The sequence below is a fragment of the Sinohyriopsis cumingii genome, chromosome 14, assembly GCF_028554795.1.
Source record: "Sinohyriopsis cumingii isolate HCF-2022 chromosome 14, ASM2855479v2, whole genome shotgun sequence".
Lineage (NCBI taxonomy): Eukaryota > Metazoa > Mollusca > Bivalvia > Unionida > Unionidae > Sinohyriopsis > Sinohyriopsis cumingii.
The window spans coordinates 62,925,623-62,997,711 of NC_142974.1; the positions used below are offsets into that span (position 1 = coordinate 62,925,623).

The 72,089-nt window shown below is 34.7% G+C and overlaps 1 long non-coding RNA gene across 5 annotated transcripts; it reads right to left on the minus strand.

Annotated features, from left to right (window-relative positions):
* Window positions 1–12,561: 12,561 nt before the first annotated feature.
* LOC149783987 (uncharacterized) lies at window positions 12,562–45,148 on the minus strand. Of its 5 annotated transcripts, none has more exons than XR_016413711.1 (5): window positions 44,659–45,148; window positions 24,875–24,985; window positions 22,929–22,997; window positions 16,548–16,691; window positions 12,562–15,148 (listed from the first exon to the last, which is right to left on the minus strand). It is a non-coding gene; the product is annotated as an uncharacterized LOC149783987 (long non-coding RNA). The 5 variants fall into 5 exon arrangements; XR_016413713.1 differs by lacking the exon at window positions 44,659–45,148 and adding an exon at window positions 32,168–32,302 and having other exon boundaries at window positions 24,900–24,985; XR_016413709.1 differs by lacking the exon at window positions 44,659–45,148 and adding an exon at window positions 32,168–32,302.
* Between the last annotated feature and the right edge of the window lie 26,941 nt (window positions 45,149–72,089).

Below are 72,089 nucleotides of genomic sequence, written 5' to 3' on the forward strand. Positions count from 1 at the left end.
TCCGTAACTGACACCATCGATGAGTTATTTTCTATGTTACACACCGCGTGGAGAAAATCTGTACCACCGCCAGTATTCTTAAACGTGATAACGCTCCAGATGGCACCGGACAGCATATTTCACCGGTAGTTGTAAATATAACCAACCTTGTCGCAGTTAATCTTAATTGCGACATCGTTTAAAACAGCTACAGCGCGGACGCGTCAGTATCAGATCAAGCCAGGCAGGATTGTTTTCTTTATTCGTTTTCATCCGAAAGATATACCGGCAGGGTTTTTCATCGTAAAAGAACCAATTAATCCGGTTTACCTTCGATGTCATAATAATTTATTATAAAGAGTTAATTTTCGTCTAACGGATCAATCCGGAAACCTGCTTCATATGCGTGGAGAAACTTTAAGCGTAAATTTACTTATTAAATCATAGTTGTATACCTGAAAAAATAACACAAAAAATAGATAAAAACCTGATAAAATGTCATATTTTTTTGATAGTTTTATTAAAAGTGATATTATTTTATTGGTTTTCTTCATCAAGTATTTTTTTAGTTGTCGCCCACGAGTACTGATCATTTTTTTATCTTCGTATTCGTCAGACAATTCCGATCGGATTTTTTCAACAGATCTACATAACGCGGTAAACTCTTTTATCGCTGATTCATCATTGTCAGCCAGCGACTGGTAAATCGCTGATTAAATTTTCTTTATAAATTTATACTCAGACGATTAAACATATCTACCTTCTTGTTTGTTTTGTGCTAGTAAATCAAAATCCTCAATCATCTTGTCTGCGTCCAACTCGGCTGATAATTTTATTTCTTTAATTTTCAATACCTCAATGGATTTAATTACGTCGTTGTTATTTTCTTCATTCATTATTTGGTATATATAATATACTGAATTTATATTTCTAAAAGTAAGAAAAAAGGTATAATTACCGGAATAAATAATTTGATTTTAAAATTATTTAGATTTTAAAATCAAGGTAATTTTAATCTCGTACTGAAATATAACTAAATGAGATGCAATCTCCAAAACGATATGAAAATGTTGAATTAATTATTTTTTCTGCAACTCTTAATACTGAGGCCGGATATATACCAAAATATTTACCAGCGGAACACATTGACAGAAAATTTTTCTCTTCGTTGGTACTCAAATTTATCGATTTAACTGATTTTTTTTAGTACTTTTAATCCTTCCAGTATTTCCTCGTGCGGAGTTTTCACTTGGCGTAATCGCCTGAAGATCATTTATGGAGTTATTAATTTTATTTCCGCCAACGTGGTCAATTACAAAACCATCCCTGATTGGTCCGTGAAAACATTCAAATATAAATCTGCTATTAAAATAATTTTTCTTCTTGTTATTTACAGTAAATCTAAGATAACCAGAATTTGTAACATTACCAATTGATTTTTTGTTTTGCAGTGTCTGACTGTGCCGTCGCATGATGCTTCATAGTTATTAATGATTGGATGCTTCTTGAATATATTATTCATATAGTAATTATCATTTGTCTAAATCAAAGTTTGTCTGAAAACCTATTTAGATAATCTTCTTCGCGTTTAATAGCGATATCACTATCATTATTTTTTTATCGTAGTATCTTTTGAGTTCTCGATAGCGTTTTCCACCACATTGTGTACATATTCGTGTTTTTTCCGCGAATTCCGATGCTACACTGATACATCTAGTTGGTCCTGGGCAGGTTTTACGAATACACGCTAAATGTTCTCCGCAAAATTCACCTTGACATGATTTTTCACAACAAGTAAATGAACCAACCATTAGCCATTTGCACTGATTCATTATTGTTTAGATATTTGTCTAAAATATAACAAATGAGTTTATTCGACCTTGATGATGCTGAGTACCTGAAATAAATCTTGCCAAGAAAGAATTTTACGATGACGGAGCGGCTCATGTGTGGTCGACGTGGAAAATTTGCACCGTTGATAATACAATGAACGATATACGAGCTAAAAAAATAATTAATTCGTTAGGTGATAAAAAAAATTATTTTCAGGATAAAATTTATAGTTCATAATGAAAATGATGTGTGGATTACTCGTGATAAAAGAGATCCTGTAATTGGTGGAAAAAATATGTCGTAGTAAGTGGAAAATCTAAACCGGGCATGCTAACCAGAATTGATAAGCCGTATTATGTACGGGCGTATCCGATTACCACTGTTATTTATGGAATTTATCAACTTCGTGATAAACCTGATGTTGAAAAACTCGCGCTGATGAAAATTTCAACAAAGATAAACTGCGTAGCTGAACGAGTAATAGAACATTTTACAAACACGAAACTTGGAAACGGCCTAACTGATTTACGACGAGAAAAAATAACCACGTGGGTGGAGTCAGTTGCTGCTGGTGCATTAGTTAATGATGTTGCTACGCTATCAACGAGGTTAAAATTCCCCAATTCCCAAAAACTGTATCGGGGGAGAGTTTATATTCATCTGCGCATAACTCCAAAGGAGCACCTATTGTAATTGTTGATCACAATTTACAAGCGTGGACCAGCGCGGTAACGATATTTCCTCGAGATAGTGTAGTTAAATTTTATCCGGTAGAAAATTCTACTACACAAAATTCTACTACAAAAACGTTTGATTTTATTCATAAAATAAGTAAATCCGATCCTGTATCTGTTTGGTTATTTACCAGCGATGAAAAGTGTGCGACCTAACGGAGACGTGGACAGAAATGAATTATTACATAACGCGATGAAGGAATTAGCAGAAAAATATTCGATGAATCGTGAACAGCTATTGGTTAATTGTTTTACTGTTCCATCCGTTGTTGCTCACGCGACAAGAGAAAAAAACTCGTGGAAACCAACATGAAGAGAATTTCTCAAAGATGTTCAGGCGAGTTGTTTCGAGTACGGTCACGGCGGATTATGGAAAACTAAATAAAATTTCTTTGACATGATATCATTTGACATGATCGTGTGTTATCCTGGAAGTTTTTTAAGGGATGGGCGAATGTGCTAAATATTTTACGCAGTTTGGTCATCCTACAGACGAAATGACTCGTGTGGCAATTAATGGTTCGCTGCCAGATTTTCCTTTAACGGGTTTCACTCGTGTTGTTTCGTTTAAACTCGCTGTTAATTTACATAAAATCTGTTATGTTTGGTTTGGCAAGCACTTTTTAGAACAACGATGGGCTCCAATAGTTTTATTACGATATATGCTAGATTCTGCAATGTTAACGTCGTTGACGGTCAGCGAAGCAATTATTTCATATAAAAAACAAACTGCCATTTGGTTACCAACGGAACACGATGACGCAAAAGACTTTGGTAGAAAAATAATTGGTAAATTTACCCAGGGCGGAGGGTATGATCATCAACGACATCATTGTAGATTAATTATGGACGAAGCCGAATTAGATTTTATAATCGCTGATACCGCAAAGAAATGAGTATTTTGTAACCGAGAAAGTATTTATTTATCTGACGAAACAAAATTAGGCACCGTAGTTAGTTACATTGATGGAGATTCTCCTCAGTATACTCATTTGAGATCATCGATGTTAGCGTATACGAGTATAAATTTATTGTCGATGATAAATAAATTTCCCATCGGCGCAGTTAGAGTAGCAACTGATTCGTTTTACGTTGATAGAAAACAATTATCGGCGCTAACGAATTTAACTGGCGATGGTTCATGGGGTACTTGGAGAATAAAAGATGAATACATCCTTAATTATTGTATACCAGCCGATGTTGCCGTGGAAGATAAATATTACTTTGATACCGTATTAGAAATTTCAACAGAACCTTCTGTGTACGATCCGGTATCACGATATAAAATCGTTTACGTGAACGGCCAAGTTGGGTCCGGAAAAACAACAAGAATAATATAATTATTTAAAAACTCTGACGTTGTCGTGTTAACTCCAACACATCGGTTATCGCGAGAAATGAAACAACGCGGAGTTAATTCTTGTCCGTATCATAGTTAATTCAAATACAGCGGTGGTACGTGGAATTCTTCAAGAATGGGCGATACATACATCAATAAAGTCATGATATGGGATGAGATTTGCACTATTTCATTTGATATATTAAAGATGTTTCTTGATTGGTTATCAACGAAAAATACCGACGTGATAATGTACGGTGATCACGGTCAACCAAATCCTATTGATGGAGAATCTAATCATGAGCTGCTGAAGAATTTTGTTGATTATTATGAGGAAGTTAACACCGATTACAGATCTCTTGATGAAAAATTAGTTGAATTTAAAAAATTAATTCGACTACAATCTAATAAAACTCAGTGTATCATAATGAGAGAAATAATCCCAGAAACATTAATGAAAGATTTTTTATTAACGTGGACGCCACATGATTTAATAGTTGCTAGTAGAAAACTAGTTCGTGATTCACTTCAACAGGAATTATTTAAGTTACATCAAGAAAAAATTCCATTATTACCTGTACCGTTATGTTATCGACCAGCAGATACTAGACGACAAAATATTGACGTTGATATACCAGGAAAAGAAAAACAAAATTTGGTGCTACATGATATTGTTACCGTTGACATTAATTTCGTTGAAAAAGCAATTAATACAGGAAAAATCTCTGTGGACGCTAGGATATGCTATGAATATTCATTCGTCGCAGGGATTAACTATAACTGATACTCGGGTTTGGATAGTTGATGATCGCATTGAATGGTCTAATTTAGTTTATTTAGCTGTCTCTAGAGTGAGAAAAATATCACAACTGAAACGTATTGTTTTAGATGGATTAGTAGCCGCCGACGACGATTACATGATACAGAAAAAATTATTCAGCTGCAAACAATTTGATAAAAAGATAATTATGAATTTGACTTGGATGTCGATGATATAATATTGCTTCGACAACAGCAAAATAATCACTGCGCTGGTTGTAATTGTATTATGACCTGGAAATATAAAAAAAAATGATTCAAGACAATTCACCGTCGACAGAAAAAATAACTATCTAGGTCATACGCGAGAAAACGTTACTTTGGCGTGTTTAGAATGTAACCGACGTGGAATTGATTACCTTAGTGATTGAGGAGGTAATTGAATATCTGCGGGAATTACTTGTAGTTGCTCATGAATAAATCCACGTTGAGGAGCAAGTGAATCAAGTACGTAAATTGTTGGTCTATCTGATGATCTTGTCACGGTAGATATTTTATGTGATATTGTACTCCAAATAGGATCAATTGCTCTTTTTCTGCCGCCCTCAGCCTCACCTGGTTTATATAAATATCACACAACAATATTACCTAACACTGGTCGTGTTGACAAATCACGTCGCTTCATTGGTATATTTTTTTTTTTTGTTATCGCGATTGCTGGTTTCATTGATATTGCTCGTGTTGGGTCATTATTTATTGCTGCTACAACACTTGGTAATCTTGTTACCCATTCCTGGGATGGTTTATCTTGAATAAATCCTCTCGCGTACTGATAACCAAATAGTCGTTCAGCGAGTGTTTTATTAAATCGTTCAACAATTGCTTGATCGTTATGAATATTAACTTTTCCACGTCGTATATTAACATTGTTTTGTTTCATTAACGATAAAACCGCACCAAGAAATTTCATGCCAGGATGAACTTGAAGTAAATTCGGCCGTTTTAGTGGTCCTCGTTGATAATTTTTTTCTAAACACATCAGCAACTTCAGTAGCTGTTTTAGTTATTAGCGGCTCAGCTTCTTTGTATCTGCTTGCGATGTCAACTATCGTTAACACGTATTAGTTAGTGTTACCGTCAACGGTATCATGCGGTAAAAACATAATATCGGCCTGATGAACTTCATTAGGAACACTAACATCGAAATGTGCGTATTCAATTCGTTTAGGTGGTGGTAAATAAATCTGCCAAACAGCTTGTTTAGATAGTAACGCTGCAGCCGTAGCAGGTTTTACTCGAGCAGAACTGGCGAGTTTTTTAATCGCTGTTTTACCTTTCCAAAATCCAACTGGAGAATGATAAATTGCCTCCATAATATTAATTACCGGCACCTAAAACTAATTTACCTTTCATTGCAGTATTAATTATCCAGCTAGCTAATCTCTTCTTGATAGATTTATTTTTTATAGAATTTAGCGAATGGATTAATTTTACATCAGCAAGATGTCGCTGTTGAAGATCACCACTTTGATAAGCAATATTGTGAGCTAGACAGGCCCGATCAATTAAATTTATTGGATCTTCACCAGATCGCGGCTGATTATTATTATCGAGTCTAATATCTAGTCGTGTTCCTGGTCCACAGTAATTATATCCGTGAAGATGTTTTTCTCCTTGATATTTAGACCAAAAAAATCCTGTCACCTCCGTATTTTTTTTTTCAACTGATTTTACTTTGGTTGGCTTTTGACCAGATGAAGTAAATCTAAATTTCTTTGTACCGTAATTAGGTTTTTGTTGGCGTACGTGTTTTACATTTCACACAATATAAATCCATAATATGACTATACCATGAATGTAATTGATTTTTCAGCCACAAAAAAACATGAACCTGTTAAACATCATGCTGCGTTACCAAATTCTATAAGAATGATAATAATAGGTAGAACTGGTAGTGGAAAAACTCAGTTGTTGTTAAATTTGATAATGAGATGGTTGAAATGGGACAAGTTGTATTTGATTGCGCATCAGTTGATGATCAACAGTGTTATCAGGTACTTAAAGATTTTAATGAAAACGAATCATTACTGAGCGACGATGATAATATTATTGATTTTGTTACCGATATTGAAGAAGCTCCATCAATTGATGATTTAGATGGTGGAGTAAATAATTTAGTTGTTTACGACGATATAATGTTGGATAAACAAGCTAATCCTGCAAGAATATTTTCGCGAAGGCGACATAAAACACAGATGTTATTCATGGATCTCAACGATATACACAAATACCAAAAGTAATTGGAGATAACTGGAATGTTTTAGCTGTTTTAACGGCGTAGATACACACACACGTTAAGAAATTTTCATGGTACTTGGTGCAGCGGCGACATGGATATAAATAAATTTAGAAACTTTTTTATTCACGCTCAAGCAACACCACGCGGATTTATAACAGTAAATTTACATGGCCCAGGAACACGATATCGAGTTGGCCTTGACAAAATATTCCGTTAAAAAATCTGGAATTACCACAGCAGCGGGGGAGGGGCAATACCTAAAGGTGTTTCCAGATTTTTTGGAGATTTATAATCATCGTGGAAGCGTTTTATATTGAAATTCAGGCCTTCTGCCCCCGGTGCTGCTTATATATATATATATACTCATGTACTCATGCAAAATGTTAATCGGTTTTGAGATTTAGTTAACACATCCAGTAAATGCACCTAATATTTAGGGAACCATGAATCCATGAAAGCTTGCCTAAGGCATTCCAAACATGATCCACACCATCTTGTCATGGTTTCATAGCGATGGTCTTCCTTTCACTTTTTGAGTCCGAGCATATTTTGTTAAGACGTGTCTTGTAACAGGTCTTAATCTTTTCATTTAAAGGATGTGATACGTGTCTTAAATTTATAAAAGGTAACGTGCATCAAATAGAGCAAACAAGCATAGTTTTGCTGGACAAAATCTCCGACTGTGTTGATACATCGGTCTTGTAGAGTAAGCATGTTTGACAATACCTTCAAAATGTATCTGCAATCACCACATAATTGCAACTTGTTTTCATTTTGTCTTCTTATCTACGTTTCCTTTTATTATACTATTTCATTACATGTTTCGTCGTGCTCTTCTAGAAGTGTACAATATACCCAATATATGCATAATGTGTACTTAGAAACGCTGTCTGATGATATATATTGCGAGCAATCTTTATCACAGTAGAAACTGAAATGATCTAGCAACTGTAATAACCAACTTTTTCCCAAATTAAAATTCCAAAACGGATCACTTGCATGTGCTGAAAACCGTAAGCATTTGTTCTTTGAACGTAGCAATACATGTATTTGGAGCCCACATATCGGAAATATAATTTAACATGTATCTGAATTGAAAAATATATTAAAGGATGCCTCACATACTACGTGATTGGAAAATATATAATTATAATATTCTTATCATATGTTAGACCTCTGGTACAAATGGAGTCATTGAGATGGATGGTTTAACGTAGTCTCGGATAGTATAGAGAGAATACAGTTGGAGGCTTCAGTGAAAATTAGAAGTCTAACGAGAGGTGCCCACCCCCCATACATTATTTATCATGAATGTGGAAGGAGCACTTTCTACAACTAAATACAATCTCACAACTGAAATGATTTGAACGACTATTGAAGTTATTTAAATGCATTGCCTCTCCCTTTTGTTGTGGTTGGGGTGGGGTGGAGTGGAACAAGGCGCGATTTGTGTAATTAACAAAATGTCACTGGATTAAAATCCAGACTTGAAATGACAGAAAGAGAAACAAATAAATTCCTAAATGTTGTATTTTAATATAGAACAGCTCACCTAAAACTATCAGACGGAAAGCCATTGTTTATGACACATTTGTTTATTCCCTTCAATATAATGTTTTCCTTTGTATTGGACCGTATGACATGTTTCAGCATATGCTATTTGTTTTCTCCGTCTTTCTAACTTCCGCCTGTCGTACACCATTATTTTGTTCACATGTAGCATCATTTGAGGGATATTATAGCCTGACCACATTTGCATAACTTAGCGAATTAATCAACAAATATCAGTCTAACATTAGTGGACACATATACTATATCTCAACATCGGGCAAGTAACTAACAAAATAAACACAAATCATGTCCAAATATCACTTCAGCTAGACATAATGTCAAAGCACGCTGTCTGCGGTTGTATAAATACTTTACTACATATCTTCCTCACTACAAACATTTTTTCCTAACCTCACAATCTTTTGGCTGACAAAACAAGATCACAACGTAATCATTCAGGTGATGTTGGATAGTGTCGTCTATTCTGGCGAATATCCTCACAAGCAAAGCAGGCTTTCTTTACAGCATATATCGTCCTTTATCTCTATCTCATTATTAAACTGCAAATCAATTTACACCCAAAAAATCTGTCAAAAGTTGAGGACATACAATAGAGTAATATATATTTTCACAGGCGCCCATTGGCTAGTACTAATCCAACTATTAACGTTGCAACTTGAATCTGTTTAACATTACTCACAACAAATATTTTATTATATTTGTATATTGTTTTTAATCTCCTACTGAGGAATATCGTCTAAACTATCTGTGCCGAACAATGTTATCAGAGGCAAGTATGGAAGGAGGATTCCCTTGATGAGCAGCTAAAGGCTGAACAAAATACTATGTAGCAGCCACGAATGATCTGAATGTATTAAATGAAAGCATGTGTTATTTGCGTGCCAGTCTAATGCATTAATTAAAGTTATGTTTAGCTTTAAGTGTAATGACAATTAATTATTGGTCCAATCGCTCTCTCACTTCGTATGAAAAATAAAGAAGCAAATTTTGATCCTAACGATCTAGATTGTATATGACATACCTTATAGCTCACTAATTACTACAAGATGTGTATTTCAGAAATATATGACAATAACTGTATGTATATATGGAAATGTAACTAGTGTGTACAGAAGCGATAAAGAAGCGATAACAGTGATAGCTTAATAAATGTTTCATTTTTTCAGCTATAAATAAATCTTCTAATAGAAACCTAAACCTAAATATTTGATGTTTTATAGTAAAATGCTAAATGCCAAAGTGGAACGATCAAAGTCCAATCACTCAACGCCACCGTGTTTTCAATTGATGATATTGTCATATTGTTATATACATGTCAAAGCCACTCCATAATATGTAGTTTATGTGTGTGTAAGAATATCAAAGTCCCGATCACTGACGGAATCAGATAGCAATACTTGTCACCTTACATTCCAGTAAAATATTATTTTACCATATGTTGAATGTAGAACATGAGAGGTAATGCGGTCAGTGATGTGCATTTTCAATGTCCCTTCTGGTGGCAACGCTTAGCATATTCGCAATTGAGATAGAAGGAACAAAATAGATATAAGATTTCTTCGTTATTGGGTCTTGACTAAAATTTCAAATACGTGACATTTTCAGGCAAGATATTGCAAATGCGGAAGAATCTTGTCCCATAAGTCCTTATATTGTCATATGACGGGTTTCTACGCTTAAACTCTGGAAACCGTCGGTACGACAAAAATACAAAACCTCGTTCTTGGAAGGGACGCTATTTACGATTGAGATATTGCATCATGTTCTAATTGCTCTTCAAGAAGCCTGAAGTAGGATACTCGGAACGTTAGTAGAATAATACAGCGAGTCTGGTGCTCTTTTGCAGCATTCTGAACGGATATCAATGTTTATTTTCGGTTTTGTAGAGAAAATATGGTATTTTGTTCAAGCTAATCCATTCAAATATGGCTTTCATGATAGTTCAGGGCATCTGTATTTAAATTGTATTGATGACGTGCACCTGCGATATTTATTGGTCCTGGTATCTTAGAATAGGCATGCATTTTTTGGCGTTTGATTTATGAACTTTATTATGCTTTAGGAGGTCACAGATGAATAAGCTTTTAGGATGTGCAGGCTGCTCCTTTGTATTGTGGGGCCTTCAATCAATATACTTTTCTACCGCATACCTGATAGACGTTATACTGTTTCAGAAAGTCCAGATTGAATATGCTTTCAAGGCAATGACTCATGTTGTTATATTACTTTGGGGGTTGGGGATGCCTTAGGAAGAACAGTTATGGTATGTATATGGTCTAAAATGGTTATTATTGTAATCATGTTTTTTCTAATATCCATGTTTATTAGAAGGTCACGGATGAAGGCTCTTTCATGAAATGTGCTTTTAGTTTTAATACTATGTTTTAGGGGCCTATAATCAATATGCGCTTTTTACACGTGCATTAGCTCTCCATCTAATATCCTCTCTGTGACCAATGGACAATCGCTGTGTATATTATGTAATCCATCGGGATGGTTCAGATAAAGTTTTAAGTATGTGTCCTATATCTCACTCATTATCAATAGTATTTATTTGCTTGATATAATTAGTACATTTCAACCGATAAGCAGGTATGATTGCATAATGTCCCTGTTACACAGACTGGTGAGATACATATGCCTCACACTTTATTTTGTTTTGTACAATTTACAAAATGTTTCTGATACCATTGAAATTCCACTAGAATTCCTTATTGGATGAATAAATGCATATCAAGTTCAATTAGAGCGCCGGCGTGACGCAAGTCATGTTGAATAAAGTATCATATGACATGCTTGGGATTGTGCCATATTGAATAGGATCTAATCTAGATTGTTAAATTTATAACACTCTGTAATATTTCGAAACATGAGCCAGCAGCGCACCAATCTTAAACAAGACATCATAGTAATTGACGACATCTTAGAAAACTGCATTTGTTTCCTTACTTTTGCATTTGTTATACCCGATTTGGATAAATTGGAGACGAATGCTTCTTTTTTGTCGTTAAAGTATCCTCGTCAAAACTAAAACCTATACAATAAAGACATATTCAAATTGCATATTATCATATCAAACTGTTCTAGCTCACTAACTGATTCAGTTATTTTAAAGTCGCATTATGTTGCAGGTTTCGAGCTTCCTTTCATATACTGATGTATTTTGTTTATTGGAAAGCATGCCACTTATATGTTCATCGGTATTTTGTCTATCAAGATACATTAAGAAATGGCCGTCATCTCACCTGAGACTGTGCAAAACAACGGAAATTTAGTGTTCTTACGAGGAAGTTTTAGTTGTAATTATAATTAGAATGAACTGCTCCTCGGCAAATGCCAGTAATATGACAGCGATCCAATAATTGATCACCAATCAAGAATTTTAATCCACATGTATCAGAAAAAATGTATTTTCAAAAATATTTTTTGTGTTCAATTATTTCATATTGCGTTGTCCTCTTTTTTAGTCGTTATTTATGTAATTTCATCATCTCAGTAACAACTAAAATATAACTCAATGGAAAGTTATTCCCGCAGTAGAATACCATAGTCGCATCATTTTCATCCCATCAAGTACAATATAGGCGTATTAAGATGGAGGTTATTTGGATATTTGACAGGTTTAAGGATTAAAATGCCAGCGATCAATACCATATTCAAGACCATTCCATCACAGCATACAAAAATAAATGCGTACCCACGTGGACTTCGTTTGGTAACTTGCTCTCCTATATCATCCATTTTGATTTTAGCCATTTAATTTATTGTTTTAGAATCAACACAATATAATATGGTTCCGAAATTTGATTATAAACATGATAAAGTATATGATTCTAAATCCCTTTTCTGGTAGCACAGCACGCTAGGACCTTTATTATATACTTTTTTATGAATTTCTGGAAATGTGTCTCGAATAGAAACGTCGATTCTTATTTTAAATAATACTTTCTTTTCTTCATTTTGAAGGCTTCTGAATACATACAGGCAAATGTTTTTGAAGTCATGCATACTCAGTTTTCTTCTTTTCTGATATAAAATTAGATCAATAATCCTTTCTCTTTATTTCAATACTGTTTTACTGGGTAGGATATATGAGCTCATTAACAATCGATGTCTAATTTATTGCTCATATTTTTCAAAGTTAATGTGATTGCTAAAATATATTGGTCATTCGTACTAAGTCCTTTCCAAAGACTCATAATACAGGATTATTGATAGTGAGTCCGCATTTTGTCGAATTAGGACCACGTACCACATTAGAGTATTCACTATACACTGTAAACGTTCATTGAAAAGTTCTACCGATTTGAAAATCATCATCTAATATTGGTATTTTTCTTCCAACCACTAATGCTTTTTAAACCTAGTTAGATATATTAATTCACTCAATTGCTCAAGGTATTGAGAAAAATATCGTGACCAAACGGGTTTTTTAACAATCATCAGTCAGAATTCCCACTTACTCTCGTTCAGTCAAAGTTTCGCATTGCTGTGAGAGAATTTTCTCAAACAAGAGTTTAGTAAAATGTTTAATTGATATTTGAAATGGATAGGAGCTTTGATCAAACATAATAAATGTGTAACTATAAAGAAGCTTCACATGTAACTTGTATTTTCACTATACACGTTTTCTGCAATCATTCATAACGAATTCATACTTAGAACATAAAAAAGAATTTGACACAATTACGGAACCAAACTGTATTCGATATCTAGTGAATTGAGATATCATTTTATGAGAATAATTATGTATGATATCATCTCGTCTCATCAGCCAGCTAATAACTTTGGACGTGAGCTTGGCGATACTTAGATAAAACTTTGCAATGCATACGTTGGGTCTGGGGAAGAAAATCGGATCGTCAGAACAGACAATTCATATTTCCCAAATAAAAGAAGACATCATGTGCTACCGCTGGCTAAGATGATTTAAGGTTGTGACATAGACCTTCAAAAAAGATTCGCACCACGTTATATTAAGTTCGAGTCAGCTCATAGAAGGGAATAGTAGGTTTATAATTTCAAGACGTGCCGCAAATAGTTCATTCGACAATAAAGATATGACAAAGGTTTTCAAAACTTGATCTATACAAAATATGGCAATGAACATTTATGGAACTTAGTTTGGCTATTTTCATGTAAATATATCTTAATTTTGGAACAGGTATTAATACTTTGTTACTTTGATGTGTACCATATAAAGTGCAAGGTTCATTTTGTGGGTTTATTTTGTTGTTTTCTGGGGTATGGGGTTGGGGTGGGGTGGGGTGGGTGGGTTGGTAATGTTAGATAAACATACCACATAGCAATGTTAGAGTTCAAGAATTTGTTTTCCTTTTTGATATCAATTTAATTGCACGCTTGAATCGGGCGAAAATTATAATCGGTGAGAATGAACGTTTCCTAGTAACTAAACGGAAAAACACAGTATGACTTTAGTATACCTCAGATATTTTAAGTGATGAAAAAATTTGAGTTTAAACTGTGCTTACCGTGCAATTGATTTTGTTTTATTATTTAGATTCCATATTGTGTTTGAAACCTGATTGGATATGTGTTACAAAAGCATTTCGTATATTTGATCCAAGTTACGCGTATAGGTATCAAGCAAACAATTGGCTAAATTACATATTTCGAATAGGATTTCCTAATCTTGAGTGACATTTGTTGCTCGAAATGTTGACATATTTTCAATTACGTGGATGCCATATCAATATCACACTTATGAATCCAGCAACGATGACCAACTCTGTCTATTTGCACATTATTTCATGTAATTTTAATACTGCATAATTGATTGAGCAATATTCAGAGACGTCATAATCACGTCACGAATTTACTGATGTAAATCACAATACCGTTGTATGTTTTCTCCATCTGACTTGTATCATGGTTAACAAAGTTACCGTCTTGCGGTGACGAGTTTTAAAGGCATATATCTAATACTGGATGGGCTTAATTCAAGTGAAACCTATGATATTATTACCGTGAGTCTAGATCTTTCTTTCTCAAAAGAGGGGAGTTCTTTGTTGTGAGAAAAATTCAAGATGTGTGGTAAATGTTTTAGAAAGTCGCGCAGTTGTTACTGCATTCACCTACAAAGTTGGTATAGTATTAATATAAGCATACGCTGTTACGGACATAATTCATGTTTCATGTCTGCACCACGTAAACATCATTGTAATTCATTCGAACTTTTTGCGAAAGTGTATGTGTCAGATGTAGGATTAATGCTGATAAGTATTCCGTCGCAGGAGAGACAGCAGGTTACGTGGATCAATTGTTGTTTTTTTTTTGTTGTTTTTTTTTTTTTTTTTTTCTTCTTTCGTGTACATTTTTGCACTTCACCTTATTTGTGTTAAGTTACATACATATGCAATAATTGTAATATTACACTCTACGATATGAAAACTAGCGTTGCTTTAAAACAAAGCCACTCAGGGTGGCTACGTCAAAACAATGCTATTTCTAAACGTTTCGAATTGATGTCAAATCTGGATCAAATCCAAATGATTTTCATGGACATTTAATATAGCATTAAACGTCAGAACCAGCGCAGTACCGACACAGCCAAGCACAGTACAAACGCGTCCATATCCTGCACGCATCATCGCAGCTTTTGTTAATGGCATCCTGTAAGAATAAATTGATGTAAAGGAATCAATGAAAAATTAAATCAAAGCAAGGACTTAATTCATTATTTATTGTTTTCCTTGTTTAATTAATAATAATTAATTTTTTATTTTAAAGGGTTATTATTTGTAGTGTTGAATCTTCAAACATAACATTAGTTGAGAGCTTGGTTTGATGATGAATGTTTCACTTTATGTTTAGAAAAATAAACATGCACTAAGTTGGTCACGAAATAATTAAAACTGAGTGAAAATAATGAATAATAGAACTCTGAGGCTCTATTTGCAACGACAAAAACAATGTTACGTGTGTCACGAAGGATATACACTTTCATATTTCGAAGGATACATTCCAAAGTATATTTCGAAACTTTTAGTGGAAAACAGATTGACGTGATTATGGCGATAGCCATTTCTTTGATTTGTTTATGAATTCGTTTCATTTACATCCATAATGTCTCATACATTAAATGAACCATTTGAAAATGTTTGGCATTTTTCCGATCAGATTTAATTCCTCCAAAGTGATTTTCAAGACTTACAATCACTTTTTAAGATTTGCCTGAGTTTAGTTAAAAAGGAATGTACCAATTTCCACATATCATGATACATTGCAGCACATTTGTCAGTCAATACTTCGGAATATTAATGTACGTCATTTCACATACTGACAGAATGGATACATGCTTCACCTTTATTTTTGCAAGCATACCCCAGCTGGTTAAAGCAAAAGCATTTACCTTCAAAAACATGCATCAATTGTTTTTTATTCCTTATAATTTTTATTAGTAGTAGTAGTAGTAGTAAAAGTATCTAAAGTACGAAGAGATTTAAATAGATAGTATGTGGTTGGCATTTTCTTTGTCGATGATGTGTGTTTTTTGCGGTATAAATAGGAGTAGTAGCATTATTAATACTTTAATAATAATACTAGCAGCAGCACTAGCTTACGTGCATTAATAGTAGCAATATTAGTTGCTGTTTACAAGCAGCAATAATACTAATAGTTGTAATAATAATAGCGGCATCAATAATAGTAGCACTATTTCTTGCTACAATCAGCATAGGTAGTAGCAGTAGCAGTATTAGTATTTGCGTTATAAAAGTCGTAGTGAGAGCTGCGGTAATTGTATTAGTATCTCCTGTTACTGTCGTTAAAGTAGAGGATGTATTTCAAAATGTAATCGATGTTTATCCAGATGTTTACTATGACATTAACCTAGCAGATCGTATCTAAGCTATTAATAACAAGGTATGTTTCCAAATTACAAATTCACGAAAATGAAACCTTTGAAGCTTACCTAGGCACAATGTATATAAAATAGTTAAAAGATTTTGATTTACAAACAAGCCCATTTTGCTTTTATGGTACTTCCTGCCACAATACTAGATATACTTACGCTAAAAATGCAGACACGGATTAACATCAAGCATGTGTTCAATGGAAGAAACAGGCAACAAAACACCCACAGTAAATAATGATACCACTCACAGCCATCGGTCATTGGTTTGGGTCTAGCGTCTACATTGACGCTGCTTGGCTGCTGTTTGAAACATAAATTACAATACATATATTTGACATTTAGACATCAAACAAAGTTTTGAACGTAGATGTGTATCAGTTTATCATTATTACAAATCTCCTCTAAACCGATCCATTATAACCCGACTTTTGTAATTAATAAAAATAAACCCACATAACATAAATCTAACCTCTATGACCGTTCACATCATAAATGAGGCCAGAAAAACGCTTTTGGTCAGAAATTTGTTTTACTGTAGGCATTAGCAACTGGAAAATGTTGGCAAACGAAATAATTAAAATGCTTATTTCCGGGTTTGTCTCCCCTTGAGTTGATTGCCCACATCACTCACTAATGTTATCCTTAACCAATGTTTCTTGAAACTAGCATGAAAAAGCTCAGTGCGACCAAACCTATTTATGAATCAGCCATAAACTATTTTCATATGAAAACATTAAAGTGTTAAGAAATATCAGCAGGTGACTCGACACTACTGAGAATCATTAAATGGTGTAGATAAAGCTGCAAAAAGATACGTGTAAATTAAGAAACATTTCCTAAGAGGGGGCAGGTACGATTGTATGGCTGTGTAGATGGGGAACAAGCGTGGTACGCCTGATGTGTGTGTCGAGAAGGTAAAGCAGTGTAACCGAAGATACACTGATATAAGTAATAGATCAACATTATGATCTACGATGAATTGTGCCGCCTAGTTAATTTCGAGGGGTAATATTTCAAATGCAATTATGCTTCATTTAGAAAATTAAGATAGTTAGACATAGCCGTCAACTTTATATGCTTCACGATAATGGATCAATGGCAATATACAGTACGAAACACTCATATGAACCATTTCCCCATAGAGCAACGTAATCAGTTATATAATCTCATCAGTAAGTGAAACATATGAAACATATGTTCCTAAGGGGTACCGACATGAGTGGAAATAAGAGGCGACGGCGCTTGAACAGCTGCGAGCATTAAATATAAAAGAACATACATTGTTTTTTAACTAGGTAGGGCTATGAAGACAGAGATGCGTGAGTCTATATGACATTGATAAAGCCGTGCCGAACATTCCGTACGGCTTGGCTATGTAATCGTACCATAGCTTCGTAACATCAAGGTTGAGTTTAATACAGACGGGTAGGTGCCTCGTTAAGCATGTTTCGAAAGTTCACTTAGGATAAGGGATATTTACATCGTATGGGGTAGAAAGGTGAAACGAGAAAGCCTGATCGTGACAGTCAGATGAATACAGGGCTCACATTCTCTATCTAGCGGTAGTTCTCTCTGGTAGAGAAAACGGGAAAAAGAAGTCGTACCTACGTTTGTGATACAGTTTGTTTTAGCAGAAGGTATATGTTTACCAATACAAAGAACATCTCGAGCAGTTCCTTATGATTGGCAGGAAATACACATATAAACCAGATGAACTGCCTGCCAGAGTCTCTAGCAAAGTCTATGTCATAGCCAACGCAACAAGACAGCTAAACGTCTCGAACTCAACTCTGGTAGCAATGAGTTTTAGTATGTCAACATTTAGCTTAAACAATACCGATTGCTAGAGAACGGGTAAGATTTTAAAATCAAAACGGCTTATGGTTACCCAGGCAACTTTCTCAGGATGAAAGAATACGCCAACTCTTTCAGGCAGTTGGAAAATTCATACCATGAAATGTTTTTCTAAGTAATGAAGAAGACATTGTCGGCAGCGTACGTGCGTACATTCTCACAGTTGTGCGCACGGTCGTTCGAACATGAACGGTACATGGTTATCCCTACCCTGCTTAGATGCGTCTTCAGCATGCTTGAGAGAGAGGCATCAACATGTTTCTTAATTAGCTTAACAAGTCGCACTGCCGACGAAAACAGTAATTAGATTTGCAGGCGCACTGGAGAAACAGTATTTTCTTCCAGTAATGTTACACAAAGGGATATTCTGCCCAAATGCTGTTGAACCTGTCCCCAATATCATGCGCTCATGCAGTGTCAACCTTCAGCAGCTTGCGTAACTAAAGGGGCTCTAGCATTTGGATTCATCACAAAATATTGGCGGTCCGGAAGCCTCTTTTGTAGTCAAGGGCACAGTCTGTTTGCAAAATCGACGGTCAATGCATACCGTACATGGAGCGGGCAATACTGATGTTGTAAAAACAATAGGTATATCTGCTGTACCTTGTTCATGGGTACAAAATAGATTGCGAGCATCGTTACCTACTGCTATCAACATTTTCCTCATACGAGTAAAACATTGATTTACGATGTGAATGAAGATATTGGCCCTCGCTAGGCACATTAACCGAACGATACCGTTTTATTGGCTTCGTGGTAGCTGGATTCCTTGGACGTCTGCGCTTTCTGTACAAAACGTATTTTTCTTTTAGGTCACGTCCCATGATTTAATGCTTGTTTAAGCCGTCTTAGCACTTGTTTTGTATTAATGTGTACTATTTGCTTCATTACCTTCACTCCCCACTAGTGCTTTCCCAAGCGCCCACACCAATGATATTTCTGATCATGTGTGTTTTATTTACAAATAGTTCAGCTAGGTGTTATATACGGATTTAAATTCGCGTGTAGCGCTACTTGATATTTCAAAAAATATAGATAGTTCAGCTTGTTCGACTCCCGCTTGACAATCATAATTTTCAGGTTCTAACAATTCGGAACATTTACGATTTTGGTCATGTGTTATAAAGTATGTTTGCTCGAAAAAGTTTCACAGACTGTCATTCCTGGAATCACTGAGCAAAAAATTTTTTGTATCTTCTTGATGATAAATCGCACATTTTTAGTTGATCTAATTTGGTAACATTTAAAGCGTTCGCTAATGTTTAACCGACTGATTCAATTTTCGAGAAACCTCAGGGATTGTAACAAAATGTGGATAAATCAACTTAGAAAATATTATATCAAAATGTGTTACCTAAATTGTGTCGTTGTACATCACTTCATGGCCTACTAAAACAATTTTGGAATGTACGGTTGTCATTTGATATTTTATGAGCAAGATCTTTCCGAGATCCACGTCTCGGAAGCCAATGATTTCAGCGTTACTGACCCTTCATCAACTTCATGGCCGATGTAGATTATATCAGATGAGCCTCCTGAATGAACATCAATAACACTAATTAAATCACCCTTTTGCTCAATATATACAGGTTGATTTGTGCTACCGCTGTTTGATATTTGTTGGCTGCTCAAAACCTGGCCAAAAGTGGCAAAAATGTTATATATCCTCCGTATCAACGTATACTCTCAAGTGTTGTCCATTCTGCTTGATATCATCTTCCTGTGTTTATTCGGACGATTGGTGGATTTACTTTTAAATTACATGTCCTACATATAAAAGTTTAAGTCTGGATTAGTGTCATCCTTCTTTCTGTTTGTTCTACGATGCTTTATATTTAATTATGTTAGAGATATATCAGGTTATGATTCAATATCCATTTCAGTTGCAATATGAGTGGTCTTGAGTTTACTCAATAACAATGAGTTTACTTTCCCCAAATACTCTTTCCAAGATCCATTTCACGTGCAGACTGTATTTGAATCTGAAAGTATTGTGTGTGATATCCTGTATTATGTATGAATGTCATCGTTTACTGCGATATGTTGTTTCATCTGCAAGCATATTACCATTTAGTACAACCTGAACATAACTTAAACATTCACCAGAGAATCAGGTCAATAACTGTTATATGCCACCTGATCCATCTGTTTTTTTCGAAGCGAAATACGCCTGATTACTCATAAAGCACATTATAAATTTAAGAAAATTCCGTCTTAAACATTTATTTTCAGTCTTAATTTTCACATGGTATAACTTCAGGGGACTAATTTATTAGGACAATCTATTTCATTAAAGCAAATGTTACTTTAGAAGGCGATGAAGAATAAAATATATCTGATCAACAGGTACTGAGATTATAAGGGTACAAACAATTACATGATTGATTGGTATATTTTGTACATTTACTTATCAGAATATGATAATTTAGTAAATAAATAATCACGCTAAATCTGTAATGTACATTACAGATGCAAATCATTAAAGAGTGTGGATCATTGCAATTAAGATTACATATATTATTATTGAAAGCAATCAAAATTTAAGAACATGAAATAAGTATTTAATCAAGATGGAAGTCCCTTAGAGGACATGATGATGATGATGGGTGCATTACATTATGCAATTAGCGTCATTTCTATTCCAAATACTTATATACCTAATGCAAAGGTGTGGCAGTCTCAATAAAGGTATTTATACCATCTTGATGAAGACAGTATGTGTACGGCTAATGAAAAAGTGATTTCAAAATGGCAACAAATCACATACTGTACTAAAGGGTTAAAAATACTATAGACCTTGAATTTCTAATTAATACTTGGTTATTCTTTAAATGATAACACTTACCTAAAACCTAGATTTGTTCTTCAAAATACTTCAAAATACTGTTATTTTCCAGGCGGTTCTATCAGTTTATCCAGAAAAGAGGAATTTGTGTTGGATGCTAATATATAAGCAATATATTCACGTGTCGTTGATGTATCATGTTTACCAGATCAAACGTTATAATGTAACATCTAAATAATTTAAATCAGTTAGAGAACAATGACCCACCCAGACAACTCCTTGACAATTAACTGAGTAGAACACTGTTTTAGGTGCAAGGTGATATTAGATTTCAGCACCTTTGACAATGTAATTATATTATTCTCTTATTCTGGACGAAAGGCTTTTATAATCTTGTACCAGCTTTGCTTTTAGCTAACCACTTTTACATTAAAACACATGAGCTGTGATGTGTGCCTGAGCAGATTTGTCACCGAATTAGATTTAGCTGAGTTTATCAGACGTGTTCTTGTTGATGTTTACCCATGTGATCTTGTGTTTTTTAAATATTGAACTGCCAAACGTTAAAACTTCTGACGTTGAGATTCAATATTTTGTTATGAGGTTACGAGGCGCTGAAATCGGATCGTCGTTTACTTGCATCGAATACAACGTAGACATAAATACGATATCGAAAGTTAGAAAATATTGGCAAACAATTTGGAGGATAACTTTTTATGAATGATCCATCCAAGATATTATCGACGATGATGATGTACATTATGTAACAAAGGAATTTATGAACAAGACCTTCAGCGGTATCAAGGCCGTGGCTATCAACGCTTTATTTATTCACAAAATAATTAGTGATAATAAAACAACCGAACAACCTGCAAATAAAAACTCATTAGATGTTCAAGTTACTGTATTTAAATTCTAAGTGATCTTGTTTACGATCACGTTATCTAAAGACTTTTTTTACAAACAGTTGATCCGCATTTCTTGAAGGTAAAACAACGGGAACTGTGCTGAGTTTGCAATAGTATATTTGTATATTTCCTAACAATTGTGCACAAAACTATGCATATGTTTTGTCTAGTTTTCTTCCAGTTGGCCGATGGGACCATATGCAGCTTATAATACACGATTCTATTCGGTCCATTGGCTAGTACTAGAAAACTAGGGAACAATGTGTAAAAATTACCCTTATTACGTTATCTTAGGTCAAGCCTGGAACTGGACTCTGTTCTGTTTGAAAATAACATATACCTTGCAAAGAATCTTTATTGTGAATTTCCACTAGGAACAGACGGATTTTCGAAGTTTCATGAAGCGCGTTCACATTATTGCCCCTGTTTCAGCGTACAGTTGGCGCTTATTTTGAGACGTTGACCAACATGTCTATGATCAATATTCTCCCTCTGGTGATAAATGATACCATAGTAGTTTTCCTTCCAGGAATACAACCTCTAAGGGAGTGGAGATGGTTACTCTTCGAGTAAACTGTCAAGGCAGTTAGGGACCTACAATCTGCGAAGTGCACCATTTATGTTGCTAGGTATTGGCTGGTTGATGTTACGAATCTACTCTAAGCTAGGAATTGCCCCTGTTTGGAAGAAATTAAGAATTGGTTATTGTCACTAGGAGGAACGTTGTGTCAAGGGAACATTATAACTTTGAAAAACAATGATGCATATTAGCTTTGGAATGTATTTGTACCAAAAGCTGTTATCAGTCATATATATGACTCTTGACTCCAATTTAGGCATATCACTCTTAAATACTGTGAAGTACCTTTTTGAGATCTCGTTTATGGATGGAACGTCAATATGATACTTGATATACCTGTCAAAGAAGAGAAGATATTGTGCTTTCTTAGCCGTGGTTATGTTTATTGTCTATTTAAAATCAACTCGTACCGTGGTAACTGGTAGCTGGATCACAGTCTGGACCTTGTTTGACATTATATGGTATGGATGGATCTATGTCTGAAATGATATGACCGAAAATTAGGAATCAACAGCAAGTCTCCTTCTAACAGACACGCATGACTCAGGAGGATCTTTTCTGACATATAATCTGGTAAAGGTCACATCGATTAGTTTTTACTTATGGATTTATTCTATATATTTGCCTGACTAATACAAGAAAGATTAAACAACACTATATTCGCATTAGCAAATAATTAAAATATATTTAAAAACAATTTGAATGAAGCAGAAAATGTTAGTTTAAAAGTACGCATAAAGAGGCCAATTCAAGCACTTCTGCAAGTCCAAGAAGTGTAAATATTACATAATGTATATATTTTGTTTCGTTTGAAACCAACAGTGGATACGAGTACTGGATACGTTTATGTGACCTAAGTTTCATGTTTCAGCCAATCAGTGACTCACCCATTACGTTCATCCCCTTTAAAGTATTGAAATGAATAGGATGGACCTTTATCAATCCGTGGTACGGTTTAGACCTGACGTTGTCATGCGATAAAAATGTTTAAACCAGACATACACGAAAAATGCTTTTCGAACCTTCATATTTAATATGTATTATTTCCCTTACGCATGCAATGATGTTTAACAGTGTTACATCTATCTCTCTATCGAGCATCTTCTAGCATCCTGACCGCTCCGGTGGCCTAGTTGTTAGAGCGTCCGCCTCGGATGCGGGAGATCGTGGGTTTAATCACCGGCTAGGTCACACCACAGACTTTTACAAATGGTGCTAACAGCTGCCTCGCTTGGTGCTCAGTATTAAGAGTTAGTGTTAGAACTGGTCGGCCTGGTGTCAGTATCATGAGACTGGGTGGGACATAATGCTTCATGTAAGCGACATGACGAGCAAGCGCTATACATCACTATAAACTGTGACACTGCAGACATCGTTCCGATATGACTGAACAATTGTTAAAGCTGCGTTAAAATTCCAAATCACACACACACACACACACACACACACACACACACACACACACACACACACACACACACTAACTTCTATCAACCTCGATTGATTTAATTGATTTAAACAATATTCATACTCTAGTACATATATAAATGAGAAATATGCATGTCGGTATACAGTTTCCAACTATACTCAACAATCAGCTGACTGATATTGGTGACGCGATGTCTTAAACTGAGCATTATCTAGAAAAATGAACTTGTTTCATGATTACCCTGGGAGCTGGCTTTAACTCTCTATCACAATGTTTTGAAATAATTTTGCACATACCCGTATGCGACTTTCTACTCAAATGCGTTGTCTGAAAAGATGCAACAAATGTTCATCTTGGTTGACATTGTACAACAAGTAACGAAATTTACCTAAGGGCTTGTTTGGTTGCAAAAAGTTTGTTGTTGTTTAAAATGACGTCAGATTATGTGTACCAATGCAGAAATGTTTGTAAATTCTCATCGTATGATGCAATCGTTTAATTAATGACTCTCTCATACATAGTATAAATACATTTTCTTTCAAGAAATGACTGCCTGCAGTGCATTGTGGAGAAAAAGGTTATAGTCTTATTAATGGATGTAAGCACCGCTTAAGGAATAGCAAATAAGTATCATACATACATACATACATACATACATACATACATACATACATACATACATACACACACACACCTACCTACCTACCTACCTACCTACCTACCTACCTACATACATACATACATACATACATACATACATACATACATACAATACATACATTCAAATACTTTATAACGGATCGAAGGAACACCTTGCAGGAGAAACACTAAAGTGAGTCACATGCATTTGACACTCCTATTCCAATCACAATTCAGTGCAGTTCTAGCTGTGCTAGTAATTTCATTAGTTTAATTTTGAGGTCCTACCAATATAAATAGTCACAATAATCACCGTCGCCGTTGTCCGCACCAATGGATGGACGTTACTTCGATCTGTTCAAGAACAATATTCTGCTTTTGAAGTCATAACATCATTCTCTGGAACAATACGAATGAAATTATAGTTTTAACATTTAGTTGTACATTATGCCCATATCAACCAACAAGACTACACATGGGTACACATGTTAAACATATAACCCGATGTTACTTCCTCCTTCGAACCTTATCAGACAACATTCCTTGTGAAGCTTTTTAATACTACCATATAACTGGTGCTCCTGAACATTAATATACATTTAGTATAATACAAATAATATCATCATACAGGCTAGAGAAATTTATTTCGTATCCTACGGAAATTCGAACCCAGGTCCGCAGACAAACGGAATCCCTCGCCTTGCCTGCACACATAAGCCTATATTCCCTCACAACTGTACACACATCACCAAACAATGACGGTACTTAATCGGTGTTATATGAACGTGTGTGTAGCAGACATGCTCACATTACAACCTAGTACTTAATTCTCATCTATTTACACATTCATGTCTGGTTTCTATGAAAGAAATCGAGGTATAAATGATTAATTATTGAGAATTATAATTATACACCAGACAGCACGGGAAGTGCTATCCCTGGATTGTGTGAAAGAATGCTTGATAATAGTAGGTAGAATCACTATTTAATACAAATAATACTATCATACAAGTTAGAAAACTGATAAGGTAATTGGACACACTCTCTTGAGTTGTCCAACGGCTAATACCAGACGTATCACATGCCTGTTTATTTACGCTGTTATCAAATAGTTAAGATTCATAGGCAGAAATTTAAACAAAACGGCTTACACATATGCATGCGCCCTGTCATCTTTCAAATTACATATTTGTAATCAGCAAATATCACCGAAACAGATGAATATAATAGATAAACAATAATGCTAATGTGGACTCAATCCAGCACCTAATCTTTAGATTCTCTAAGCCAATTACAATATTAGATAACACAGTATTACTCACAAAATGACGCGTTAATATTTTCCCATATAAATTTAGTAGCCACATTATTATATAGTTATCTTGTTTTCATACTAAAGGCCAAATAACCTAACTGAATATATGATGGACTATATAATAAAATACACAACTAGAGGTTCAGCAATACACATTAGCTGTATTGACGAACTCATAGCACCACCTAGCGGCCTTTAAACAAAGCATATCACGCTCTTAGTCATTCATTTCAACAATACGTCTCGTTTTAGTCTACGTAAAATTGAATGTTAGAATCATATCTGAATGCATGCGCCTTGAAACAACTTTTTCCAGTTGGTTTGGAATGAATTGATTTTGTTTTTTTTTGTTTTTTTTACAGCTAAATTATGCTTGTCAAGTTATGATTTTCTGGACTTTTTTGCTAAGTTTGTTCCATATGATACTCATGCAACTGGAGATACAAGTATTGATGCAGCAGCACATGTGTTTATGTTCTGTTATTTTATGTTTGGAATGATTAATTGGAGAAGATATAAATTATTTTATTGAAATTATCAACATTAATCATAATTTAAATATTATTGGTTATGGATATTGCATTTATTTTGTTTTATAACGCATTAAGGACAATGTGATTTCTGTTGGAAATGTAGTCAAAATTATAGCACAATTTCGCGATGTGGATGAATTTTTGGCCGGAAAACTCGCTTCTTCGTCGTCTTGGCCTATAAACAATGAGGCTTTTGGTTTTGTACTAAAACCAGCCATTTTCAGTTGCATTGTTGTTTTAGAATTCAGTGTTCGGACTGATTTGTAAAATGAGAGATCTCAGTGTTGCCTTAATATCCATGTATATGTTATTTCTGAAAACTCTTTGGACCATAGGTCTTAGTCAGACCCATTCGAGTAGCAAAGAGATAAGAACTAGTCTCATAAATAGGTATTTGAAAGATCAAAATAGTATTTCCAACAATGCATGTCACACGATTGTTGTGGATATCGCAGATATTAAGTTCAGTCGTTTGCTTGCTTTAAAATTATTTTGTGGCTCAATTATCTCATCCACATTGTTAAAGTTGTATTCGCTACTTTCAAATGAACCGAACAGAATGTTTAGATCATCCACATACAAATACAAAATATGATCCGGAGTATACCAACATGAGCGGACATTGTTTGCTGACACTGACAATTAGATACGAACAGACCATACTAATCTTAGACATATCAATCGTACAGTACGAGGCAATATGTATAATGCACGATTCTGCTAGTATAAGCTTAAAGGAGCAAAAACGAACATATAATAATATTAAAATATTCCATGCACGTAAAATATTCTGATATTCACGGTATTATACTATTATGCATATTACTCAACTTTGAAATACACGTGTTTAAATAAAGTTCAAGTTCATGATAATGCTCCATAAGAGGAAAATATACTGGGAAATCGCATGCAATGTGTTCACGTAGTATATCACGCCGTGTATATGCACAACATACTTTCTATCAAGGAAGCAATGCTTAAAGTAAGTCTAATATTTTAGACGTGTCCTTTGATAACCACCGATCGCTTAAATTTTGTATCTTAACTTAGTTTTGTACTTGTTATGTGTGTGCGTGTGCGCGTGATCGTGTGAATGATATAACTAGATGTTTCATTCTGCCAAAACATCTTTCACCTGACATTTCCGGCAACGTCGCTTATACTCAAATGGCAACTATTTGTCTATATTGATGTACTAAAGTAACATAAAAGTAACATGAAATAACCCTATCTCGCTTTAAGAGATATATGGTCCATTTAATTACATTGTGATAGTAAACAAAGTACTTGCCTGAACTATGTCGCTTAGTTAGCACAAATATCAATTCACGCGTTTGACAGAGCATTTTATATATTTGAACAGGTGAGGCAAAGGCTTTGGTCAATGTTACTAATAAGGCTTACTTATTGCTTAGATTGCATAGTGCATCAGGTATTTCAAATAAAACGTCATACAGCAATTGAAATCTAGATCAGAATGAGCCTTCCTTGAAAGCATACCGCTACAGTAAGGAAAATAAATTATACCTTTAATAGAACAACATAAATGGACGCTCTCAAAATATGTATGAACGTTCTTTCATCTTGGAACGACAGGGGCTAGAAGGGAAATACAAACCAAATTACAAGATTAATAAGCTAGAATATAAGCGGTTTCAACTTTATACACTCTATTTGAAGGTGCCGAATTAAACTTGCAGAAAGGAGTTGAATATCCGAAATTTTCAAATGTGATTTATGGCAGTAAGTAATCAGATGAAGAGACAGATATAAGTATTTAACTTCAAATAAAGGAAAAATAATAATTTATAAAAAGGAAAATTTTTAATAAACGAAAGGACCAAAAGGCAACAAATAAGTGCATATAATGCTATCATTACAGACAAAATCGAAAACAATAGTTTCTTACATAATACAGCTAAGAAGAGTTTTAGGATCCTGGACTTCAGTTACAAAGTGAACCCTAGGTGTGCATTATGTCTAATGAACATGAGAGGTAAGGAATATATCTATAATGAACGGTAAACGCAGCATTTAAGGCGGCAACGCATCGGACTTGTATTATATTATCGCGAGCGAGATACCGAAGCCGACCAGCACCAGTCTATTCCCTCTTTACTTGTGTAAATGAACAAGGCGCAATTTGTCTTGAACAATCTTCTAAATATACAATTCCAGCAATTCATAAAAATGGAACTCATTTATTCAAAACTGAAAAATTAGGTAATAGAATAACACAATGCAACATTACGAATAAATCGGCAGTTAAGAAAGTAACTGATGTGAAGGAGACATTAACAACTCTTGAGGCATCTGCAAGGCGAAACTACATCAAACAAAGAAACCGTAATGAAAGTTAGGTTTGGATTTGACAAAAAATGGAATCTGAGTTAAATCAAAATAGGCCAATAACCAGATTCTGGAAGTCTTGCTTGATATATAATGCATTTCTTTTGGGGAAATTTAATATATACGGAATAAATGAAGATAGGAAGTTGGATTGATTTTTTCTAAGTAATCCAACCTAGTGATTAGACTTTTTTGAACGACTAACGTCACTATCAACATTCAGAGTGATCGAGCTTATGTAATCTGATGTTCTGGTAAGGTTGAGAAAGTGTAAGGATAGACTGTAACATTGTCATGTTACGCAAAACACGACCAATCTATGTATGTTTCACTTTACAAGGAGCAGGAAGAAGTTAGTTTTCCATAATTTAAATACGGGTTTTAATCTGAATAACACTAACTAGCTCCTAAAGATATTTGAAAAATTATCAGAGGGCAAACTCTCTACTTGATATAAAAGACGGAAAAAAGCAAAGATGTCTTTGTAAAACGCATAGACAGTTCTAATTTATTTTACAATTAACAACTGAACAATCTGCATGACAGCATATAAAGGACCCAAATCATATCAATAGTTTGGTTTGAGACTGTAAACGGGTTAATGTATAAACTATTAGTATTACATATTCAACGATTCAAATATTAATTCAAAAATCAAAACAGGGACAACAAAAACAAAGACGTGCGACTACGGCGTTGATGATTGTAAATGTTCTAGTTGTGGTAGTAAGCATTCTAGTGAGACGACTATGGGATCCACAAGTTTGGATCAAACGCAGTGAAATCTAACTAGTAAAACTTCCTTCACACATGATTTAACATATATTCAATCCAAACAGAACCATTCTTGATACATTTGCTCGTGGTCTGTAATAAGGCAAATTGTAAACAGCAGGAACAATTTAATACAGCATCAGCTGGGTTTGATGGCCAACAAAATTTTAAATTCATGTTTGTATAAAAAGGAAATATCATTTACTTTGTTAAAATATGCCCATTGTTCTTAATTAACTTTTCATCGTCTGAATAGCACAGCAATTACTCATGCTTCATTTCCTCATACTGCACGACAAGTGTGTATACAAATAGTATCATGAGTTAGGAAATACTTTTAATTCCAAATAAGTAATATTAGTTCGTGTAGGAGACGCCAGATATTTTGTATGTTTATGAAAAACAATCCTGCTTGGTACATTTGAAAGTAAAGATGATAAACGATGTCGACGCGTTTACTAAGTCACAAAAGAGGCTTTCAACCAAGCTAAGAACTGAACATGATGCCCGTTATGTCAGCAACAAACGTGAGACAAGCATTATTGACATATCATTTTAGTCCTTTAAACATTTATTTAAGATGAATGTTAGTACCTCTTCTCAAATCGAATGTTTCAGACTAAGAGCCCAGCTATGTTGCGGGTGTAAAAATAGCATTGAGAGCTATATTAAATTCAAGTTCTATCCCGTCTACATCAGAGAAGTTCCATTTCACATCTCATTCCAAGCACTAAATTCGAACACAAAAATGCAACTGAAAAGTGGGTTTTGGCATAAAAGCAAATGCTTCAGAGCTAATTAGCCAAGACGACAAAGAAGACGTTTTAATTGTTTAAATAGTTTTAATTTATGCTGCAAGTCGTACATATCATGTACGTACGTGGGGTTAATCCAATAAACATCATGCTTGTGATAGGTCATACAAATTGTCATCTACTAATATCAATTACTATAATTATACTTACCTTTTCACTTCTTGAATATCCTCAAAAAATAGTTTCTTATTTACATCTGATAATCAAGATTATTTGGATTTCGATGACTGATTTACGGTACGAAACTGTACTGCGATTTAGATGATATTTCGAACACCAACACCAATTACATTCGAAATGATAATTTACTCTACAACATAGCGAAATGAACCTGTTATTCCATTACACTATATATTCAATCAAGCGTTTTCATGTATTTTCCAATTTATAAAAAATTCATAATTTTCCACCTTATGAGTAAAAGCTATCAACGTGATCCAACAGAAGGACAAGTGCTTACACCAATGAGTTTTTTCCAGTCACATCATCATCGAAAGGAATCGACCCAACCAATCCTTTACAACTACTAATGTCGAAGTTACTTTGATCGACATATAAGCAAAATCCATTCATTTCAGACCAAATGGAAAACTTGGTCCGAGACGCAATCGATCACATCATAACTCTAAATTTGAATTTTAAGTAGAACAAAATATTGTGAAATAAAAACGATTCAATACCACGTCAAAGGGAAGGTGAGCGTGAATAATGTTACTGTATACACTTGTATGTTTAATTTGGAATATAACATACATTCAATAACTTTCTTGTAGTGCATTATTTTTTAAACGCTTTAGTTGCAAAGCACACTTAATATATAATTAAAAGGTTACCTCATTTGTGCGGGAAAATATGAACTCGACCTTCTGAGTAAGAATCGACTCCTAACGTCATAGAGTAAAGTGCAGAGTACAAGTTAGACATATAGTATCATAGCATCATATTATATTAAGCTAGTGAAAATAAGTATAGAAACAAAATCATCACACTTGATATATATGTTTTCATTTCAGCTTTGAAATGATCGCATAAAAATGTATCCGTTGCAAGACTGTATCAAACAGTCACCCCTATGATAAAGAGAGAAAGAGAGAGAGTGATAGAGAGAGAAAGTGGGGAATTCAATAAATTTTAAATTTTAGAGACGTTAAAAAGAGATTCCAAGATTGTATTTCAATAAAAGAAATAATGTCTGAAATTATATTTTCTCTAAAGGTAATCGTTTTGTTATCATTATATGTTTAACGATTGTTTCACGATTTATTGTTATGATGACTAATTTTAAATTGCTTTGACGACAATAACCTTATTAATTAATTGTATGGCTTAGCCAGGCACACGTGAAGTTAATATATATGTATGAGAGATCTGTACAGATTAATGAACGAAACCATAGACAAGGGAACTGGGTAACATACCAGGTATACAAATGCGTATATGCACGAATGGACGATTACATACATCTACGATATTGTCACAAAATTAAAAGCTGTAAAAGATTACAAGAGTGTAAGATTATAGTATCAAATTGAAAACTGATCCATGATTTATTTTCGCATGAGAAATTTTATCTAAAGAGAATAAAGGGAAATTCGGTTGCCAGGCTTAGATTACGTAAACAAAATATTTAATATTTATTATCTTCACTGAAAAAAGTAAGCAACCAACAGCCTTTTCGGCAGAGAGCCCTTGGGTGCGAACGCAACACTTTCAACATACCCGTCGGGTGCAGACAAACTTTCAACATGTCTCGTATATAAATATACCCATATGAAAACTCTTAATATCCACTTACCGCAAAAATGAGGTTTCAGTATATTTGCCTTCACAACGAAAATGTCAGAAAAACGTCCTTTCAGGGCAACGCAGAAAACCACGTTTGCTTTGACTCACTACCTTATTACACATCGATATTATCGCACTTGTTCATTCATGCCACAATTTGAGCGATATATTTACTTCCGTGTTAAATTCGTTTGGAAGACATAATCAGTGCAAAAATAAAATCAAAAATTTGACCGTAGTTTCTCCTTGTACACGCTGTGTACATACATAATTTGTAGATATAAGTCAGTTGAAGGGAGGAGGATTCGGGGTTTAGATGTGTTGCTTGTGGGAAATGGCAAATGCTTGATGTTTATTTACACCACGCAGAGACTTTTTTAGTCCATTATTTTATAAAGTTTTCTAATCATTCTGACTTAGATCATAACGTCATACACTGCATGATGGTAACAAGAGTTAATCTCTCACAAAATTCTTCCTGGATGTCATGTAATTTATTTCCTTTGCACGCGGTGTATAGAGGCTCCAAAATAATTATGGGTGCCATATGTTCATTTCGCAGGGTTTTGTCCTTTTGTCCTTGATGAGGCTACGAATTGCATAGAGATGACGCCAAATATTTGCACCGGAAGCGACCTGAGCGGGTGGACAGACGCTGAGCTAAGTTCAGAGGTCCCACGCTCAGCATAAGGAAAAACATAAAACAGATCTTTTCAAGAACAATATTATATTATTTAAGAAAGAACTTCATTATTTTATTTAGCCAGAACGTATAGTTTCCCATGGATTGAAGTTTCCATGTTATCAAGCAATCACTGGATACCCAGAGCTCACATATTCCACTATATTTAGAACGGCAAACACTTAGGCGTACGTTAAACATTCAAGTCGGACAGCATGTATCTGGTTTTGGACATTAAAGGTGCATGGTAATCAATGATATTAATATTTCTGATATGAACTATTATGAACGTGTAACTGGGGTTTTAAGAAAACATCTTCATCGCCCGTAGGTCCTAGTAATTTATGTTATCATAAGTTTTCTCATCGTCATAAACATCAGCTATGTCATCATCATCGTCATCATCATGGTTAGCATTACCATCATCCAAGTTCTCGATAATGTTGTGAGTATTACAAGGTTAGGCCATTGTTATGTATTCGCATATTTGGTGTCGCGTGTCTATGCTTGACCTTGAGCTGACTACCGGAATAAGCATATAATATAATGAATTTGAAAGAACTAAGACAATAAAGACAATCAATAATTGCTGATATATATGTATTATTATTATTATAATTGTAATAATTATTATTACTATTACTAGTATTATCATTATTATCATTATTATTATTATTATTATTGTTATTATTATTATTATTATTATTATTATTATTATTATTATTATTATTATTATTATTATTATTATTTACATCATTATCGCATTTCAATCAATTATTGTTGAAAATAAAACATCGGTGATATTTACTACTATCGCAGCATTATACAATGATTTATGATACTGTCTTTACTGCTAAGCTACTTTTATAACAGACCAAACAATCTGATTGCTTGAGAAACACTAATATGCATCATGTATTTGATGTTCAAAGTCCATTCAAAATTCAGTGAAGTACTAACTGTGGTTGGTGTTGTAGCAGTATTAGTGTAGTTGTACTAGCAGTATAAATAGTAGTGGAGATCATCACCCTCCTCGTCGTCTTTGTCTTCATTAATATCAATGCCAGAACTTTAAAAAGCTTGCGAAGGACAATATTATGTTTTTTTAGGGCGTCACGTTAGTATTTGCTGAAGCGAGAAGGTATATTTATTAAGGATACAAATTTCAAAGCTATATATCAATCATTGGATTCCCATGGTTTTAAATTACATGTTTAAATGTTCAAGTTGGTCAGTATATGTCGGGTATGGACACATAACGCTGTATGTTAAATGTATTTTTTGACGTCTTTAACATGAATAGTTTATTTGTACCCATATAGACAGACAATATTAAAGCTATGGACAAATTTTAAACCTATGTCACCAAGTATATTTCCCCTTCTACTCTTATCAGCCCTCAGTACTTGGAAAGTACTGTGATCCTTCGCCAATCTATTTGCAAATGCAAACAAGGAGCTATTGACGCGGAAGCTTTTACCCCCTCTAATCAAATTAAACTTGGGTGAGTTTGATAACCTTTCCATAAGGTTATCAGTTTAAGATCAGTAAAAGGAATGCCTTGAAATGAATGTTACTCCCTAACCTGCTGCCAATAATTATAAATACATCTAATTAATCACGATTATACTTATAGCATTCGAATATATCATACTATTGCAGTCAGGTCACGGCCAACATCAAATGTTTGCATGAGTGGGATGAAACAGGTGAGACATTCATTGACTGGGAAGTTAAAAAAAAAATGTAAACTTAAACTGGACAATGTTATATTGGTAATTGTGTAATTGTTTTCAAGGTAGAATATACATTGCTTTAGTGTAAGACGCCTTATTTGATCCAGCTTAGCCAATACGAATACAATTATGTTCCCACGTTGTAAATTATACATTTTGGGAGAACCTAATGATACGATATCAAACGTACTCGTGTTATTGAGGTCACCAATAAGTAAAAAGAGGAAGAAAAAAACTAAAAAAACAACAACAAAACGAATATGACAATACATTGAAATTAGTTTTGTTTGATAATCACTTATTTACCCTATTCATGCGAGTGAACAAATCATACCATGGTAATGAATATGCAACTAAGTTTACTTCTGCATTCAAATGAAGTTTCAAAGAAATATTAATCGTCTGATAAATGGGGAAAATGATTTACCGTACAGAAAATGCATGTGTAAGAAAGTAAAATATATTATTTAAATATGGTTTCCTAAGCCTTCGAAAAGGAAGTAACATATGTTGCATATCATTATTTAAATGTGATCGAAATTATTTATTACTTATATCTATATAAGGGAGTAATGTAGCATTACTCCAAGCAATGGCCTAAGGAGAATTACTCTAAAGACTATATACTTATAAATATATATATTTTATTACGAGGATGTATATTAAGATCCCTATGGTTGACGAATGCAAGGACATTAATTACCACTAATAGTACTAGGACTATTCCAACCTTACCGCTAAACAAGCATATCAATAATTCGCTCCATAATGGGTTTCTGCTTGGTATCGAACCTAGAACCTCTGAATGCGAGATAAGACAACTATCGCCTGCCTGCACGTTCCAGCACCCATACTAACACGGTCACCTCCACATCACCAAAAATGATGTTTCGGTTGCCGTTCATATACGGTACCAGAACGTGCAGACACTCTCGAAACTTTAGATATATATATCGTATGTCCTAAGATACCTTGACATTGGCAAAGTTAGGTTATATCTATATAAGGGAGTAATGTAGCATTACTCCAAGCACTGGCCTAAGGAGAATTACTCTAAAGACTATATACTTATAAATATATATATTTTATTACGAGGATGTATATTAAGATCCCTATGGTTGACGAATGTAAGGACATTAATTACCACTAATGAATGCACATAGTATTGTTCCATATTAAAGACAGGAACGTTTTTGCGGAAAAGGAAACATACTGTACCATTTTTCCGGAAGGGATTCAGGCAGGGATATAATAAAATAGATCGCAATGGTGAAGACAGTATCCATCTTAAATATTCCACTTCATTTATACCATGAAGGTCAATAAACGCATTGAGGAAATGACTCTGGTCACTGTTATTGATAAAGCTTACCAGCTGCATATATTAAAAAGTGCACGCAAGTGGCATTTCCAAACAAAATGGGAATGAGAACTACTTTACAATATAAAGCCATATGTGAGCAAATATGTAATAGACTCACTTAAAAAGTGCAACGATACAATATATAAATCTGATGAGTTCGCATGTCATATGTTAATACACGTTGCATAATATAATGAATACGTTGCTCCGACGCGAAGGGGGCCAGGTTTATGGAGAAATGTGTTTGCATTTGCACGTGAAAGCAATTCAATCTGATTCGATATGTTATATGATGTGACAAAGTGACAAGATCTTTTCTATATGTATTGAATAGTTTTGAACATATCTGTACCTGTGATCAATTACTTTGCGTTGATACTCGGAACTCTACATAAATAATTCATTACTCAACAAATGCAAAGCAAGCAACGCAACCTATTAATCGGATTCTACATTTAACAATAATTAAGAAATGGAAGAAATGATGATCTGTCAGGAAACGTTTTTATACGTACTAGATATGTTTTAATTCCATCTTCCTTATTTGAAATATGAACATATTTCATTTTACCATAAGCTTTCATTACCAGATATGCATATATAGATCAAAGGATAAACGTGGCAGTTTAGGAGGCTAAACGTCACACTAAGAACATAAATTCGCACATGTCTGATCACTCTCAGTCTCCATCAAGAGGGAATTATATGCCATATCTGAGACATTAGAAAACAACAATGATATATACAAATCTAACAAGCAACCCTGGTTTCTTGCCAGAAATAAAGACTGAAGCTTGCAAATAAAACGCATGAAGGTTAAATATTTAATTATCATAATTTTAATGTGAAAATACACTATCTCGCTTTCCTCTAGAGTTTATTGTTATGAGAGAGAGATCACACTACAGGTGGGCAGAAATGTCTTTAAATAGTGATTTTTGAACTGTTTTGCGCTTTTTCGGTGCGGCTGGTGCTTCTGTGACGCGAGCTTTCATTTTGCTAGTTTGCTTGTCTTCTTGCCATGTTGTTAAATCATTGAAATAATCAATTACTTATTAACACCTATCGTAATAGCTATATATATATATATATATATATATATATATATATATATATATATATATATATATATATATATATATATATATATATATATTCTCTACAATAGGTACCAACTTGAAAAAGTTGCATAGCACCTTTCTCTACAATGTGGACATTGCTTACAAGTACATTCTTATTTGATTCTAATTTTTCTCTCTTGATGCAGATGTTTTGAAATATTTCTAGAACATATTGTGCAATATTGGTGCAAATCTGTCTAAGATCGGAATATCTATAGTAGGCACTTTTCATCAGGACACTTTGGAAGGAATTCTATGCGATTCTCATGAGACTTTTTCTCACCTTTAGAGATGGTTGTGGTTATTTAGAACCCCTTCTATTGTCCAGGGCAAAATAATAATTGATAACAGAATATATGTGTGTATATATATATATATATATATATATATATATATATATATATATATATATATATATATATATATATATATATATATATATATATAATTTATTTTGTTTGCATATTTAGCGCATAACTAGAACAAAACCTTGTAGGCTAAGTTTAATAGGGAAAGATTATTTACTTATGTAAAAAATGAAAATTTCGTAAATTGAATATAAGTTAAAATTATAGCTAAATTAGAAATATAGATATGTTTTATCGATTACACATTCAATGTGCCTTAATATTATTACCTAATAGCGTGCTACTTTATAATTTGGGTATGATTTTGACATACAATATTTAAAATTATACATCGGATGAAACAAGGTTATACAATCTGCAATCTGAAACGTTTTTTCATTCAATAATTATAAACATTTTCTTTCTGTTCTATAATTATATTCAGATCTGTGCATAAGTATGAAGTCTGATTACAAGTATTCTTCACAGTGACATATTTCGAGCGTATATCGCAAGTCTACATAGACTAGCATAAGAAAGTCCATTTGTCCCTGCCTCGAACACGCCTAGGTATTCATCCATGACTAATCCGAATGTCCTTATTACTTCTATAAGGAAACATATTTTGCTCTTACTTCTCTGTGTGTAATCCAAGTAATAAATTTGAATTGTCTTTAAAATGTATTGTGTCGTTTTATATATCGTTGCACAAAATTATACTTCCATCTTTCAGTACTACTAGACTTCTTATAAACATAAGATGTTGTTGTTGTTGTTGTTGTAGGGTTTAACGCCATTTTGTATCACACAATATGCTATACATTTCGGCCAGTATTAATGGTGGAGGAAGAACCCGGGAAAAACCCCGGAAAGAACCACCGACCCACGAGAATCTACTGGCAAGCTTTCTCACAATGCGACACTGGCTGAATCCGAGACTCGAACCTACGCAGACAGAGGTGAGATGGCAGTGATCCGTAACGTAGAGCGCTTTAGACCACTCAGCCACTCGGGGCCCCAAATATAAGATGAAGAACTATGCATATGAATTATGGTGGGCAAACCATGTAACGTAAAGGTGTAAGGTATTCATAATCAAGGTCTATTATCACGGTTCAATACTAAATAGAAATAAACAATTAATTGTTTACCACACACTGGTTTTATACATCCCTCCATTGACTTCCGTAACATTAGATTGCTTTGGAGAATACGAAATGTCATCCAAACTGTAAATATTCATGTCCAGAACCTTCTAAGCTTGTAAACAAAATTTGACCATGAAATCAAATATCAGCAAACAAGTTATTTAAACATACAAACATGCAAACATGTCAAAGTCAGGCTGCAAAAAAAAGTCTAGTTACACTTGACTCAAATGACACAAATCAGTACATAATATAATTTAAATATATGACAGTTGTCGAAAATTAATTTCGTCACTTGATCTCCGAGTTTCAACGCCACACTGTTAGTCAATTGCTGTTACATTAGCTTGATTTAATTGCTCTATTTGCCTTTAAAGAAACGAACATATGAATGACTTTTCGAATCTTACGAACATCTGAATTATTTTTCCATCTTACGACCAGCATCGAAAAACCAACATCATTAGCACATGAAGAATGGAGGTCTGAAATAATCCGAACACAAACATCAGATTAATTCCATCCCCACTTACAGAGCTGGTTGAGATCAATCCGACCACACCTATCCCAAACATCATGGTGTTGATCTATGCCAGATGGTCCTCTCATACTAAATGGACCAAGTTTTTAGAATGTATTACCGTGGAAGCATTATCAGAAGAATGAAAGAACATAAACTCTTGCTTCAGGAAAACAACTTTCGTCCTGTCTCGGTTGTAAGAGCCAAATGGACACATTCTTGTCGCCCTTGTTACATATTGTCTGAGTGTTTTGAGTAATAAATATATATCTTCTGAATTAGAAACAGAATATTTAAACTACATGCATATTGTTACGTTTGGATACGTCACCAATATGATTATGATTTATCCAGACATAATGCTTATTACCTTCCACATAATTTTGGTTTGCTACTCTTCCATGATACTAATGCAGATAATAATTTCAGATAAAGAAGTAGTAGTGTGAAGTTTAGCCGACGCAAATTAGGTTTGGAGACACTTGATTACTAGTTGCATTGCTCGGTAATGCAAATGTATGCGACACTAGCATCTTATGTTTGTCCAACTTTTATTGAAAAAGTTTATTAGGGCCAGCAGAGTAAAGGTCTTGAGGTTGATGTTACATCGACGGCTACTTCGTTTTCACATAACATCATATGAATTCTTAACCAGAATATTCATGAACTGCTTGCGTGGTTTGTCTCTGAGGCAGATGATTATATCATTCTTTTCTTCTTGAAACATCTTCCATCACAACATAAATGTATGCTTTCTACGACGCTGTCATTATTTCATTTTACATTGTTGCATATTATGAAGATCATCGATAATAAGCTTAAACTGTTCTACGGAGATTGTTGTTGGTAGGCTGAGAGTCTGATATATATGGTCTGGGGTTTTGCCTTGGCAAAGACACCGATTTCATCGTGTTTGTTGGCTTTCTTAGTGAAACAAAAGTTAATAAAAATGTCTGCGTTAGTAAAACTAGACGACATTCGCATTAGAATCTCCATGGGAATTCAATGCTAAAATGAGGGGCCTGATATTAAGTTTCAGTTGCTTTTGGTTTCCGAGTAGTTTCTCAGGCTCTTTTGTAGATCCCCTGATTTATATTCTAACCTATCTTCGAGGCTTTTTTTTAAACGACAACGAGACAAACAGGAACTACCAGTTTAATTGATAGGCGTGGAGTGAAACGGTGGCAACATCTGCAACACGACTTCTTTACGCACTCTGTAAAATTTACAACCAGCATGCATTCTGTCCTTAGGTTTAGTAATTATCTGTTTATGCTTAATGTAAAACGCTGCATACTATAAAGATCACACGTTATTTTATTTTTGTGAGCCGATTAATGGTTATCATACCATAATAATCATGCGTGGCTACAGCCTTGACGTCCGAAGCGGCAGTTTTGGCCTGTGCTGCGCAGTTGTGTATGTTACCAGGCTAAGCCTTGAAATATATCAACAAGCCCGTTGCCTTGATGTCGGTACCATTCTAGTGCAAGTTGGCTGTTTGTGGTGATGTACATGGAAGGACTATGGACCTGGTGAAACTATGGATTACATTTCTTTATCGCTAGTGAACGAGTCCACACTAAAGGGGCCCATAGGATCGCAATTAAGATGTAGAGAGTATGATAGCAACTTACACTATACCGGGCGCAACAGTGGTGGCCGGGTAATAAATAGTTATCCCGATTCAGCTAAGTCGAGTAGTGCAAATTTATGATGAATAGTTGAGACTGCAACACAGATAGGGTAAGCTATGGGACTGATTGTCATCGCTGCGCAAAGGTTTCGTTAATTGACACGAATATTACTTAATACCATTAGTAATTCACGTTTGTAAATTCCAACTTTGTTTACGAGTTAATGGATTATCTTTGACAGGCGTCCTCTCGTATATTTAGTGTCATGGCCGTAGCAACTTTGTCAGTGGAAACCTCAAATGTATTGTTAGCTGAAAGATAAAGAAAGGCTGGGAATGGATGATCGACAAGTTGTAGTAGACTCGGATATACCTTACTCTTTAGGTCGCGAACCTGCTTTCTCTTGTTAAAATTCGGAGACGAATTTCCAGTGGCAGAGAATATTGAATAATTATTATAAAATATAGGGTTATTAGCAAAGAAATTAACAGGCAAGGATATCAGCCTGGAATGGTGCATAATTTACATATACGCTGCAACAGGGCTGGAGAGAAGTAAGTTGTGGCACGTGTTTAATACTTATGTCCAGTATCCATTGTACGCATGTGTTCAACATTTATTTCTGCTATCAATGAGATAAGACATGCAACAGGAAGTACAATGCGACTGTATAGACACAGCTGGGTGATACATTGCTGCACCAGGTTGATTACTTGGAAGCGTATGTTTCTCCCACAATAATATACATGCAAAAGCATTATCGACCTGCACAATGGCAAAATAATATTATTCAATGTGAATTATATACTTTCTTCATCTTAGTTCAACATAATGTATGACGAAAATGTACAACTGTTAGAAACATTACAAGTAAAATTCGTTTGAAGGTGAATAATGAAACAACTTATAATTTATCAGTAACCGTAATACTGATAGATTCACCCTCTTTAACTAGTGGCATGCAGTTCGGTTCTTCACACAAATTAGATTTACATGTCGGCAATATATATATATATATATATATATATATATATATATATATATATATATATATATATATATATATATATATATATATATATATATATATATATATATATGATTCATGTTCCAATAAAACCATTGTAAAACGGCAGGTACCGTTTCTGATACGACCACACGCAAGTGGTCGGAGGCACAAACTCGATCCTGATTACTGAGTTAGGGACATATGATGGCCCACTCCTAAACAATGATTTGGCAGGAAGGTGGGGACGATTACAATGCAGATGAAGACATTATGTTAAACCCGGCCCAGATCTCAGGCACATTTCTCTATGAAAGCATATTAATATAATTTGTATGTGTGTGTGTGTGTGTGTGTACGTGTGTGTGTGTGTGTTTGTAAATCAAATAAATAGTTTTTAAATTCTTCCAAAATATGACCCATAGTTTATTATTCCTAACAATTCTTGTTGCTTTGCTTACTATAAAATGGTAATTTTTGTCTCATTTGATGTATAGCTCAATGATAAAGTTCGAATCTCGTCTGATGCAAGCATACTGCGCAATTCTACCAGTATGTATTAAATGTGTTACACATGCCTGCATGGTCCATATAGCTGAATTTTGAATTATTCGTTACTTACAATTTGAATCCTTTACATTCTTCAGTGCAAGAGAAAACTCCTATTAAGATAATGAGTACAAATTTGTCAGAGAACTTGACAAGCGTTCAAAAACGGGTTGCATATTGTAAGTGCATACAACGGGGTTGTCAGGGAATGTGTCAAGTCTACAAAACGGGTTGCATATTGTATGTGAATTCAAGGAGGTGGTGCTAACTACGTATACAACTATACAATCGGTGTTACCATCGGGTATTATACGGTACATGTATGTATCATCATTATGTGTTTGTCTCCAGTGTATGTACAAAGTACAGGACGAAACGTGTATTTACAAACCTCTAGATATACTATTCCAGCAATAAATCAAATATGCCGAGTCAAAATTGGAACACATTGTTTCAAAACTAAATAACAATTATACCACAGACAAAACAACATGTAGAACTATCAATTGCAGCAGAAAGTAACGGACATAAGGCATTAACGAGTCTTGAGGTGTCTTCTAAATTGACGAGTACAAGTTGAACAAAATAACCTCAAGAAATTTAAATTTGAATTTGACAACATGGGAGAATATTATTAAAAATCAGAATATACACATTATCTGATGCGGGAAGTCTACTTTGATATATAGCGTTCATCTATAATGAAAAGTTCATGCTTTCAGAATTGTTGAAGAGGGAGCAGATGATTGATTTTCAAAATTGTGCAACTTCGTGAGGATAAACGCTTGAACGACTAACGTAGATAGATTGGTCAAGCACAGATCACTGGATACCCTCATAAGGTAGATAATGTGTGAGAATAGTTTCTGCAATGATACTATTAAGCAAGAACAATCTTTGCACAATTTGCATTTTGCAAGCAACAATATTGTTAGTTAAAGACTCAACTTTGAGTAATACTTGTCCCTAGAGATAAGGCAGATCAACAAAAGCTATACTCTATATTAGAGCACAACAAAAATAACAACCGAAGCAACGGTAATGAAGGACAGGCTTTCCTTATAGCAAGGAATATATAAAAGGCTTAGATATACCGATGCTCAAACCTCTCTAGCCATCTCATTTTGGGATGCATACTCAATGGATATATAAACAATGTTTAGCTTATAGCATTAATTTGAGAAATGATTTATGTCGAGGATACATGGAAGGAAAGAATTATTGTATTAATATAGATGAATTTGGGCCAGTGTCAGGTCACTTAAAAGAAAGTGCCCAAATCAGCACTAACAATTAAAGGGGGCATGGAGCATTAGCTTTAGTCTACATGAGGAAAAGACAAATTATTGAATTCAAATAAATTGGTTGAGGAACATCGTTGTGTCTCTGCCATAAAATATATCTTGGATACTGTTAAATAACTTCGGTTTATTTTTCTTATTTTCAGTGAAGGGAGAGAGGAGAGGCGCTACATGGATACAAACATATTTTTTTAACAAAGACATTAGCACTATCTGTATTATTATTTGCTGACTATTTATTATTTTGATGATTTAGTTTGACTTGCATTGATATCATGTATTATTAATTTAATTATTTATCTTGAGTTTTCGCCATACACACGCTACATTAATATAAATGTTTGAAACGTCCAGATACATTAATGAACGAACAAAGAGATGCGGGAGCGGAACACCTGAGAAAGGAAATAATATATTCAGGAATAAATTACAACTCTAAGCTACACGATTAAATGACAAAATTAAAATAATGAAGAAAAACATAAATTGAACATTACAAGAATATAAGATAAACAATAACTTAATTTTTTCTCACATCGATATTTTAAATATAACCAAAATAATAAATACAGTTGTCGTGATTAGATCATATATATTATGTGTAGAGTCTTTATTAGACACGGTAATAAAACAATTATCTCTTATGCAGATACCCTCGGATGCACACAAACCACCTTCAACATATTTGAGCATCCGGCAGTCTATTTATACAAATAAGATGTCAGACAATTGAACAAGTCATCATTTTATTTGATGACCCTTACGCAAAGCAGTGATTAGCATTTTCACCATGCATCAGAATGTAATTTTCTCTTTCCAAAAAAAAAGAATTTCGAAGATTTGATGATTCCATTGTAGGTACAGAATTATGTGAACCAGCAAACATCTGATTAATGTTGATGAATATAGCCTCTACTGATGGAAGATACTGTTTTACGTATTTCACTGTTTGAGATACGAGGTACGCGAACCAGCTTTTGCTGGTTTTACAGACTGGGAAACTCGAATCGATCTAATTTTGGATTAGATACTCAGAACAAAAGTGAAACATTTACGAGAAATCGATGAGAAATGTGTAAATATCCACTTACCGCTACAATAAGAACGCAATATCTCTACAGTCACGGTGCTGTTGACGGTGAGAAAACTGATTTGAAGTCAATCCCTAATTTCTGTGTGATTGAAACACTTCCTTCTTTTAAAAATATGCAATCACTCCAAAATATCATTGTTCGTTCCCGCAACAGTTTGAATTATATGTTATCTTCCGCGTTACGTTTGTTGATAACATGTAATCAGTACAAAGTATAATCTATGACTTGACAGGGTTCTTGCTTTGCCCGGACTGTATCAACATAGATAATTTTCAGATATTAATCAGTTGTTAGGGAGAAGGACTCGAGGGTTTGTTGAGGAGAGAGTGGGTGGAGGATCAAAAGTTTGATGTTTCTTTACATCACATAGACTCCTTGAGAAAGTGTTATCACCATTTTGACCTTAACTATGACGTCACGATATGCATGATGGCATAATATTTGTTGAATAAAACGTGAACTCTCCTGATTAGGTTGACTACTGTGATTACGCTTCCACCAACACACACCACACACAACAATGTTGCTGATATTATCATCACCAGAAAAAATAATCAGAGGTTAGAAATTAAGTTTTTTATATCAGACTCAAATTACTCCTAATGCACATTATGCACTTGACTGTTTGGTTTCTTTTTGTTAAGTTCGCTAGAACAGTTTAGACAACATTTCAGATATAACATAGCATTTATGTCATTTACGTCTAAAATGTATAATTTTAATATCTTTTAGGGGCATTCAATCATATATGTAAAAATAGCTTGATTATACACTGATGCTACGTTGGTACACAGAGACAAAACAATACATGAGTTTGCATATAATTGGAAATCTGTCCGGAACTGCAGTAAGTCATGACACTATTAGATTTTCATACCAAAAAAAATGTCTTTACACCATTGTACTAGATAATGTTTAAGCATGTGATAAGTGCACAGTGTTTGACAGAAATTTGCAAAATGTGTAAGGTGGCTTGATATAATATCCTAAATTGTCCCCGGGCAAATGTCATAGGTTAAGGCTATGGTAGGATTCTTTCAGTTATTATTGTTTACTAATTAAAGATATGTATTTTATGAATTATTTGTTTCGGGCTTGTGTTGTTCTTGAAATCGATGTGAGGCATGAGCACTTCCCACACCTGCTCTACAGTAAGTAGATAGTTGAGTATCGATAGTCGGCTAAGAAGAAGAGTATGCCTAGTAATCCGGCAAACAAAACCTCCAAATCTGTGTTGATAATGATGAACGGTATGTTGATCTCATATCACTTGTTCATTAAAGATGCAATTTCGCAGCATGCACTTCTTTCGAAAGAAACATGCGTACACTTTAGCCACATAGCAGTAATTGTTAACGGCCAAATCTGGCCCGAATCTCTAATATGGCCACATGAAAGAGGGTTGAACTATTCCACGTGGATTTACAGGTCACTAATTAAATTATTTGCTCCTAAAATATAACGCACATCTCGCCCAAAGAACTCTTAACGTTAGCTCTGTGTGCAGGCACAATTGGCTGCAGAGTTTTGTCTGTGTCATTGAAATGGCGATATTAGCCCTTGAAAAGCCAACCAATATCATCACGGAGAAGGACTGATTTATTGGCCTTGTAGCCTAGCAGTAGACATACACGGTTACAAACATGCGTAATATATCTACAACGTATTTTGAGTTGCATCCAGGTGTTCAGTTCATGTCATGCACAATTGTCACCAATGAAAAGTGCCTGTTGTTGCACTTTAAGCATCACGTTGGGTACAAACATGCATTTGGACGTGACAAATTACGGTATACTTCTTTTGGTGGGTTGCATAAACGTTATTCAATATGAACTCACAGTGACATCTCTCTTGTCTAGTGAATAATATTATTATGGTTGGTTTCGTTATAGCTATCCAAAATCTGTAAATGTTTTGTTGCACCTTTGTAATTAATTGTATATAAGTTTTCATATGAGGCTGGTTCGAGTCGCATTTAATATGCGCATCAAATACTATCCCTTTCATTCTCAATCTAGAGGCTCCATGCCCAGCATAAGACTAAACTTCAAACATATTTTTTCAACAACAATATTCTGTTATTTAAGGCATAAATTTATTATTTGGTTTAAGCATAAGGTATATTACGATGTTAACTGACAATCATCGGATATCCATGGCTTAGATGTTTCTCTTCTCTATATTTATGCGCCCAATGTTAATTGGATGGCATCGTTCGATGTGTGTAATATACCCATTCTGGACAGTAGTGTTGGATTTTGATCCCAATGGTAAATATACATACACTTTTAACATTACGTATGTCCTTCGACCCATAATGACACGAAATGCTACACATACAGACCAATTAATTTCCTATAGTAACCTTATCAATCCACATTACGTGGCAAGTACTCGAATACTACCTCATACCTTCCTTATTGAATCCGGAAAGACTGCAGATATATGAGAATTAATTACTAAATCGTCATGAGAATGTGTCTGCGACACACGCGTGCATATAAAGCCGATTGAGTAACATCATTTTTGGTGATGCGTGCTTAGTCTTGAGGGAATATGGGTTCGTGTGTGCAAGCAAGTATATGGGCGCCGTTTACCCGCCAACCTGGGTTCGAATCTCCTTACAGTACGAATTTAAAATTATCTAATATATATATATATATATATATATATAGAGAGAGAGAGAGAGAGAGAGAGAGAGAGAGAGAGAGAGAGAGAGAGAGAGGGATGGAGGGAGAGATCTCAGTCTAGGGGCATAATATCAGACTCGTAATATTAAACATCGAGCACGATACCCACATAGGCGTGACGCGATCTACAACCTATGTAGGTTCCGGAAAGTATATATCATTTCTGAGACATGAAAGAGGAAAAAAATGTGACAATTGTGTCTTTAAAGCAAACGAAATAATTAAAATATATTTTAAAATAGGATGACATATTTTGGTTTCTAAGAATGTTGTTGAATATATCTGCTAATTTAGCTAAAACAGTTTGTCATGATTGTGATAATGTATCACATTCCTTCATGCAGTTAGGTGAGGAATAAAATGATAATGCAAACGGAAATAATAATCGACATGCACAACGGCTAACACTATTCATATCACATACCGTCTTAGGTACAATGTTATCAATGTCTAAGCTTGTACAGAAGTAAATTGAGGATGGCTTGCATATATACACGATGTAGCCTTGCAAAATACAAATGTGTAAGCAGCGAATGTATTATTGTTTTAATTAATGAACTGTTGCTTAAGTGAGGTCAGATGGATACATTGAAAATAATATGAATAATGTGGACTTAGGAAATCACCTAATCTTTATAATCTCTAACATTTTGTAATATTAGATAACACACCACGACATATACAGAGACAAAATCACAAACACAAATACCATCAAATTGCAATTCATTCCACGTAGCCTAGTTTTCGAATGCAAAAGAATAATGTCCGTATGACTTTAGCAATACGAATGTCGAAAGAGAGCTTAAATTTGCAGATGAGATGTATACATGGCTGAAATTGTAGCATAATGAGCAGATTTTTGTGTATGATTCATGATCGAACCCGTAGACAATGGTTGTTACATCGCATGGGGCCTCATTTCATCATACTATAACGATAATCCGGGCAGTTGTCTTGTACGTTTCGAACTTTTGGTAGAATATATTAAGCAGAACCAGTTAGTAGTGAATTATAATAATTTAGTCTTGAAACTATTAAGGAGCACATACGCGTGTTAGTGGCATATATAAGTTTGGATGGTGTTAATGTGGCTCATCTCCTGATATGCAGCCTTGAACGTTGGCAACACAATAAATAAAGGTTAGGATTGTAGTAATGTGTCTCATCTCCTGCTATGCAGCCTTGAATGTTGGCAACAACATAAATACAAGTTTGGATGGTGTTAATGTGGCTCATATCTTGTTATGCAGCCTTGACTATTGGCAACACCATACATACAAGTTTAGATGTTGTTAATGTTTCTCATCTCCTGATATGCAGCCTTGAATGTTGGCAACATCATAAATGAAAGTGTGGATGGTGTTAATTTGGGTCATATCCTCATATGCATCCTTGAATGTTGACAACACCATGAATACAAGTTTGGATGATGTTAATGTGTCTCGTATCCTGATATGCAGCCTTGAATGTTGGCAGCAACATAAATACAAGTTTGGATGGTGTTAATGTGGCTCATATCCTGATATACAGCCTTGAATGTTGGCAACATCAGAAATTAAAGTGTGGATGGTGTTAATGTGGCTCATATCCTGATATGCAGCCTCCAATTAATACAAATACCGTGCTAAAAACAAATTTATTTGTAGACAGTGCATACACCAGAATTAGGTAACACGTAGTGGAATTAACAACGTACAACCGAGTTCATTTTCCAACAAAAGCATAGTCTTGATAATTGTTTATAAAAAGAGATATGTGATGCATACACACAAAGTTATGCAGCCCAGAAATAAACTTAAATAGCAAATGAAATGAATCATAGATTTAACAGTGACATAAATGATATTCAAATATAAAATAGTTAACATACAACACGAATGTGGGACAAATCTAAAAAACCTATCTTATATCCATCATCTCTAATAGTTTACCGGATATATAGACTAAAGGATTCGAATGAAATATTCAGTTAAGGAAAGGCATGTGAGGTGTCATAGTTTGCTCTTAAATCCTACTGTCGAGTGCGTGACATAATTCGTTAAGGACATGAGCAGTTATTTCCTTTCAACATAGATTACTCGTTGCGAGAGATTTGGGAGAGAGAGAGAGAGAGAGAGAGAAAAGGAGAGATCACACTAAATATCCCAAAAATGCTTCCTGCATTAATGATATCTCGCCTCTTCAACCGGTATGTTGTGAGTTGGTAAATTCCATTTTGCTAGATTTGTGATGCTTACTGTATTCATGATTTTGAATATTAATATACGAGACCGTAAATCGACCTTAGTAAAATGCAGTAACTACACACAAATACACAATCACACACACACACATACACACAGACACACACACAAATATATATATATAACTTTTATATTTATGTATGGTTTCAACTAAATCCGTATATAAACGTGTATATATAGGATCTCACAGACATACAGACAGACACAGGTACAGACAAGACAACAGAAGAGAAGATAGAGAAATATTATCATGACGGGATGGATGGTTAACACTCCATATCTTTTTAATTGTTTCCCATCGAATTCCACTACATATTTCTTAAGTATAAAATATCAGAAACGCGCGCCATTTTGAGAGATATTCCATGAAGATAAAATGAATGTGTATCTACTGAAACCCAAGCAGTGAGCTACAGATGAGATAGTTTGATACCACTCTACAATCAAACTTCGTATAAACTTTCAATAATATTAGCAGAGACAAATATGAAATGGCTGAGTTTTAAATAATTGTATTATTTAATGACCTTCCACTTTAGAATAAAAACTGGGTAAATACAAAATTTCAATAATATTATCAGATATATAAACCTGGGCTTAAAATAATTTTATATTATATATATATATATATATATATATATATATATATATATATATATATATATATATATATATATATATATATATATATATATATATGTGTGTGTGTGTGTATGTGTGTGTGTGTGTGTGTGTGTATACAAACCTGTGTTTAAAATAATATTATTATTCCATGCCCTGCTGTCAATATGAATGAAGGCACAATACATCACGTTTATACATATACCATTAGAGACCAGCACACTAGTTTACAGTCAAATCAGTGCCGCCTCCAGAATATAACACGAGTGTGGATGAGTGAGGTGAGGCATTCATTGTCTCGGTAGAATTCATCTTCCCCTTTACACCTAAACTTTCCTAAGCTGAAAAAGTTTCCTTCGTAATTGTTCCAGGCTAGGTATATAGTATTCTTGTAGAAATGGAAGATTTCACATTCGATCGCAATATAACCAGACCGAAGATAACAGTCTGATAACAGAAGATCCTAATATGTGGCCAATATGCAGAAATATTCATTTTCAAAAAAGCTATTATAAGAATGGAACTAGCCGCATTATAGAGGACTTAAGTAATCTGTCGGAAGAAATAGGCATCATTATACCTAACACAACTATGCAATTGGCACGCAAAAATGTCCATTTTACAGGGAATATAATAGGCAACTAATATGCAAAATAATGCATTAAAGAAGATGCTACTATACTGACGTTTCATAGTATTTACCACCAACAAAATAATATGGTGAAATTGGAGTGTTTGTTATTTATTAGGAAACAAAAGACTATGGCAAACTCCATTCAGATAGCCTTATTAATCATAAGATGAATAAAACACAACATAGTAACAATTTCGTAATTCCGTCTGATGCAAGCATGTGCTAAATGACTTTCTGTGCAGAGGATGCATTTGTAAGACCATAAATATATTGAATCTAAATCTGGTGATCAGCCACCTCAAAAAGAAAAAGAAACAGTTTTAAATTTGACACATATCACTTTTATATTGTTTTAGTTCAAATAAACGCACATCATTAATAGCTACAAATTAATGTAATATACTTAAGGCGAGAACATTTTTATTCACCCTTTCTTGAGAAGGGGTGCAGATAGAAAATCTATTTCACTACAGTATGATGGTGAAGAAGGTATTAGCCTGAAATATTTCGCTTACGTAGAATGAAGATGAATAACACGCTTTCGACGGAACCTTTTAGATATTGGGAGCTGAAAAGATCCTGGTCAATAACATTGATACAGCTTACTTGTTGCAAAAAAAACAGTGTTACAGGTATCTCGAATGAAGATTGACTTCTAATTGAATAACTAAGATCGATAAAGATTACCTATTGCAAGGACTGCATAGTGCACAAGGTATTTCTAATGCAATGAAAAATAGCCAAGATAAGCAAGCATAAATAGAAGTTTCCAAAATGTGTGTCAACGTACTTTCAACCTGGAAAAAACATTGACATTAAATTAAATACAAAGCAAAATAAATTATTTGCGGAGCGAGAGAGAGAGAGAGAGAGAGAGAGAGAGGGTTTGGTTTCTTCTCAACATTGTTTCTTAATTTTCTACATTAGATTCTTACTTACAACCTGTCGGGGTTGTGAAAACGGGCACTATTGTTTCTGAATGGAACACTTGAGAGGGGGTGGAGGGACCCACACGATCCTTATTGCTGATCGGGCGTGTCCTGTCCATATATTATCATGGAAGGCGCATGGAGATTTACGGCAATTCATATTAGTGATATTTGATCATCGCTTTCCAGAGATGCATGTGGAGGGACCTTGAAGAAGTATTAAACGCCCATCTAGGCATCACAATAGGCCCGGCCTATAGTTCAGTAGGAGAGCATATGTACATAAAACTGTATCTGTAGAAGCGTTTCACATGTGTTACAGGTGAAATTGGCAATGATATGCGTTACTGCTTTTAAATGTGTTCATGGTATTACAGAATGCACTTTGTTAATGTCTCCGATATCTTCAGAAAAAGCAATGTCGATAACTTATAAAAAATTTCTTTAACAATATAGGTACAATTTATGCATTTATAATGAAAACTTTTACAGCGTTGTGTCTTTTAAATAGTACGTATTATAGCTTATGCGCATCATATATTTTGAACACACCAATGTTCATCGTATTTATAATAATATGTATATTATTCAATTTCTAAACACACGAGTTTCAATAAACTTATAAAGGAAGAAAAATTTAATTAGAAAAAAATGTATTGTACAGTCACAATCATAATAAGTCACACGGGATATATGCATGACATATTATTACCATAATGAGAGCAATTCATGAAGTTAGACTAAATATAGAGATCTGTTTTTATTTAACCAGCGGTTCTATCTTAAACAATATTTACATTGGATAATCGCAGTTAGTCCTGACTATAGATCCGTCGATTCTGAAACACCGTTAGAAAAAGATCAAACAACAATTAAAACACAAACATATGTATGCTGTTTAAGCTAATCTTATCGGAAAGAGAATATCACTTTTGAATTGCGTGCTTGCATTAATACATACACACACATATAAGTAAAGATAGATATATAGATAGATAGATAGATATATACACTCAGATACACACGTGACAGAAAAGATTGAAAAGTAATCGATGTTGCAAATTTCAGGAAATAATTATTTCCCCAGAATGAAAAGTGAAAATGAAAGAAAACTAACTATAACAAAACAAACTCGTTAATATATATTTACCTTTCAGCATTGAAATATACGCAATAGATTTGTGTCCATTTCTAAGTTAAACCACAGTCACAGAGAGATGCAGAGAGAGGCATAGAGAAACGTGAAATACATATATTTACAAAAACATTTCCAGATTCTCTTATTTTCTCGACAAATTAGCACGAAGTGTTTCTGCACAAGCAAAATGGTTATCATGTTGTTATGACTATATGTATTACAATTGTTTGACACTTTAAGTTTTGTAATTGAATTTAACTTGAATTGACAGCAATTCTCTAACTACATTTGTGCTTTCGCAAACACATTTTAAGTTAATATAGATGTTTAAGAGGTATGGGAATATTTATGAACTAACATATTGATCTGAGAGCTGAGTAACAAAACAAATACTAATCAATGGATTCGTGAATGAAAGATTACTTTAGTCTACAAGTTTACAAGTCAAAATTAAAAGAACATTATGGTCAATAATTAAGCATTACCTGACTTTAAAAGTATGCTATCAAAACCAAATTGCCTCGTAATTTTTTTTGCATATGGACATATTAAGTATAAAAAAGAAGAAAAAAATTGTCTGGGTCACATTTCCTTATCAATCTACGTTGATATTTAATGTTCCGTGTCTTAATTAGACAGATTAAGTAATCAAGTGTCCGTTCTGTTGAGATAGACTTCCATATGAATAGAACATTTCAAAGTTTTCATTTTATTTGATATCGTTTACGAGACATGGTGATCAATATGTTCATCGCACTTCTAAACTCTCATTTTCTCATTTTGAAGAAAAAATGGTTTCATTTATGTTTTGACGGCTGCGTGGAAATATAAACCACCAATCTTTAGTTGAACATTAATAAAAATAACGTCCATTGATGGAAGATACTGTTTCATTATTTTACTTTTGAATTACTAGGATCACTAGAGAGGTTGTCTTCGTTTTACAAATCAGAACACTAGAATCGACCTAACATTAAAACAATTACTAGGATAACGAATACAATGGACAATTTACTAGATTAATAGAGTCATGAAAAAGCATTAATATTCACTAACCTCTTAAATATATATGCAGTCACGGTGAAGATCACAGAACACTTATATTTGAGGGCAACCGCAAACTATATTATATTTCACTTGCTTCCTTCTTAGACAAAGACATTATCTCTGAGAAATATCGTGTTAGTTCGTGCCTAATTTTCGAAGATATTTTTTCTTCCGTGTTAGACTCCATTACAACGAGTTATGAGTGCAAAACATACTTTATTACTTGTCAGTAATCCCTACCTGCCTAGACTGTATATACATATACAATGTGTGTATATCAGTCAGGCTTGGGAAGAGAAATCGGGGATTGAGTGGGGTGGTGGTAAGTAGGTAACAACAAACGCTTGATGTTGTCTTTTAAATATGTTCCACAATCACATTACATTAAGATTTTTAAACGACCACCTCTCACGCTATCGTTGACCTTGTATAAAATATTTGTGATACCGTACCTTTGACTTTGTTTGCTTGCTCCGTCCGTTACAGAGCACATATTTCCGAGATTATGGAGTGCTGTTTGATATGTATGCTAAGTTTATTCATATTTCACGCTGTTTTTATATAATTATGGCTTAGTTTATAAATAAGCGTTGTGTTTAAGTTGATAACAGGCCCATACGTTTCTGGTTCGACGCATTCTCTGCCCTCCTTAGCTACGATATTGTTTTAGCGACATAGTAATTCAAATACATAACTATTCTCTGTTTTAATTGTTGTTTGGGTCCTTTCAGGAGACTATCCATTTAAATGAGTTGTGTGGAGTTTAAGAGCATGGAAGTCAATTATAACCCTTCTTTTGTTTAATCTATGCACCTATTATGATATGCTGTGTGTATATTGCGAACTCACTCGCAATGGCGTTTCAATCTATAATTATTTACTAATTTGATAGTATGTGCTTTGCTTTGTCTACTTGTTTCTTTTCAGGGTTTAGGTTGCTATATGCATGAAATCCACGTTCAAAGCAGTCAATGCATTTTTAAAACAGTAATGCTTTTGGCATTATAGTTAGGAAAATACGGAATACAACAAGGAAGACAACCTACAAGTCATTGTTGACGATATGAATTCATTGAGAGGTATTACCCAAGTTTAGGTAGCCCACCAGACGTTAAGTCCCCGGCGTGTCCGAATATTGAATTAAGTCCTGTAAGTCCAGGCTAAATGGGTTCATGCCGTATCCGTGGTATCCAGCACTTAATAATTCCGTGCCGTTACAGGCCGATCAGCGATCAGCGGGCATCCCGACATCGCCAAACTTCCAGCCGATGCGGACAGTCCATAGGTCCCAGTATGGGGACATTTTTGTTGAATTGGTAGTGCCAAATAGTTCATATGGCCTTCTTAGTGATAGATCCATCCGTGTTGCTTTACCGTTGGCATCTTAAAATTACTATAATGGAGATGTCCTTGAGAATTTTTTTCGTTCCGCCAGGCATGTGAAAATGTCGGTACCTGAGGCTGAAGGACTGTCATATGTACCGCCAGAACCTGGGAAGACCTCCACCGTTCACACCGCATCCAACATATATAATGCATATTAATACCGCACTGTCGAAGGTCATGCAGCAGCTCCAACATGGTAATAATATCACTGAATCGGTCAAGTGTACTATGTCTTCCACCCTTACCGCTACTTTAAAGAATCGGTAGATTTCGATGAGGAGGAAGGGACAGACGTAGGGCGACAGGCGCCATGAGAACTAATCTCCTGGTACATGACAAGAATCTAGTAGTTGTTAATATATACGCTTGTCTGTTTTAGATGACGTACACATCCGCCCATGCCCGTCAGAGCTTGTTCGACGGCTAAGATCGATAGGGTCAATGAATAGGGCAGCTGAACATACCATGGCCAGTACTCTGGCAGTTTCGACCAGTATACGTTTAATACGAGGTGGCACATATGTGCGATCCAGGTCTATCCAATCTTTGCATACCCTCCATTTCTGGATGACATTGTTCGTGTCACCGTTGCTTTAGAAGAAGAATAGAGGAATTTGGGAGTCAGCCAGCACATAATTTGACAGTCCATAGGTATTCTGAACAACTCAGTCCCCGTCAGTATGGCAAGATGTTAAGTGGCCTCAACACAGATGATTTTCGCAGTCACATGTGCAAAAACATTGATCCCATCGACGCGGTAATATACCGATTTTTGAGCTAATTGGATCTTCTTATTCTCTCATAATAGGGGGATCAGTGCTATTCTAAAGGGATTCTACTTTATTCGTCTATAGCTCCCTCCCCTCCTTATCTCCCCTGTTCATGAATACAACGGCCGATCGGGCGATTGATGCCATTTATACAACAGCAGATACGGGCGCTCATAAAAAGCGATGGGGATTGTATAAAAGACACAATCCTTAGGGCTTTACTGAAGGCTGATTTTATTTGGGAAAGCAAACAGCAATCTAAGAACCACCATCGACTGGAGTCGTTTCAAGATGGAGACGGTGACTTTAGTCTGCCTCTACATTTAATGGTTCGACTATGCCGCCTGGCTCGATCTGATCAACTCGTGTTTTTCACATCCCTATCCACCACGTGGCACGAATATTTTCTCCGATTTTGCATAGCACAACATGCTTTATCAGTCTATTTTTTTCTCTTTTGCCTTCACATCAGCATCTGGGCTTTAATTCAAAGTATGGACTCCGTCAACTCCTTGTTTCGGTCGAATTCATTTGCAACGATGGCAGCGCACCTGTTCTTCCTACAGAAGCACATGATAAGTTTTATCCTAGTTCATAACATGAACGATTTTCTTTCTCTTTTAGATCAACTAGTCAGTTTTATAAACTAGGAAAGTCAGAACTCCGTCCATCCCAAAACTGTGTCTGTATGGGTATGGCGTTCTTAACCAACCGGAATCTGGTGCGGCTTTCTTGTCTTGGCGTTACCAGATTTGTCGAACTCGTTCTCTCCATTCAAGCAACTCCTAAATTTCCGCGATATAGTTCTTGCAATTCCTCGCTTTATTCAATACTTGAGCAGACTTGCTCTCGTCCTTTTTCTCTGACCTTGCCAGCTCAATGTCGCCTTTCCAAGTTTCCTTGATCAAACCATGATCATGATTGAAATACAATCATATCAATGTCAGTGTGGCAACCCAGGCTGACCATGTGAATTCCGCTGGAGAAGCCCCAAATGTAAATAACGGTATGGCTCCGACGTCGGTTTGTTCTGATTTTGCAGTTCTAGTTGTTTGCAACCATCACCATATCAACATACAAATCAGAAACATTATCGACAGACTCAGTGTCTTGGCAGCGACTCAATCCAGAAGTTGTCAAATTCTTCAAACATAATCGTTTCTCCATCATCTGGTCTTCAGCCGGATGAGCGCACGTATCGGGCGTCCGATGATCGACCCTCTTAACGATGATGTCGAATCACAAGTTACTCACCTTCGTCTCTCGAGCTCCAGCCTCAAACGCTTGGCCCATGGATGCAAGGACAATTTTTGGGGGAGGGATTGTGGGCTTTTGCCTTCCCTACTACTGTGCTGTGTTGGAAAATAATCCAGAAGTTACGTTGTCCGAACGACATGATAATTATGAAAGCACCTATCAAATGGGCCAAGTCACGTGTCACCGATCTACTCGTTCAAGCGATATACATGCCCATGAATATTCCGAATAATCTGAATCTTCTCCTTGCAAGACAAACAAGTCAAACCTTCGGTTGTGGATAAATATTTCAAAGCTAAAGGAGCCTCCATTATGTAGGCTTATGAAGGAAAGTGGCGTGTTTTAGGGACTTGTGCCATGCCAATAAAATTGTCGCTCTGCGTTTCTCAGTCCCTTAACTGACAGATGCTTTCTCTGACACTTTGAAGAGAAACATTTGGCCCCATTCTCTGCCAAAAGCTACCGCCCCATGCTATTTGACGAATTATGGCATTATGGCACACATGCATTTGGGTAAGATATACACTTATCGGAATGTTTACACTATTTCGGTCTCAGTGAACCAATCACTTATTTTATCTCTAATATAACCAATCCTTAGTATTAGCACGGATAGTTTGGAATCCATTAAAATATCTATCCTATACGTCGCTAAAGTCATTATCATACAAGTCATACTTCCTTATAGCTTTAGATTCTGCATGCATGGTAAGAGAGAAGCGTGAACTTTATGTCGACCCGAACTGTATACAGCTTAGATCGGAGGGTTCGATGGTTATCTTGAAAATAAAAGATTTCCGTCTGTCGGTAGTCAAATAATCGTCATTCGCTAGTTGCTTTCCATATGCGGGTCTAGACCAGCAGTTGTGCAAGATCATGTTCTTTCTCTCAAAAGCTAATATGAAGCGCACAGGAACATTTCGTGCACATGGACATTCCTCCTTATTCCGGTGTGAGCCGGAACAAAGGGTATATCACGCTGTAAGACCTTCTCTGGTGGCTGAAGTGGATCTTACGCTTCATGTATTCTTACATCTCACCAAATCAGAGTCGCGTCACGTTAATTACTGCTCAGAAGGTTAGAGTAATCTTTCGAACGTCGTGTCCAAACGGAATATGTTGACCTAAGATATAATAAAAGCTGTTGGATGGCATGCAAAGTCATCATTTTCGAATTTCCATGTCTGAAAATTTGCGTCGAAGAGGCAACCTTGAGAATCTGGCAGATTCAGTTGCGCCACTGCAGACGAGAAGGAGACCAGTCTTGATCAATCAACACAGCATGTTAGATTTGTTGGATTCGCTGGTTATATCTTTTAGGTAAGAATATTTCAATAATAATATGGTCACAGGTCAGGTGACCCCAGGCTGCGTTGTTTGAATAATTAAGAAGACGGGATATTGTTTGCACGCGGAAATTACGCTAATCTTTAATAGAAGATAACCCGAGGTTAAGGTCGGATGCCCATCACCTTCTTTTACATAATATATTAACGTAACATGATTGCGTAACGCATTCGAATGAAAGATGCAATTTTATTAACTAAGTTATGTTTCTTCAGGGACAGTTACCCAATGATATGATTAAGCGCCTTCATAACCATCCCACCATGCAAGCGTCCCCATGAGTAACTCGCTCAGCTAAAAATGGTCGTCACCAGGCGGTGCCAAGTGGAGGTAAAGGGCAACGGTTATTACCATTTGTCTTTTGCTATAGACAGAGAAAGACGATTGTTCGTCTTTGAGTTCGGATTTGCGAGGTTCCATGATACTTTTCCTAACCTAATATGATTGGGAAAGTATCCTGGGATAAAAATAATTTAATTTACATTTGATTTCTTTACACCAAGCATTCTCGTATCGAATAAATCCTTGAGTACGCCTTCCCATCTTATTGACTGTGACAATGACATGACATTGTGGATAATGGCATGGCGCATTTGTTACAACTAAGTAGCTCTTACAAAATTCGTCGTGAATTAGATGGCAAGGAGTTAAAAGAAATAAATTCAGCGATCGAAGCAGATAAAGATGGATTTGACGATAATGCGATGGATGCTACAAAAGCTGAAAATGAAACAGAACAACAGGTTGATAAATTCCCTCACACAGCACCCCATGACCTTAGTCCCCCTAGCCATACACAAGCACAGCAATAATAGCGTGGGAACTGTGCCAGTCAATTTTGAGGCCGCTGAGGAATATAAACCAAGATTCAAGAAATTATCTGAGGAGGACTTAACATCTACTGAAATAAATTAATATTCAGAGGGTACTAAACGAAACACAAAATGGGGCGTTGGCGTTTTCAATGATATTTTTTTAAACGTGTGTGGACTTTGGTGGCAAGCTGAATATGATCACTTACACAAAAATAAAAACAAATATTTATGAGACCATTATTGAAAGACTGAGCACGTTTTTAAATGGTAAAACTGCCATCTCCACCAATTTGACTGAACACCGTTGAAAAATGTATATAATAATCCATGAAGGTGATTGTTTTGGTAATTTAGATTATTTTGTAAGTGTAGTTATTAATTCATTCCAGCACACCAGCACCCAACTATGCAACCAAAGAAAACATATGGCCGGTTTTGCGAGCAACTCTACATTTAACAGCTGCACATTTAATTTCACTGAAAGGGTCTTTTTAAGTATTAACGCGAACGAGAAAGATATCAAATGTTATTCATATATTGGACATACTAAAATTAAAATGAATGTGATTTTGTTATATGAAAAGAAATGTGCTGACACTACGGGTAGCCATTGATTAAAATGTAAAGGATCAATCAGCTGAATAAACGTAAATGTGTCAGTAGTTACATTTATTTTGACATTAGATCACTCAACGGGTTTTCACAAGTATTAACGCTATTGAGAACGATACAACATGTTATTCCTTTACACAATTTATTTAGTTGTTACCTTTATGCTAGTAAGGGATAGCATCATCTTGGTCATAATTCCAAGTGTTGACACCACCAGCAGCAGTTGATTAACATGTAACGTATGAAGTTTCTGATTAAACTAACCGTGACAGTAGTCAATATGGTCGTGTGATTATGTGCAGGTTATGTAGTATGGGACGATGTGAAGCGGCGAATAAAAGGAAAGTACGCGCAACTTAAAATTGAAAGCAATGTTGATGGAATAAGTTGATTTGGCTAAAGAAAGGACGAAATTGGAATTAATATGATCAAATGATCACGGTATGATACTTATAGATCTGTAATCTAATCACTCATAAAAGTTAACATAAAGTCACTGGGACTTTATTTTCTTTGTGAGTGATTAGGTAAAATGTACACATCGATATATACTCAACCATTATATTTAACGAGGATTACTTCTCGAATTCCCTCATAGAGCTTTATTGGTATATATTTATGTATTACTGATTTCATGTTTGAACAAGTATATCTTTATATAAAGACACACACACACACACACACACACATATATATATATATATATATATATATATATATATATATATATATATATATATATATATATATATATATAAAGAGAGAGAGAGAGTCATAGAGACAAACAAACAGACAGATACTCAAACAGACAGACAGGCAGAGGCATATAAAACAAAAGAAAAGAGAGTGAAACATTGTCATGATCGGATGGATGGTTTACACCCAATATCTTTTATAATTGCTTCCCATTGAAATCCTTTATAAATGTCTTAAGTATAATAGATCAGAAACGCTCAACATTTGAAGAGTTACTACATGAAGATAAAGTGAACGTGTATCTACTGAAACGTAAACAGTCAGATAGAGATCAGATAGTTTGATACCACTTTAAAATCAAAATTAGTTTATGTAATTCGTATATCCTTTCAATAATGTTATCAGAGATAAATATAGAAAGGCCGCGTTTGAAATAATGTTATCATTTCATGACCTACTGACAATATGTCGTAAGACATAATCAGTCATTTATATACATGAACCATTACAGAAAAACATACTATTTTACAGTCAGTTTAAATTGTGAAATTCTGACCGTCCCACAAGTCTGACGGGAGGGGGTGAAACATAATAGGTCTAGCGCAGAAGTTAGAGTAGAAAGTTGAATTAATTTACAACAGGTGATAGAGGAGAATTGTTAAGAACAGATATATGCACCGATGAACCAAGATATAAATATATAAATACCTTTACTGAATACAAAAGTTCTAAAAACGCATAGTGAAATAAACATTTGTACTACTTTCATTTGCATTTCAGAAATACTAAGGTATTACATATGCAGTAGTTGGAAAACAAAAGTAAATTTTACCTGTATAAGGTGGCAGTTGAAATGTTATTATATGGTCACAAAGCAGCTTTACAGATAAATAATGGCATGCTTGTTAGCAATATATGTCAACATATACTCAAATTAATTGTATGTATGAACACTGTGATGAAAAGAAATTCTTAATTGCTGAGTTGACACATTCATCGTTTACAATACATTTACAAACATTATTATTAAAGATTTGAGTGTAATGGCTCATAAAAAATATTTACATTCATTCAAACGCAGAATCAAACCGAGATGTATGTTTGCTAAACATCATCTCTCCCACTTTGCAAACAAAAGAATTATGTGTCAAAATGATTCTTATAATATATTTTTCTTGACATTAGTTTTATCAAACGTTTCATTGGAGGTGGGAGAGGCATAATTGAATGACATTTTCATTACATTATTTGCAAATATCTGATTGGATAATTTGATGTGAAATAGTACAACTATATATTTTATAACCGCTCAATAATTCAAAGCCAAAAACAGTTTAGTGGGTCACCATCTGGTATCATAGGTCTTTATCTAAGTAAAGACACATATGAAATTATTAGGATCATCATGTGCAATTTAATATAAGACTATATTCTATATTGCAATTAACCATTTTGTGGTGCTTATTTTATCATATTTCATTATCATGTCCCTAATGCATGTACTATATTTAAGTTTACAGATCCTTTGTAGTTGTTCACGTTTATGAAGTGCAGCTCCTTAGCTAGTTCAACAATAATGTACATGTGTATATTTCTGTCCTTATTTATATAGTGTTCTTTTCTTATATATATTAATGTATTTCATGAATGTGTGCCGTAATAAGATATATTTAAACTTAATTAGAAATAAAAATTTATCTATAATTTTGTTTAGCTGAATTGTGCACATATGTAAGGAAGTGATACTGTAATAACTCGTTCTCATGGTATGCTTAATAAAGTAGCTAATTGCGTGCCAAACTGTCTCCCTAAGATTCGTATATTTAGCAAATATTAGTAAGAATTGTATATCTACCTCATAACAAATAATATAATTTCTTTTAATACTGTATTATGCAAATATATGTAAAGCTTAAATAATATGATAACTCTTTCCCTTGGTCTGCCTAATAATGGAATACTATTATGAATGTATTGTGTGGTACAACTTATATGGGTTAGCCTGACAGCAGGATGTTGTTAAGGAGGGATTTTATAATAATATTTCCTCTGGTGATGCCAGTAAGCAGAATTAATTCAAGGTGGAAGTGTATGAGATTGTCCCTGGGTCTGCCTGTTAGCAGAATTTTGTTACAGAAAAATTGTAATTATGTAAAGAAAGGATTGTGTGGTGTTATTGTATATGGATCTTCCTTATAGCATAACTATAACTATGTTGAGGAGGGTTTGTTTAATATTATTCTTCCGTGTCTGTTTGGCCCTTTATTTTATGAAGCAAATGGGTGTATAATAATATGATGCTCTATATATCATAGAATTGTAAAATTCCTGAAAACTAAAATGTATGTGCAATATTCATTAACTTGGAGTGTGTTATGTCACGGTAAGACTATTTAAGGAAATATTTACTAAACTTGACGATATGGATATAGACAACTGCAAATGGAAGCTGTTTTCGGATGATATTTTCTTAGATGTAAATGTCCACCAGATTTCAATATCATCACTGATTGGTTATATTTTCTAAGACATTTTAAAATCATCAAAGGGTTTTTTTATTATAAGATTTTTGGGGGAAATCTATGATCAAACAAAACGAAAACTTAATAAGGATTATCAGCGGGTATCATTTTCTCTGCTACCTTCAGGCGCCTGCTAATAAATTTAAATTTGGGTTACCCAGGATATTTGTGAGAAGTCAATGTCATTTTCATACCTACAAGCAATAATGTTTGTTGTCGAACTTCTAACTTTTTTGCTCGAAATTCCCCAAAATGATGGATTTGACTGCTTAAACTCTTTCAAGGTTGGGTCTTTTAATTTGGTGCTAAAATAGGCCATCTCGGTTTGATTGGATGATACTCCAGACGCAATTGCTTGATGTAATCCACATTTGTCCGTAACTCTGAGATGAAAGAAAAACTATGCGTACATTCCGTCTTTACTGTTCCTTTCCTCGTTGAACTTTTGCATAATATATTGCTCACATATCCTAAGAATCCTCCTATATTCGAATTTACGTCCAAGGGTGGCCACTGGTTCAAGATTTTTGTCTATTAAAAAAAATGGAATTTATCTCAATGTCATATTTTTGATCATAATATTATGGCAATATTAATTCTGATAAAAATGTGTCGACAACATATAAGTTATTATTATGAGTGCAAGTGTGATTATTTTGTGATAAATCAGCGTTGTAATGGTGGTTACTGGTTCCAGATTTTTGTCTACAAATAAACAAAACAATATTATGAACGTCACATTATTTACATTATCTTAATATTATGACACTATTTATTCCGATAACTAATGTATCAGCTATATATATTTTTTGTTTGTGAATGTGACATTTTTGTCTCAGTTTGACGCGAGATATATCTCTCTCTCTTTAACTCTATCTCCATCCGTAGCTCCCCCACCCACCTTTCTCTCTCTCTCTCTCTCTTTCTCTCTCTCTTTCTGGCAAGTATTAAACAAGCGTCAAACATACATGTTTGCAATTCATTTTCGTTCCCATAATGATTATATGCGATGTGCAATTATAATGCGTCTAATGCTCTAACGTTATAATCCAGTCAGTTTTTGGTCATCACACTCAGAAAAATTCAATGGTTTGAATATGGTTGAGATTGCGTTCTCGAGATATATAATAACTCCCCGGCATGGTGGCATTATTCAGTTGATAAAATACAGAATGGTCATAATAACTGGTTATGAACCGAAGGAAGGTCACATTAACCATTATCTTGCGCATATGTTGATTCATTCTAAAGTCCATAACGTCTAAATGTGTTTGGTAGTAACCCAAAGTGATATTGCATAAACAATCATAATGCGCTGTCTTTGAAAAGAAACTTAATAGATCCATGTAACCCATTGTAAGTGACAAGCCTGTACCACCTGACTGACACCACACTTACACTACTATGTCCTTGAGATTTACATAAGGAATAAGAAACATATAAATAACGGGCATATGATTTAAAAATTGCATTATAATAAATAATTACCAAGAATCCTAAGAAGATTAAAACCTCCTTAGTACTAATGACTGCTCTTTGCTCACGTTTTTGAATCGAAAATATAATCAAAGTAACAAACAATATATCATGGATATTCCAATATGTCGGAATATGATGAGATTGCCACCATTATTTTGCATGTATCTTCGTTAGAAAAGGAAACTGAATTTAAGGAACATAGAAAACATCATAATCCGAAATAGAACAAAATGATAGAGGGATTACTTAAACATGGCTTTAAATGGATATATTTGTCTGAAGAAAATAAGACAATTTTATATTAATTATGTGGTATTGACATCATATAAGAATGAGCATAAAGAGAAAATTTCTGCATCTTTGATTCGTTCATTTATTTTGAATTTTCCTCGACCTAACGCCGGAGAACCAGCCTAAACTACAATTTAAGATAAAGAACACTATATGAATATGATGAATAGAAGTGTTTGGGAGATACCATTTAACATTTGCAATACCTTATGCGTGCCACATTTCAGCAAGAAGGACATTTTTTTGAACGAGAAACAAACGTCAGAAGCACTTACTTTCACTTGATACAATAACTCAATACCAATTGTGTCATATATGTGAAACGTTATATTCGAATTGGGTTTGGTTTACCATTAATCTCCAGGAAGCATTTAGGATGCAGGCATGTAAGAAACATAATTATGTCGTCGTAAGTTTTAACCGAGAAGGGTCAGCACTGCTCTTTATCATCTCTGCAAAGACAGTTGACCCTTCGATTAGCAAAAACGTGACAAAGTGCAGTTCTTTTTCTTCTACTACGAGGGTAATGTCTGTCAGTTCAGATTTCTGGAACAATTCAGGCCGTTGTTCATCTCCTTCGCCTAGACCTTTCACATTCTCTACAAGCATCTCAGATGCCATAACTGAAATGAAATATGGTTACACATATGCATCGTATATTCCACGTTTGATATCTCCTTAAGACTGAAAGATGTCAAAAAGCCACACTAGCACATGGAATTAATTTACTGTGAATTGAATGGAAAATCTTGTTTAGCATGACTACTTTAAATCCCAATTATTAGTATTGTTTTAATGAATGAACGAACGCTTCATAAATTAAATATTAACTCGTTACCCATTTGAAATCCTCTATATATGTTATAATCATTTAGAATAAAATATAAGCAATGATGTTTTATCAAAGTTATATTTGTCGTAAAAGTGAATAAAGCTAGTTATTAACTTTGTCATTAACATATAGTTTGTTTCCTTTAGTATTCTTTGTGTTGCATGGTAGTATTACTATGTGGGGACGGAGAATAACCTGCTACGTCGGTTGACAAGCAGTGATAATGCATTCACATTCATCCCTATTCAGCCGATTAATAAAGACTCTATTGATTAATAAGATTTCTGCAGCAAAAATGTACCAAACTAGAGACATCGGTTTGCTTGTACAATCATCCCGGTAATAAATAATTGTCCAACATTAAAAATGTAAACACAATTTTTTTGATTTAAAATGAATTTTATATTCGCTAGATATGAAAATACATGTTCAAGCATCTAAACTAATGAGTTAAAAGCAACACTGTATGACATAATCAAAACCGATTATATCTTTGTAGTGATGAGTCAGTTGCTAAACAAAATAATTCACAGACAAAACGGGTACAGCTTTAATTTCAAGAAAAGAAAATGTAATTTGTAAATCAATCAGCATGTCATCTTTATTTTACATCACATATTTGTGTATTTATGCCTGGTATAGAAGTTGTCATTTATATGAATGATAAACTTAAATTGAAAGGGCTAAGTTCATTGTGTAGTAATACTACTACTACTACTACTACTACTACTAATAATAATAATAATAATAATGACGTGGTATAGCGCATAATCGTTAGAAGCTCTAAACGCTATACCTATAAAACATACGTAATGATATGATTACAAAAGACAAACACCATGAAACAAGTAAATAGGAAACATGCCGAAAATATTGAAGGTAAGGACACATTGTTAGGTCTTTCAGTCTGCCCTTGAAGTCAAAATACATGCGTTTTAAGAGAGCTCTTGAACGAGATCACTGAGCCTTTGTGTCTACGTTCAGTGGGCAATTCGTTCCACGTTGTTGTGCCCTGGTTTGCAAAAAGAACGTTGTCCATATGACTTAATTTTCATGGTGGGAATAATGAGAATGCGAGTGTTAGAAGAGGAGCGTAAGTATCATGTTGGTTTATATATATGGGGGAGGTCGGAAAGGTATGTTTGACTTGAACCTGTCAGAGAAATGTAGCACAGAGAACATATTTTGTAGTTGATTAGGGATCGAATGTTTAGCCAGTGTATGGTAAAGAGCAGGGGACGTGTGCTATGATCGTGGTACTCTAAGGATGATCGTCTCAGCTGTGTTTTGAACTTTATGACGTGTCTGTATTAGATATTGAGACGAACCAGACAGAATTGAGTTAACAATAGCCTATTCCTGAAAGTACTAAAGGATACACAGGCGTTTTAGTGGCATCAACTGAGAAATATTTGCAAATGTAGTTGATGCGTCTCAGCTCATGATATGAAGCCTAAAAATAGGACATGTTGGTGCAATGTTAGAGTACTGTCGAGAGTATCACTTTTGTTTCGTTCTAACTTTGTGAATTTAATGTTGGTGATGCTGATAGTTATTTTCAAGATAAAGGATGTGAATGAGAAAGTCTTTGTATGGTAATCTGTTTCATCATCATTTGTCTGCCTCGTGTTACATGTCATCCACGATTTCAGATCGGAAATGCACCGCTCTACACCTTGGATGGTAGCATCAATTTCAGTTCGATGGCTAGATTTGTATATTTGGATGTCATCAGCGTACAACTAGTGAGACACTGGATGATGATCTATGACACTTGAGAGCGGCTAAGTACATATAATGAAGAGAACAGGTTCAAGAACATACCAACGTGGAACACCACAACATAGAGCAAATGCGCTGGAATGTGTTCAATTTACGGACTAAATTTGTGACCTGTTGATCAAGTAAGTCTCGAACCATAGTAACGCTGTATCGTGAATGCCATATACATGCTGGAAACGGTGAAGTAATATATCATGATATAGTGTGTCAAATGAGGCAGATAAATCAAGGAGAGTGAGGACTGTAATCTATCCGCTATCCATAGCAGAGAGAAGGTAATTGAGTACTTTCAGAAGAGTAGTTTCAGTACTGTGGCAAGTGCGATATGTAGACTGAACATTCCAACACAGACTGTTTGAATTCAGAGGAGATACAAGCTGGGATAAAACAGCTTTTTATAAGATTGTTTACATGAATGGGAGGTTTGAAACTGGGAGGTAGTTCATTCAATCGTTAAGGTCGAATGTTGGTTTATACAACAGAGACTTTACAATGGAACTTTTGAAATATGATGGGTATTCCCCAGATGAGAGGGAGGTATTGATAACATTAGGTAGTGAAGACAATATTGGATCTAAGCAATCGAGCATCCATGATGTCAGAATTGGATCAAGTTCATATGTTGTTGATGCACTTTGGATCACGATTGTACATACCAAATCTATAGAGACAGGTTCAGCTGCTACTAACGGTTGCCGCTGAAATTCTGTATCGCAACTGTATGGTGACGAGTCAACTGAAATTGTGTTGTCAAGCTAATCTCTAATGGGTTGTACTTTGTCGCGGAAGAAATTTGCAAACAGGTCCGAAAGGTCGACTGGAGAGTAGGACGCTGGTGGTGATACATATTTGTTCCTTGGCATTAACTTGTTAGTAATCTCGAAGAGCTCTTTGCAGCTGAAACTTTCCATGACCTTAGTACTGTAATGGGCTGATTTCGCTGCATGAATTATGTTTGTGACATTCTTCTTAGTGGTTTTATGAATAGTGATTCTGGTGGAAAGTCAAAGCCTCTCAGCTTTACGGCAGTCTCTTTTAGCAGTGCGAAGCTGGTCCCTAACACTGCTATACTATAACACTTCTGAATTGATACTCTGTGCATGGTTGCTGGACCATGTTTTTCAAGCAAAAAGCGCAGGCAGTAATCAAGCTGCTTTGCTGTAGGAGGTAACCAAGTTGTTAGGTTTGCTTCGATATAATGCATCATTTGGGTTTTATTTATCATAAGGAGGTTTCTCTTAGTAGCAAATAGAAGGTGGACGGTTAGGGATTGATATGTCAAGATGGCATATAATGCAGAAGTGATCTGATGGAAGTTCGTGGGACACCAAGGAGGACTGAAGAACATTATCATCAGGTCAATGAAGAATCCAGCATAAAATGTGACCATATTTTATGCTTGGGTTGCTTAACTGACCGTTTGACGTTGAACACGTCCATATCATCCATATCCAGATCCAACAATCGGTTTCACATTCGGGGTATCATGTTTAAATATTTTTTTCTCTATTTCATCAAGTTTGTTACATTTTAATATTACTTGTTGGCATGCCATTGAATGCAAGGAATAAGTGGATATTCACAGCGTCATTACAGACGTCATTACTATTCCAAACGATTCGCTGAACGTTTGTTAATATGATGTTATTTAAATTGTTATCAAATGTTTGTGAAAGGAATATGGTTTATAATAAGTATAAGGACACAATGATTACAAGTTACTGGTTACGTTAATCATTCTCTGAGATGAAATTTGCTAACAATCACTTCAAATATTTTCAAAACGTGTACACATTATGAATGTGCTATACATATAACTGATATGCATCTCTTAAGGCGCACAATTAGCACTTTCTTTGATTGGGTAAAGTCCCAGTGTCTTTTTATTTTTTTGGTGGGGGATTGTTCATTTTTAAGATACCCAATATGTTAATTTGACACACATGTCGAGGTGCATTTATATATGTAGCTTTCCAATCTCATTGCATGATATCCGCGTTATGAATTCATTTACCGGTTTTTATATCATTCATCCTTTGGTAGTTGCACATTCTATGATACAAACGCAAGAGAGTTCCACCCATGCATGTGCAATAATATAATGCTATATGACACCATATCCAAACGTTCCAAAAAAAGTAAAATAATCCAAGAAAAACAATGCAAACTGCGAAATATATGACGAGTTGTGACTCACTGAGGCAACTGCTACAAAATGTACTTTCAAAGTGTATTCTGATGTGAATGACCATGTATTCCTTGAAAGATAGAAAAAAGTGTGTGCTGTGGAGGTGGTTCTGAGTATGTGAACGCCATATTACGCTCCATATTGAGCTCTTAGCAATCATGCGCTGTAGTCACTCAACGGTTATACCGCTTTATAGTTTCTGCTTTCGACTTGGAATAGAAAGCTGAACAATTAACATATAAATGAAGCTCATTGCTGACATGCGATACTCTGTTCATAATTCTAAGATATGGTTGATGCTAATTGTTTAAAGCAAGCATTCTGTTCAGTTTGTACAAGTCGGTACATATAAGCAGTAATGGACCTAAATGAAAGAAGTGAATTTTAACGTAATGTATCCAGTTTATTTCAGAAGCTCTCGTGTGGCTACACAAATAAGGTACCAGTCTTATTTGAAACTGCCTTGTAGGAGCACCCATTAGCATTAGTGTGACTTTCTCGTTGTTTTCTTTGTATTTCACGTGCTGCACTTGAATAATGAGTGACACGATTCACCTCATCACTTAACATTTCTCACCCGAAGGAGTTCAATAGGCAGAATAAGTCAGATATACGAGATTATTGCGATGAGTGCTTATAGTTTATTTGATGAAAGTGACAACGATAAATATAATTATAATGAGAACTCTTATTATTCCTGAAGCAATATAAACTGTTCCCAAACTTTTAAGCAATCCATATTTTCATAAAAAAAATTCCTCATAGACCGCATTGAAATGTTAATGAAGACGCACATGCTGTTTTGGTTCTTTATTTTGAGTGTTTTATTTTCTACGCGAGTTTGATAAACTTCACGTGTAGACTTTATTTACAATATCTTCCATACAATTCCCAAATATGGCTAAGAGATATATGTCAACATACTCAAGTTTAGTATCATTACACACGACTTCTCAGCCATTTGAACATCGGCCATAATGGTCAGATGTCGCATGTTTGCACCTTTATATGCCATTTTGACAAAAATCGATCAGATTGCATAACAAAGGTGCAAAGTCACTATATACTTGTTACAGATTGGCACAGACACGTGTAACAGAAAATTATATTTGCTCAATGTTTCAGACCATAAAACAAGTCCCAGTGTTGCTGTTTACTGTCAACTTTGTATCTCTAAACTAATATATGGAGTTGATGTGCCTGTGTTGGTCACATCACAATGTATTTTGACTATATGACTACTTTGATCAGTGCAGCGGAGAATATCCAAGTATGCTGTTGTTATCTGATATAATTATTCAGACTAAATAATCATAGTAGCAATTTGGTAAATACTATTGGGTCAGTCCGCACCAGAACAACGATTTTTTTTTAAAATACAAAATATCAGCCAATAACGCGCAGTCCAAACGCTTCATATTCACATCTCATATAATCATTTACCATAAACGGTGTAAGTGTTAGGTGACCACTGTTTTGAATAAATACAACTATGCTATGTGTAATACTTGCGCAAAAATTCGCATATAAATTTACATGGGCAATTTTAAAGCATCTTCTGTGTGTTTTACATTAGGTCATTTCTGGTGAAGCAACGAAAATCATTGTTTATGTGACAGTTGACAAAAAAACATGCACTCATCTGTAAGTTCAATCATGTAATTTTGGTAATCATATCTCTTAGACCGGTTTACAGTGTATGGTTCATGTTGTGCTCATTTGAAAGCATGTCCTAATACCCGGTATAACGACCTAAGCTTTAAACTGGAAACAATTTACTAAAACATTCTTATACAAAAATTTGGAATATACATTTTTTCTGAAAGTATTGCAACACATTGTAAACTATTTAGTCATGTCTGAACCGACTTTCTCGCATCCAAACTCAAGTGGTTATTTTTAGTTTCAGCTGCTTTTCTTCTAAAATTAAAATATACAAATTTAGCTATTGCATGACAGATATGTATAGATTTAATAAGCGAGCGACATTTAATGTCTTTTTTCTGGGACTTGATGAATAGGCAGCCTGTGATCGTTTTGGAATAAAATCTTTCCCTTCCCTCAAAATTGCGGAAAACTATTGTTGCTCAAAGATATTTAAGCTCTACTGGCAGGAAAAGAATGTCCAGAAATTGAAAGTAAGACCATT